At 36.8% G+C, this 72,089-nt stretch overlaps 4 protein-coding genes across 4 annotated transcripts in view; 2 read left to right on the top strand and 2 right to left on the bottom strand.

Annotated features, from left to right (window-relative positions):
* Positions 1-7,047: 7,047 nt before the first annotated feature.
* LOC140138331 (sialidase-1-like) lies at positions 7,048-19,124 on the bottom strand. The gene is made up of 6 exons (XM_072160238.1): positions 19,053-19,124; positions 16,016-16,331; positions 15,302-15,612; positions 14,348-14,536; positions 12,514-12,733; positions 7,048-7,262 (listed from the first exon to the last, which is right to left on the bottom strand). Exons 1-6 carry the CDS (start codon positions 19,122-19,124, stop codon positions 7,048-7,050), a joined length of 1,323 nt encoding a protein of 440 aa, XP_072016339.1.
* A 6,999-nt stretch (positions 19,125-26,123) lies between these two features.
* LOC140136824 (sialidase-1-like) lies at positions 26,124-49,179 on the bottom strand. The gene is made up of 6 exons (XM_072158420.1): positions 49,003-49,179; positions 39,679-39,865; positions 38,600-38,865; positions 37,385-37,567; positions 28,762-28,981; positions 26,124-26,755 (listed from the first exon to the last, which is right to left on the bottom strand). Exons 1-6 carry the CDS (start codon positions 49,078-49,080, stop codon positions 26,547-26,549), a joined length of 1,143 nt encoding a protein of 380 aa, XP_072014521.1. The 5' UTR covers positions 49,081-49,179; the 3' UTR covers positions 26,124-26,546.
* A 239-nt stretch (positions 49,180-49,418) lies between these two features.
* On the top strand, positions 49,419-58,541 carry LOC140136825 (sialidase-1-like). The gene is made up of 7 exons (XM_072158421.1): positions 49,419-49,504; positions 50,401-50,500; positions 52,772-52,958; positions 53,631-53,899; positions 54,941-55,120; positions 55,872-56,091; positions 57,200-58,541. Exons 2-7 carry the CDS (start codon positions 50,408-50,410, stop codon positions 57,415-57,417), a joined length of 1,167 nt encoding a protein of 388 aa, XP_072014522.1. The 5' UTR covers positions 49,419-49,504; positions 50,401-50,407; the 3' UTR covers positions 57,418-58,541.
* A 5,426-nt stretch (positions 58,542-63,967) lies between these two features.
* Positions 63,968-72,089, top strand: part of LOC140136826 (sialidase-1-like) — a 20,689-nt gene continuing 12,567 nt past the window's right edge. The window contains exons 1-3 of the mRNA XM_072158422.1: positions 63,968-64,435; positions 68,961-69,144; positions 71,338-71,612. Of these exons, the coding sequence (XP_072014523.1) occupies positions 64,193-64,435; positions 68,961-69,144; positions 71,338-71,612 (702 nt within the window). The 5' untranslated portion in view covers positions 63,968-64,192. The remainder of the gene's footprint in view (positions 64,436-68,960; positions 69,145-71,337; positions 71,613-72,089) is intronic.

Here is a 72,089-nt window from a genome sequence, read left to right on the forward strand (position 1 = left end):
CTCATTACTGTAAGGAAGCCTCAGTCTGGTGCTGTTACTGTAGGCCCAAAGACTGATGAAGATGTTGAGGAGAGACCTATTCCAAAGGTAGTCGGTTTCTTGATTCACACTTACATGTATAGATTACCCATTACTGTAAGGAAACCTCAGTCTGGTGCAGTTACCGTAGGCCCAAAGACTGATGAAGAGGTTGAGGAGAGACCTATTCCAAAGGTAGGCGGTTTCTTGATTCACACTTACATGTATAGATTACCCATTACTGTAAGGAAACCTCAGCCTGGTGCTGTTACCGTAGGCCCAAAGACTGATGAAGAGGTTGAGGAGAGACCTATTCCAAAGGTAGGTGGTTTCTTGATTCACACTTACATGTATAGATTACCCATTACTGTAAGGAAACCTCAGCCTGGTGCTGTTACTGTAGGCCTAAAGACTGATGAAGAGGTTAAGGAGAGACCTATTCCAAGGTAAACGGTTTCTTGATTCACACTTACATGTATAGATTACCCATTACTGTAAGGAAACCTCAGCCTGGTGCTGTTACCATAGGCCCAAAGACTGATGAAGAGGTTGAGGAGAGACCTATTCCAAAGGTAGGCGGTTTCTTGATTCACACTTACATGTATAGATTACCCATTACTGTAAGGAAACCTCAGTCTGGTGCTGTTACTGTAGGCCCAAAGACTGATGAAGAGGTTGAGGAGAGACCTATTCCAAAGGTAGGTGGTTTCTTGATTCACACTTACATGTATAGATTACCCATTACTGTAAGGAAACCTCAGCCTGGTGCTGTTACTGTAGGCCTAAAGACTGATGAAGAGGTTAAGGAGAGACCTATTCCAAGGTAAGCGGTTTCTTGATTCACACTTACATGTATAGATTACCCATTACTGTAAGGAAACCTCAGCCTGGTGCTGTTACCATAGGCCCAAAGACTGATGAAGAGGTTGAGGAGAGACCTATTCCAAAGGTAGGCGGTTTCTTGATTCACACTTACATGTATAGATTACCCATTACTGTAAGGAAACCTCAGCCTGGTGCTGTTACCGTAGGCCCAAAGACTGATGAAGAGGTTGAAGAGAGACCTATTCCAAAGGTAGGCAGTTTCTTGATTCACACTTACATGTACAGATTACCCATCACAGTTAGGAAACCTCAGTCTGGTGCAGTTACCGTAGGCCCAAAGACTGATGAAGAGGTTGAAGAGAGACCTATTCCAAAGGTAGGCAGTTTCTTGATTCACACTTACATGTACAGATTACCCATCACAGTCAGGAAACCTCAGCCTGGTGCTGTTACCGTAGGCCCAAAGACTGATGAAGAGGTTGAGGAGAGACCTATTCCAAAGGTAGGCGGTTTCTTGATTCACACTTACATGTACAGATTACCCATCACAGTTAGGAAACCTCAGCCTGGTGCTGTTACCGTAGGCCCAAAGACTAATGAAGAGGTTGAGGAGAGACCTATTCCAAAGGTAGGCGGTTTCTTGATTCACACTTACATGTATAGATTACCCATCACAGTCAGGAAACCTCAGCCTGGTGCTGTTACTGTAGGCCCAAAGACTGATGAAGAGGTTGAGGAGAGACCTATTCCAAAGGTAAACGGTTTCTTGATTCACACTTACATGTATAGATTACCCATTACTGTAAGGAAACCTCAGTCTGGTGCAGTTACCGTGAGGCCCAAAGACTGATGAAGAGGTTGAGGAGAGACCTATTCCAAAGGTAAAGCGGTTTCTTGATTCACACTTACATGTATAGATTACCCATACCCAGTTACGCAGCCGGGCTCAGATCGGAAGAGCGTCGCGTAGGCCCAAAGACTGATGAAGAGGTTGAGGAGAGACCTATTCCAAAGGTAGGCGGTTTCTTGATTCACACTTACATGTATAGATTACCCATTACTGTAAGGAAACCTCAGTCTGGTGCTGTTACCGTAGGCCCAGAGACTGATGAAGAGGTTGAGAGACCTATACCAAATGTAGGCAGTTTCTTTAAAATTTGCATTGTCTCCTGGCTTCCCAAGCTAAGTGCTGCTGGACTTAGTTTCAGGACGGATTTTCGAACGCGGTCCTGAGGCAAGTTTGGGAATCGCTGGACAGAAAACGACAGGGGCTATCACAACGGGAGTTGGAGGAATTGTTGATAAAATATTTGTCTACATATTCTGAAAAAATAAAAGTTAGCAACAATTTAACAAGAGCACCAAGGGTGCTGTAGCTCAATTGTTATTTGAAATTTTAAAAATAAATATAATGTTCAGATATATGTATAACCGTTGAATATATCAAATTGGTTTTTTTTTAATACACTGGTATTTAATTGTGTTTATAACATTTCTTTATTTATTTATGTCAAGAATATTGCTACATGTAGTTGGTTTTATAAAAACGAGTTAACTCTCAACATTAACAATAAAACTAAATAATATAGTATTTGGTGCATCTCACATTCTTACCAAGTTCAACAATATGACATGCTTGATCATACAAATGAATTCAAGTATCTTGGTGTTACATTAGATCCACTTCTCATGGTGGGGATGTGAAACAAAATGTATATAAAGGTCATTTATGTGCAACAGGGCCCTCCACCTTTGTTCCATAACCATTAAGGTATAGGAAATTTTTTTGCTATAGCCCCCTAATGAAATGTATTTAATTATGTTTGTACTCACTAAGGTAGCATTGTGTGGGAATTTTACAGCCGAACTAAGTGCTATTCTTTTTTATGGTCATTTTAGTGACTAAAATGGCCCAAAATGAGGGTTTTCAATATTGCTGTCCATTACTAATCCAATAGACTTTACATGTAAAATAAAAATTGAATAGCACTTAGTTTGGATGTAAAATTCTCACAAAATGCTTTTGAGTGATTACAAAAATAATTAAATATTTTTAATTCAGGGCTATGTGGAAATTTTTATTGTATTTCTTCATTTTCTTGTGCAATGACATATAGGTCGTTTCACAATAAAATGTCCATCTGAAACAAAGGTGGCCTTAGGAACAACAGCATAGCCAGCATTTTAGTGTGCGGGAGTAAAGCCAAACTCTGTCCCCATTTGTCAATTTTTGACCTTTTTCATTCATTTTAATGACACTTTACTCCGATCCCCATCTCCATTTTCATCACTGGAAATTTCTGTGTTGGGGATGCAACTTTCCCCCTAGCTCCCAATGCCACTGCTCAGGAGGGAGGCAAGGTGCTGAGGTTATTCTGCATATAAATTGTTAATGAATAATAAATAAATGAATGGGCACCAAATATCTTCAGGTATAAACTGACAGGAATATTAGCAGTAATAAATATTTGTCTTTAGGCATGTCCACACAGCTAGAGGAATTTTTGCTTGAGCAAAGCGGTTCTCGGACAAAAACTTGGGGGAAATCTACCATGTGAACGCTCTCAAGGATTCCAATTACTAAGTTTACCCCAAATTTATCTGTGTCTGTTAATTAGTTGAATAAATGTAGGCTTTCAAGACATCCAAATTGAACCTGCATTGCTGATATGCCACCCAATTTTTTTCTTAACCATAAAGTGTTTCTGTGGGACAGGAAATTGTTGAAAGTCTCAGGGAAAATCTTCAAAAGTTACCCATTTGAGCTACCGAACTATGAGTTTGGCAACCCTGATTACTTTGTCCTTGTCAAGCACTTGAACTAATTCTTAAACAAACACTCTACTGTTGACAATAGGTTAAAGAGCTTTAGAATTTTACAATCTCACAGAAAATAATTACTATGTAAAACTGTCCTCACAAATATCTGAGAGGTCTCTGCAAAAATACAGATGCTCCAAATCTAAACCTCCATAAAACACAGTAACATCATTGGCAAAGCTAAAATGTAAACATGTAACAGATGACTTATATTGGAAAAACACCTAGGTTAAACCTGGTGTAGCATGTAAGAAATCTAGGAATGAGATTATTCTTGTGAAACTGCACAATTTTTTGTGACAAATTGCTCGAAAAAGCACACTTCCTGTCCATTTTTTCCCAGCAAAATAAGTAACTTTCATGAACAAACTTGCAAAGATCGCCACCTCAAATTACCAGCTCCATTACTCAAACGTTGTAGCAAGAGAAAGTAAAAAACATAGCGAAATTCGGACCATGGCTATAGTCTCAATTTGCCTTGCAAATTGAGCTAAAAACTGTGTTTTAACAGAGCGCACTGTGTGGCTGTGCAGGGGAATAGGTTATTGTCTCATGGGATTATCTGCTCTATTGGTCCTCCCTACTTTTAGTATTGTCTTGCGCAATCCATTATTATTGCATATTTCATACACTTTCAAAGTTGCTCTCCTCGCTATAATTATTTTGCTTTGCATTGGCCACTGATGTACATAGCTACATGCTGTCATATGGCACGTCCTTATCAATTGAATGAATCGGGCTAACACTAATTAATTCAACAGTGAGTCCTGTTTTTGATGGGCATCAAATTAGTTTGCATTGAACTTGAAATCCATTGTCTTCCATTTATCAGTCCATATTATTTTTGGGGTAATATACGTAAAACTCACAATGGCCCTGAGACCCCCAGGTGCCTCTTGCTGTAAATTATCAGTTGCTTTTATAAAAACTGGTATGCACAGTTTTAAACTTAATTAATTTTGTTTAAGTCAAAATTTCCACAACTTTTATTAAATTTCAGTCTGTTTTTGGTACTTTTGCCCAATTTCACACACATTGTAAGTTTTTTTAGGAAAGTGCAGTCCCAGGCCTGTAAAAATGATGTTTTCACTTACACATTTAAAATCACTCTGCAGTCTGCACATAGCAAGAAAACTTGAGTAAAGTGTCAACATAATTCCTGTGCTTGTAATTTAGGAGGCCTACTACATATTCCGGAAAGGTCTAGTTCCTGCCTATCACCAGATGTTTTATCAGCTCTGTGATCTTCAGGATGATAAGCTTCAAGCTCTCATCCATGGCAACGACGGGAAAGAGACCACATGCGATGAACGCAATGGATGGCTAGAACCAGATGTACTGGGAAAACTCAGGGATCATATGACAGACACGTTGAAGGAAACATTAATGAACATACGCAAACAAGTTGGTAAGAATAATTTTGACGATTTGTGATTATGATCAAGGCGACCATGTGGTGCCCTTGTGACGGAAGTTGTTGCAAACACTTTTTATTCTTAAAGCCATATTGTAACATTTCCATAAAAATAGATTAATATTTCTTTTCCATAAAATGTTAGCTTTTACTGTCAGATATGTCCCCATTTAATTTTGAGCCCAACAAGCAAAGAAAATTAGAATTTACTACCAGTGCCAATGCGTGTTACTCCGTCGGTCATGCTACTGTGTGTGTGCCATATTTCCTCGAATAGTCGCCCCGGGGAGCGTTGTATTTTCCAAAAGAGGGCATTTATTAGAGGTCATTTTTAGAATGATAATTCTAAAGCTTAAAACTCATACTGTATGAACTTCGGAACGATGACTTCCGGTTCACTTCCAGGTTTATGACCAGATTTTCGCCAATTGCTGACACCATGTGTGCACCTTGGTAAGCTTACTACACAAGATAGCATGTAAATATCAGCATCTTGGTTGAAAAAAGTGGTGGGGGCATTTAATTGAAGGGGAGTGACTATTTGAGGATATACGGTATATATGACCGTCCAGGACGGAGGACGCCATGTATGTACCGGGTACTGTGTTATGAACATTGCATTCAACTAACATTTCCATCATAATAATAGGCCTAAACCGTCTTATAAAGACAGTTTTTCAAAATCTCGGATTTTGATAAAACTACAGCAGCATACGTCTTGATTTTTAGTTTAGAAAAAAGTAAATTACAATTGTGGAGAAAACAGAATTCTGAAAAATATTGAGGGTGTCCTCCATCAGCAAATGTTACGATATGTCTTTAACTATAGTAAATTGTAAACTTTTGACAAGAGCGTACTTCTGCGATATTGACGACGTGCAACTAACAATGTGAACGATGCATAGTTCATTAACTCGGCAAAGGCAGTTTGGGTCAGCAGCCAATCAGTGACAAGCGCATTTATCAATGTGAATATGTGACGTACGTAGTAAAGTACGCTATCATAAAAGGTTTACCGCAAATGATTATTATAATGCACCTCTTGCGGGCAATATTCTTTTGAAGAGCAAACCATATAATGATCTCTTTATTTGGTCCAAACATTACATGCGTAAAACTTTTACTCTATTGCTGAGCGACAAGTACTATTATCTAGCCAATCCCACAATAAATACTGTCCAAACGTTCATACCCCACCCCTTAAGATTTGTCAAATTTATTTGATTTGGTTTCAGTGGTTGATTTATCAGCAATAAAACTAAAGAAATTAGGCAGTAATGTTTATTAGCTGCTACTTCCAACATAAGACAGTGTTTACGCATAAGTTCAGGCATGACAAGGTTTTAACACGTATGTGTAACCTTGTGTCCGTGTATACGCTACTGCACTGTGGATTTATAATGCTTGGCTCCTGTACAAAGGTATAGGAAGAGTTGTTGAATATTAAACTAAGCATATGCTATGTTTCTTTTTCTTAAATGGTTTATTTTATTGTGTCCTTTTGCAGAAAATTCTGACACCAGTGAAAATCAGCCATCAACATCTCAACCTGAAGATGGTGGTGGAGAAGATGATAATGAGGATGATGATGACGACGATGATGATGGTGAAGATGACAATGATGATGACGATGCCCTAGGTCAAGACGATGGTAACGATGAACCAGATGATGAAGATGATGATATAAATGAAATGGAAATGGAAATATTAGAATATATGGACACTGGAGACACTTGATTTATTATGCACAGTCACTCACTGATCCCCATGTGTGACAATCCAAAATAGCATGATTTTGTCTGGGGCTAAATGTAGGATGTCAGATTCTCTTTAAAATTCTTTGGTGCAGATACAAAACTACTGTAGAAATTTCAATTGAATGAACACAGTCTGCCATAGCGTGACGATTTTTCGCATACACTGCGCGATGTACGCCACCGTGTGTGATTTGTGATTTGTGTGACACAGAATCAGATGCCTTCATACAGGCTAAGTCTTACTAAGGAAATATACTCAATAGTTGTACTCATGCCTTTTTCATATAAAATAAAGATGTGATTCTGTGAAGAAGGACTTCCATGTTCTGCTGTCATTGAACTGTAAGAGCTTGCTTTAGACCAGATTGGGAGTCGACCTGTCCATATGGTACCATTGTCATAGCTCCATTGTAATGTCATGTTCACTCCTGCAATGAGATACAAAGAATGAGCAATTCCAGTTGAAATCCTTACACCCCTTGTGTAATGCATGCCCTTAATCTTCCGCACAGGGAGTGTAGGTTTCAAATGGAGTCACCCATTCAGGTAACCTCATTTGAAAATCACACTCCTTGTGTAGAAGATTATGATCATGTCTTCCATAGGGGGTGTATGGATTTCAACTGGAATAGCACAATATACTGTAGAGGTTAGAAAAAGGGAAAGCTACTGTATCAGAAATCCACCATATTGGAATGTCATGTGTGGTGACCAAAGTATACAATGAATTATTTGCTTTTTCTTACTACTGATACGCACATCAATAAAGTCCAAACTTACAGCTGCGTAATAAGATATGCTTTGATAGTGATGAGTAAATTACATTGAAAATATGGTGTATTTACATTTACTTTCAACCAGGTTTTAATCAAGATTATGCAAAATCGAAATGTGTATTTTGCAAATATGTCAGCATGTGATGCGGCAAACGAAATGTCAAGTCTGGATTTATGTATAACTTGAACATGGTTGGATTTTTACACTTCAATACAGTTACACAGGGCAGGAGCCAGGAAATTTTGTTAATTGCATATGGTTTTTACTCAAAGCATTGCTCAGTTGCCATTGTTGCACCATTACTATTAACAACATTCTTATTAACAACATGATTATCACCATGAATCAGGGGTCGCGCTAACCTGCGTTTCTGCGCGTACAGCGCATATTTTGAACTTTGAGCGCATATATTCATTTTTGCATACCAGTTCAGGGGTTTTCATGCGCGCAGAAAAATGAAAACATGTGAAAGAAAATAAAAGCTTCGATCTCCAAAATTTACGGCCCATCCAGAAATTATGTAACATAAAATGCAATGTAACATAAATGTTCAAGTGAAGTCGCCGTAGCATTGTAACATAAATTAAAAATAGAAATAAAATACACACACGCCGGCATATTTACACAGATTGCGATATTGTCTAGAATCACTGCTGATGAGTTATTGCAGTACTGAATGATGACACGTACGTGAGTTGGTAATTTCTAATTCTAGGGATCGGAAAGAAATGCTTTATGGCAAGCCACATCATTCATAAGGCCGTGTAAAATTAATATTTTGGTTCTCGCCCCTCCCTCCTCAATTTCTGGGATTTGTCAGATTTTTTTTTTTTTTTTTAGATTTTTCAATTTTCTTAGACTTTGGAATGATTTATGAAATCTTCATACATATAAATAAGTTTATTAGAGAACAAGCATCACTTCCAAGTCTTTTTTGTGGTACTCTAGGGGTTTATCCTCAGAATCTCACATTTGAAAAAAAAAAAAAAAAAAAAAAAGGGCCTCATCGTTCCTCGAGCACTGTTGGAGAAGACCGAAAACTACTGACAATGCTAATTTTACATTGAAAAAAAAAAAAAAAAAAAACACCTCCCTCCCTCATCAATTCATGAAAATCCTCTGGACGAGAACCAAAACATTAATTTTATACGGCCTAAATGCGAGTTTTGCCCGCTATACTGGTCGAGGAGCCCGCTATACTGGTCGAGGAGCACGCTATACTGGTCGAGGAGCACGCTATACTGGTCGAGGAGCACGCTATACTGGTCGAGCAGCACGCTATACTGGTCGAGCAGCACGCTATACTGGTCGAGTTTCACCACGCTTAACGGCGAAGTTTCCTAACGCTTAACAGCGAGTTTTCACTACGCCTAAGCGGCGAGTTTCACAACGCCAAACAGCAAGTTTTTTGACATCGATCTTTAACATCATATAATACTGATCATCATATACATTTCACTTTTTTATGATTTTTCATTATTTTATTTTTAATTCTTAATTGTGGGCATCCTCTCTGATATGGTCTAAATGTTTATTACACAATAAAAAGTGCTTGTCAGGAATGTGCTTTGAATTATTGAAGGAAAACAATTTTTTGGGAAAACTGGATTTTTCTTTTTGAAAAGAAAAATAGACTCTTTAATTTTTGGATTAAAAAAAATAGGCGTAATAGGCCTACATATAGGCCTATTATGGGTCGGCCCTGCACATTAGGATCGGTCGGTGGAGTAGGCCCTACAAGTAGCCTAGTACAACCAAACATTTTTTGTGGTCTTTGAATGCGGCTTTCCTTGTAATGCTGCAGTACTATCCGGGGAAATAAAGTAGGAAAATATATGAGACTAAAACCCATTGAGACTAAAACCATGATGGCACATCCCGTATACATGTGAGTACCGAGGGGGGGTGTTTAAAGGGCAAAAAGAGTGCGCACGAAAAATGAACAAATTTCAGAGAATACCGGTTGACACTTAACCCGATCTTCAATAAATAACATTAATAAATAACCTGACTGATTGAATTTACAACTAACATTGAATTAGGGGTTCATTCATAGGATTTCGGGCATGATCGCTTAAACACTCGTATAAATCAACGTTCATACATACTCGCTATATAACAGCATTCGTGATTGGTTGATAGGCGGGCATAAACAACGTTTATGCCCGGCGTTCCGGTCATAAACAAGCCGCGCGAGAACTGATGGACGCTTCGCGAGTGATGTATACGCGATGTTCAGCAGCGCCCAAGCACGATGGACTGAGCAAGAAAACGTTTTCTTACAATTTATAGCGATGGAGAAACTGTTAAAAAAAATGATAAGGAACTGGTAGTTTTTAGTTTAAAATGATGGTATTTTTAGTTTTGAAGGGAAATAACAGCAAGCAGAATGTTGCGTATGTATGAAAGGGGTTCATTCATATATTTTCATGACTAAACGATTGTTTATGCCCTCGGGCTAAAGCCCTCGGGCATAAACAATCGTTTAGTCATGAAAATATATGAATGAACCTATCATGCCCGAAATCCTATGAATGAACCCCGTTCATACAACCCCAGACAAACAAGAACCTAGACCTATGACTTTGGTTCGCGTAGTGAAGTCAACACTGCATAGCAACAATTTTGACAAGGACGCAACTCGGACGCAAACAAGCTGACACAATCGCGTCTACAGAACATGTTGCATTTGACGCGAGGCGATAACGGCGCAGTAAACACGCATAACGAGCGTCAGAATGTAAGCGATATTTCTCCTCGCCTAGTAACCCCGTCAATCCGTCAATATCACCTTGGATACGGGGCTTCACCTCCCGCTGTGTTAAGGGATGGGCAGTTATAGGTCTAGGTGGTATGTCTATGCATACAACATTCTGAACATTGTTCAAGTAGCAATACAAATAATACATGCGCGTGTAGGCCTACGCAAAACTAGCAAATCTTGGATCGCGTTACAATTGGGTCAAACTCTGCGTGGCGCAGCTTGTTTAAATGCCCTGTGGCTGTGTAGGCTTAAAGGCCGCTCCAAATATCTGGAAAACACATTAAGTTGGGAGCTGTGTAAAGTTTAGTGGTATAGAGGTGAACATTGACTTGATTATATTTTAAGCCTACTTAATTGGGTTGCCCTTGAAAGTTTGCCTGGTCAACTGGATGGGTCTTTAACGGCTAAAGTCCAATCAGAAACGAGAGCAAGAGAACCACGCTTTTAAAACTGCCGGGCACATTGATCCGTTTTATAAGAGATATACCGAAAAAACTAGATAAAAGACCCACCCCCGAAAAAAGTTTACCAAAATTGTTTTTAAACATTATTATAATCCTACATGTAGTATTTTTTCGTGAACTATAAGGTCCGTATGCACAAACGAGTTAGACTGGGTCTAAAGTTAGACCTGGTCTAAGTGGAATTTAATACCAGGAGAAAGGACATTTTCCTTTACATTTTCTTAAGTTCTTTTGTATTATTTTGAACTTTGCATTTAAATCTTTAAAATTTGCTAGCTACTTTAGGAAGGAAATAAGAGTAAAGGTCCATTCCTGGTGGAACTAAATTCTGCTTAGACCAGGTCTAACTTTAGACCCGGTCTAACTCTTTTGTGCATACGGACCTAAGTATTTTAGATCGACGTCAGAAAAACTTCGCCGTTCGGCGTCACGGTGAAAACTCGCCGTTCAAGGCGTAGTGAAACTTCGCTGCCGTTCGGGCGTGGTGAAACTCGACCAGTATAGCGTGCTGCTTTCGACCAGTATAGCGTGCTGCTCGACCAGTATAGCGTGCTCCTCGACCAGTATAGCGGGCTCCCCGACCAGTATAGCGGGCTCCTCGACCAGTATATCGGGCAAAACTCGCATTTATGAATGATGTGGCTTGCCATAATGCTTGGCAGGTGGTGTGTAGAGATATGTCATCGGTGAAATACGACGCAATGATATCGGCCGTAGAAGAAAAAAATGACAAAAATTTGCCCTTGAATTATGTTTTATAGTCAAAATACTCCAGGAATTCAGTAAATATCATGATATTTGACCTAAACTTGAACTCATTTGCAATGAAATGTCATTTTTTATTGAGTAAAGCATAGCTTCCATGTGCTTGCAATGGTGTTGAATTCTGCACGTCTTTGCCGACATGGCCGAAGTTGAACTGCGTTTTATGGAATTCGGCGAACTTTTATGGCATAAAGCAACACTTTTATTAAAGTACACTGCTTGGGAACTTTCTTAAAAAGTGCGATAGTTGGTTAATAGCGAGAATCGCGGCATGAAAAGCGTGAGATTGTGTTTTTGCCGGGCCTTGCTTAACTATGGTACAGGTAACACATCATTTTTCACTGTAACCAAAATCACAAAATCTGATACTGATATTAAAACGCCTACATTCAATACTTGACAGATTAGAGAACCCCTCATTTTAGGATTTGAGCGCATATTTTTAACACTTTCAGGGAGTTCAGGGGTTCTGAGAACCCCTGGTTTTAAAACCTAGTGCTACCCCTGCCATGAATATACATAGTATTATTATTGTCAGAGGAACTCAGACTAACATGATCATTAGTGTCGGCACCCTGGTCAGTTGCCATTGTTGTTAGGCACACTCCTTGACATAAAGAATTTCATCTGATCAAGACCAGTCAAAACTTACATTTTCTGGACACTTCAATATCACACACCACTTCAAAACAGCAACATTGCTGATGAAGTCAACCAATGGTTGATGAAACGTCCAGAAAAACGTAAGTTTTGACTGGTCTTGATCAGATGAAATTCTTTATGTCATGGATAATTTACGGACCTGATGAATTTATTCAATTTTACCTAATTTTCAGGTTATACAAATGGTATTTTCATTTATATGGAAATCAAATGAAGCAATCTTTGTGGTAGTTTTTGAAAACTTACTTTCAGTTTGACTATTTGGATTACTAAAAAACATGACCCCATTATGATATAACAATCCTGCTGCTACAGCTGAGTCATTGAGTCCCAGGTCAAAGGTCAAGTAGTTTGGAGGGAAAGTGTTTGCTCCATCAAAGCTCCTTGCTACCATTCGGCATCTACAGTGAAAGTGGTTTTGATTGCGTATGTTTACAGTAATGGATCCATCTGGCAATTCCACAGGCTGTAGAGTGTGAGAGCAAAATACATGTATTGATGGAATTCAACATTTTCGCCATTTTCCATACTTACCGTATTTCCTCGAATAAACGCCCTCGGGGGCGTTGCATTTTCCACATGGGGGGGCATTTTTAGCACATCAATTCCCGTTAAAATCATTAGGTAAGCTTAAAAGTCACGCTAAAATGACGAACTATGAACTAGAAACACTGACTTTTGGTTCACTTCCTGGTTTCCAATGCAGATTTTCGCCAATTATTGCTGCTATTATCGACCATGTGAGCAGCTTGGTAAGCTTACTACACAAGATAGCATGGAAATATCGGCATTTTTTAAACATTTTGGTTGAAAAAAGTGGTGGGGGCGTTTATTTGACGGGGGCGACTATTCGAGGAAATACGGTTTACACAAAATGAGAAACCTCTAGATTAAATTGAACTGTCACATAAAATGGACCAATTTGCCACTCGTTGGAATCGTAGCAATTTTTTTTTCCAAATTTACAGCAGAAATGAAAAAAGTAACATGAATTTTAGTGGGTCGGGGGGGGGGGGACCTTGTTGACGGGCATGACTTGTGCTGGCTGCCCAACCTTCAAAACCCTGCCCCATTTTTAATTTTGCTCATTTAGAGAATTTTTTGTAAACATGGACATGTCATGGATTTCTTATCATACAACAGTGAAACAAAGATTCAACAACTCATCCTATACAGGAGCCAATCATTGTTAATCTGTGATGAATCCACAGTAGTGTATATGCGAATGCAAGCGCATATACGCGTTATGCGTGATGCATGAGCGGGTAAAATTTGTCATACCTAGAACCTGTGTGTGTATGTACATTTACAAGTTGAATTCTGTATTTTGGAAGTAGTGGCTAAACAGTGCTGTTTTATTCTGTTGTTTTTTTGCTGATATCAATATCTTTTTAAGGTTGACTGTCAATGATTAACTAATATTCCTCATGAAATAATCATGTGAATTATACAATCATTAGCTGGTTTTCGTTGTTGAAAGAGATGCAATCATGTTTCACCTTTGTTCATCACATTTAACTTTTTTTTTTCCGTGTCCGGCGCGTCTGAGAGGTTTACTTCGCTCGGGCAGCTAAAGCTTCCCTAGCGAAGTAAACCACACAGACGACGGGTACGAATCATTGTCAAATGGTGATAAACAACAGTGAAACATGATTGAATCCGTAAATCAAGAACAACACATAATGCTATTAGGTAGTGTGAAATCGGGTATCTTTCTGTTTATGCCCAATTTTTGAAGAGGTGCTTCAATTGTCGTCTGCATCTCATACTGCCCTATCTCAAAAGGCTGCCTTGTGTGATTTTTATTATCATAGATGTATTTCATGTTGTTTTATTATATTTCAGCATGGTTCTTTCTTTTAAGAACAGACATGCGATTGTAATATTGTGATAATACCTCAAAATTAATATATTAAATGTTGATTTTACTGTGTGTGTATCTTATCACAATTAGATAAAAAAAACACAAAAGGCAGCCTTTTGAGATATGACAGTATGTGAAGCAGACGACAGATAAAAATATTATGTTAAAAATCCCCAGTAAAATCTAAATATAGACAAGTTTGATTACTATGCTTACCTGACATTCATCAGGAGTAAAATCACCATTCAATCGTATAACATTGTAAGGTATGCTGAATAAAGCGCCCCCATACCTCCAAACTTTTCCATGGTTATCACTCAATAGACAAAACATCCCGTCTCCTTGTTGGTTGATATTTCTATGGCCACACACAATGAGTCTGTCTTTATTAGGGGCATACTTTTTCTGTATTGTGGAATCAACAAATGCAAATTGATGTGATAGGAAGTTGATGGTTGTCAACCGCTTGGGACACTAATGTTACAGGTGTGAGTGATCAGAATGATTTGAATATTGTATAGAATTATGATCCAGGGCGGCGTTTCATAAAGAATTAAACTTAAGTTTAAACTTAAAAGTTTTATGAAACGCCGCCCAGGTCTTTATCCATGTTCTTTGATAATCTATGTGAAATTGTTTACCGACACACACGGTAACAAAACCAACTATGAGCTGATTATAGCATCAACTTAGTTGTTTGGAGCTATTTTGTGGACACCCACTAAAATAATTTGGAGATTGTATAACCTGGATGTTTCTTCCCTGTTTCTGGTATAGTATATGTGACCAGCTCCATTAAAACCCGGAACAAGTCACCAGACATGTTTTTGAGTTATTGGCCTTTAAAGACGACATTCCCATTTAAAAAAAAAATCAAATTTTGGAATTCTTAATTTCATGGTATTTGACTGTGGGACTAAGTAGACTTCAAAGCCTTGAGAGTTGAACTATGAAAATATTACTATTCAATCCTGGGTAAGGCAGGAAACTAATTGGCCCATTATTTAGAATAGCAATTTGGCAAATATATAAAGGTATCATTACAAAATTATACATATCTTGTATGAAGTATTGATGCTATTTAGCCAATGTTGGTATCATTTTAAAGCTTATTGTCTGGTGCTTGAGGTCAAATTTTGCACTATGGGTGTTTAATTGAGGTTATTGAACAATGCCATTGGGATGAGGCCATCGTGATCCATAGTGTCTGGAACCTACTTGCACACCGTGTCCAGGTCCTGGTATCCAAGTTTGTGTTCCAACGTGTTGTGAAACATTAACAGGTACCTGCCATGTGATTCCATCATCAACACTCTTCACATAGTAAACTGTGGCAGTGGTGCATTTTTGTAGATGAAAACATATGGAATAGAAGATATAGATGGATTTGGTGACATCATCCACAAGGAATGCACCCAGATTAAGACCATCATAGTTGGAGCCATCATTTAGGATAAACTTCTGTGGTGTCCAGTTGTGACCTTATGGGAATCAATTTAAAATTCATCAATGCAAATGTGTGTAAAACATGAGAACATGGTGACTGATGCAATTTTGTGGGCAACAATGAATGAATGAAGGAAGGAAGGCATTGCTTGTCATGTCATAAAACACGACATAGGCTATGTGCATCTGAGAGTTTTGGCTACAATGATGCAAAAATGGGACATTTGACCCACCCATACAGGTGGTTTGCAGTATGATTTACAGGGATCATGATTTACAGGAAGTATATTAATGGCCTAAAAATTCATTTATTATAGTGTGTTTGAATTTCTTTGAGCCTCTACAATAAGAATATCATGTTACACTCACTTTAGAAAAGTTAAAGAGCTGCTGTAACAAACACTTTCAAACAGTATATTTTACCCTCCCAGTTCTTACCTCCATCAGTAGATCTTCTAACTGCCAAGAATTTTGGTCCTGTATCAGCACTGCTGTACTTCCTGGCCTCCACAGCAGCTAGAAGACTACCTTGAGGTGTGTAGGTAATTATTGGTATCCGATACAAGGCTATATCATCCTGACCAGCTTCCCAGAGTATGCTTTCAAGAACTGGTTGGGGGTTTACCTGATATACCAAATCATTGAATATGAGCAGTCGTGTGTTTGAGGTGTCTTGGAGTTCTGGGAAAGGGTGGCAAATGTTACCGTGGAACTCAAAAATTGTGTAATGCATCCCAGCCCTATTTACCTGTACCTGTACATAGAGTTGGACACTGCAAAACGAAGGCTTGTTTAGCCTTATAATACCCATACATATTCACATAAAAACTTAATGCCAGTCCTGTATTCCTTATTTATAAATAGCAACATATAAATTCTTGATAGAGAGAAATGGAGGTTGCCATTATGGCTGGGCGCCAGTATGTCTGGAGAGTTGACCTCTAGCACAGTGGGTGGTCTTCTGTACTTTTCAATGGTAAGGCAGTTGACTTCAGCAACTTGTCGCTCAAAATTTGGTGGGTTTTCCTGAGTAAAAACCATTATAAAATTAATGGCGCACGGGTAAATTTTTAAACGCTTTCGGTAACTTTTATCTAAAATCAGTTTCTCATAACATTATGTAAGTTACAGGATCACCCAATCTTCTGATTTTTGGCACATGTCATTTTTGTGACATTTTATGAATACCGACATATGCAGTAGCAGGTACTACTAAATGCAATGGATAAAAATGGAATGGAATCCCATGGAATGGAATCGGAATGAAAAAAATGAAAATCAGACAATAGGACAATCACAGTGGCCTATAGGGCAATCACAGTGGCCTACATAGGCGAGATCCAGGGGAAGGGGGATAAATCCCCCAATATTTTGCCAGGGGGATGGTCCATACAATCATCCCCCCAATGTTGAAACCTGTATATGGGTTTCTGACTAAATTAACCTTATATTTGGCCATTTCAGCCCTAAAATTGCAAAATTTTCCGCGCTGCGGGCGTATTTATCCCACTTTTGCACCATATTTCCTCAGTTTAGCTTCAAAACGGCAAAATTTTTCGCACGCTTCGCGCACATTTGTTCAATAAATTTAATCTGTCGCCAAATAGTGATGCATTCACTATACTTCAAGAAATTGTTCCAACCCCATCCCCCCCATGAAGTTATGATATTCCTTTCAAATTATCTTATAAAGTAAATTCACATATCCCTTAGATAACATCATTTGTAAAACAAAGAGCAGATTTTGCTTCCATAAGTACAAAACACACGGTAATAAAAGTTTTGAAATTAAGTTCAGCATAAGCGCATGTTCAGCAACGGCAGACATAATTAGGTCGGGGGTCACTCCCATTGTGGCCTGTACACCATCCGCGATAATATTATAAACGCGTGAAAAGGGTAGTTTTTCATGGGTAGGCACGATACGCGCGTATCGTGTTTATGGTGTCAAAAACAAATCTACGCCACTGGTGGCCTATAGGGAAATCACAGTGGCCTATACCGGGTGTCCCAGAAAAAATTACCGAGCAAATTAAATTGAATGTCGAGAAATAGACATTAGAATAAAAAATTTAAAATGTAGAGAAAAGCTTATTTTGTTGTGCATCACATACAAAATTTTATTTGATTCGGTTGACTGGTTGCCAAGAAATGAATGATTACATAATGTGTGCATCAATGCAATTCATTCCAAGTTTGATCAACAGGTGCTTTTTTCAAACTCACTCACTGCTTGCTAAACTCTCATTAAATTTAGTCCACATTATCTATTTCATAATCTGACGGTGTTATGACATTTATGCTTTCACTGAAGATGAATAACAGTTTGTCCGAGAAAACTTTGATTTCTGCAATTTGAAGCTTTCCAACTTTAATTCTTTATGTTGTGCAAATATGTTATATTTTAACTTTCCAAAGAACATTTGTGCCAAGAATGACAATGATCAAGTGCTTACAGCTTTACATGTGATTTTTGATACCATGCAACATTAATGTTGAAGTTTTAAAAGATTTAAACTTTGCATTACAACATTCCAAAAACATTAATGTGTGAGAATGTTTTCAAGCCACCTGAAATTCTTAATGCAATAATTCTTCATGCAACATTTATAGTAACGAAAAAATATATTTAAATTACCGAGCATCATCTTACATGCAAGCTTTAATTTTCAAACTAATGAAATGTTTTGCAAGAAACAGATTGTTTAAAAAGAACGAAAAGGATTTCTCAGAACACAATATGAAGCCCATTAACAGTTAACCACTAGTGCGCATTGTGTTGAGTGATCTTTCTTTCAAACTTGACACATGCGTTATGTAATCGCTCATATCATCGCGATCAGTCAACCGATTCCGGCACAATTGGCGTATAAGATGCAGAATACGATGGGCTACATGCTGATGTTTAGATTTTTGAATTATGATGTCGATTTCTCAACTTGCGTCTAAATTCATTCGTCGGTAATTTTTTCTGCGACACCCTGTATATATAGGGCAATCACAGTGGCCTATATAGGGCAATCACAATGGCCTATAGGATATTGTGCACTCACAGTGACCTATTCGCTGTCGTATAGTGCATGTTAGTAACATTTTGGTTACTGCTCCCAAGCCTGGGCTCATACACCTGTTCCGAATTTTGATATGCCATAGACTTTGTGTTGTGATCATTTTGATTAGTGGTTCATAACAAAGAAAGCGTGATCCAGTTGACCTAGCAATGGTCATATTGTAATGTGCACTACAACAGCGAATAGGACATTAGTGGCACATAAGGCAATCACAATTGCATATATAGTGCAATCACAGCAGCCTAAGGGGCCTAAATGGCCTATAGGGCAATCACAATGGCCTATTTTTTTTAGTATAGGGCAATCACAATGGCCTATAGACCCACACTTAGCTACACTTTCATGACTTTAGCCTGTAAACAACGGAATACACCGAGAATGTGAATTTCATGATTGAAACCTACCTGTTGACTTGAACACTGTGTCACCTGTCCTGCAAATAAGGCAACTATCACAAATATGTTATATGCAATCATTTTGAACCTATCATCAACATGACTCACTCACTGTGCTGAATCTGGTTGTTATTTGGCATTTCACTACTCACAGGTATCTGATCATGTACTTTGTCCTTAGGTATCGCTATTTGTTGTTTGAACTGTGAGCTTGATGTAAACAAATTAAAATTACTAATTATTGGTTAATAAATGTGTGTCAATTGTTAGGAGTGAAATTGTACAAAATAATGCACACATACTGAGATGTTAATGTAGGAGGAGCTCTGCAGGAGTGCATTATATGCATCAACATCTCAGTACAAGTGCATCTTTTTGTAAAATTTCTTGAGCAACAAATGATATGCATTTTATTAACCCATTTTATACCCCGGGTGCACTCACATAATACATTACTACATGTGACCCAATGACTCTCTTTTTTTCATCAGCTTACACCCAGTACCCCCTTTTTCAGAAATAGGCACCAAATCATTGCATGCATTTTGATTCTTTTTTTTTACATATTTGTAGCAAGATTTTGCACATTTTTTGCCCAGAAAGTTATTTTTCTTGTTTAATGATACCCAATTTTTAGCATTTCCACACATAATGACCCCCATTTTCTGATAGACCTCTGTTTCATGCTTCAGTAGGCACAGGTGCCCCCCCCTTCCGAGTTTTATACACAGAAAAAAATCCCATGGTTTTTGCTATTTTCAGTGGCGTAGATTTCTTTTTGACATGGGGGGATGCAGTTGGAAAAAAATTCTTGAAGTATAGTCAATCCAGCTCCTTTTGGCGACAGAATAAGTTTATGGTACAATTGCGTGGATGGTGTGAAAAATGTTGCTATTTTGAAGCTAAACTGATTAAATATGGTGTAAAAGTAGAATAAATGCGTGTGAAGCGCACGGAAATTTGCACTTTCGGGGCTAAAATGGGCAAATATGGGGTTAATTTGGTCAGAAACCCATTATCAGGCGTCAACATTGGGGGGGAATGATTTTATGGACCATCCCCCCTGGCAAAATATTGGGGGGGGGGGATTTATCCCCCATCCCCCTGGGTTCTACATATCGAACTGCATTCTGAATACGGAGTCACCTCTGGTCGCGTTATACAGCCTGTTCACTTGCATGATTCAGAAAAAGGCTGTAAAAGGCTGAACAGATACGTTAAGACAGATACGTTACCCCCAATACTTAGAAGTTATATTGCTCAAATATCAAGTATTGTTAAAAAAATCTCTACAGAATAACAAATTTATTACTACTAGCTTACTACTAATGTGTTCCTGCATGCAGCAAGAATTTTCGCTATTTCATAACAATAAGAATCACAACTCGTGCAATTTTCAGAAAGCTTGAATAATCTTTATTCATAAAATAACATGTATTTCAAATAATTATAGACACCTTATTTTAATAGTTCACATTTTACACATATAAAATACAAATGTGAAAATACTTACACCAAAATGTTTTTGACCTGTAATGTTACACTGACATACACATGCTAATGATTTGAGCTAATAGAGGGCCACTCTTTGCATTTATTTAAAATCTAAACAAATTGATATCGGGATTGAAATCTGTAGTGGAAAAAAAGTAGACAAATACGTAGCTTATACCCAAAGAAGATCATTAAAGGTTCTGGTTTTTTTACATGATTGTATTGTACTTCATTAAACCAACATGTCCTGCAAAAATCAAGACCCTATGTGCTGTAGTTTTGTCAAAATCCGAGATTTTGAATAAAACGCAGGAACCATCGTTTTATTATTACAATGGAAATGTCAGTTGAACGCACACACGATGTTCACAACACAGTATCGTATATGGCGTGCGGGATGGCGATCTACACAACAAAGGATTGTACCGTAACAAAACCGAAGGAGTGTCACGCATTGGCGACATTGGCGCTGGTAGTAAATTCCAATTTGCTTTGCTTTGTCTTAGTTGTTCAGCTCAAAAATAAAAGGGGATATATCTGACAGTATAAGTTAACATTTTTGGCAAAGAAATAGTAATCTATTTTAAATGAAAATGTTATAATATAGCTTTAAGCTCAAGTAAGTGAACAAATTTAGTTGTATGTAACGGTTTAAACTCTACCAATAAATAGCTTTGAGTTGATTTTAGTGCCATTGATTTCAGTTTACATGCACTACAATCGTGCAAATCGTGTCATATTTGGCAGATGAGTAGTACTTACAGTGCCAATTAATCTGGGCTATGGAGGCATTTTAACAGTACCCTCACTTTTATAGTAGAAAAAGGTCATTGAACTTTGCACTGAGGGTCAAGCTCAAAACTACTCGGACCTGTTCAAAACTCAGGCCATCAAAATCCTCTGGTAATAAGGATTCAGCAAAAGTATACTTTGACATATCAAACTATACTTTTTCTATGTCCTTTTGACAACAGGAACACATTGCCTGTATTTTAACCAAGTCCAGGTAATTTTGGAATTGACCTCTTTGTAAGGTTCAGTTCCCTTATCCCACCATATAAAGGGTGGTGTTAACCCCATGAGAACTATACCTGCCGATTGATCAAAAAGAGGTTTTCATTATAAATTCGACCAATCAGCAACATTGTTAGAATAATTTCACCACGCAAAAAAATTTGGGTGAATTATTTGCAAAGCTCCATTATGATTGGTGATTCAAATGAAGATATCATGTACCGTAATTGACCAATCAGAGGCAATGTTAGATCGGCAGGTACCGCCAGGTAGTGCTAGCGCTCAGGGGGTTAAAATGCCTCCATAGGTTCTGTCATTTGCATCAAGTCATCTTTTTTTGCACATTTAAAACATACAAGTATAAATATATAAAAACAACAACAATAAAATATACAATTTAGAAAGTACATTTGAATTTAACAAAATAATCAACACATTACAAGTTGATATTTTTCCATCTGTTACTCCACTTTTTAATCTATTATTTTTACAGCAATTATCTTCTCAGTTTCTCTATAAAATTTCAGAAATTTTACAAAAACATAATTGTGTTTACTTTATCCCATTTAGCAGTAGAGATATAAATACTTTGCATGAAGTATTACAAAATTATATTTGGAATTCTCAATATCCTAAAAGCCCAAAATAACATGTTTTGTATTAAGCTCAAGAAAGTCTCTCAAAAGATAAAAACCGAACTTGATACCAAAAAGGAATTATGTCAATACAATCCCAAAGAAAATGATGAATATCTTCTCTCTCTTTCACAAAAAGTACATAAATTGGATTTAAATTTAAACAATATCAATTTGAGAGAGCACTTTATTCACACCCAGATACCTGTGTAAAATCTTAAAAGTACCTTAACTTGGAAGTTGAAAGGACTGGGAAGTTATTTCAACATATAAGCATGAGGACGGCACACAGCGTCATCATCCCTATTATTCATGTCAGAAATTGCCATGATAGAAGGGCGAATCCACTAGTTCTTCAACAGCCACACATGGTGAGTTTGTTCAAGATAGGCCGATCGACTTAGGCTAAGCACACCACCTGTTACCATAAAAATACACGCTTCTACCCATTACGAATGCAGTGTTCCCATTTATCATCTAAAATGACTCATTTTTTACGATCTGCGCATGCTCATTAATTATCCTCTTTAACATTGCCGACTCAAGAAAATTAGATTTTTTGTCAGTTTTTTGTTTTCAAAACCCAGAGTGGAATTTCAATACACACAGTAATGCTTATCATATTCTTTCAACACATATATTCAACTGCAAGTCTTACAAATGTTTTGTACAAAAAGCAAAAATAATGGTATATAGGTTTGAGAATATAATCACATCAAAAGAATCTACACCATCATATCACAACATGTAGTCTATTTTCATTATAGGAATAAAATCAATTCATCTCAATATGCAATGGAGGAATGTGATCTTATTGTCCCTGAGTTTACTATTCTATACAGACCATTAGAATATAATTACATCCCTGAGCTATTAGCGATTGGCATGATTGGTTTTTAGCCAATGATTGGTTTTTAACCAATCGCTCACCGAGCGTGGAGTGCAAGTATAAGCTCATTTCGTAATAGAAGCCACTCTTAGCATCTAGCGAGCAGTTTATAAATACACATGCTTTGATGCCTATACAAAATAATTCCACTCCTTTCCAATCTTGGTAATTTGGGTTTTGATCTATATTAAAAAAACATAATGTACAAACTTTTGAAAATGAATTTGTTAATTTTTTTGCAAACCTGATTATTTTTTAGAATTTACGTTTACTTCCTGGAGTAGGTGTCCTAGAGCAGTGTCTTAGGTTGGATTTGACAAGTGCCCGTCATTCTCACCAAAACTGCCAGTCCAAAATTTGACCCTGAAAACATAAACCAGACCTGTGCCCCTTCTGGGGGGTTCAATCAGTTCAAATAGTTATTGCTACATAGACTTCATTTTAGACTTCATTTATTAGTCTGGCCTTGTTTTGAGTTCACAGAACTTATTCAAACATTATTTTCAGAATTTCGCATAAATCAAGTCATTAATTTAGCCTGTCCCAGGAGAAAACTGCCCCTCCAAAATGACGGATGGCTTGCTAACACCATGTCCTGAGTAAGTGACTATCATTTAGGCAAGACTTTCAGCTACATAGTAATGCTCACAAGACATTCAGCTGCATAGCAATGCCCTTTTGCATAGAAATGCATGTTCTAGCATGCACATTCCCAAAAAATATTAATATAAAAATAATGTTTTTAAAACATGTAAAAATGGTTATAACTTTAAATGTTGAGTTACTAAAATGTTTTAAAACATTCTATATCAAATAAAATGTTGTCAAAATGTCATTATAAAATGTTTGGAACATATTGTTTTTATAACTTTTATATAACTCAACATTTAACAGTTTGGAGGCAACCTTTGTGCCCCCTTTAGAAATTGTTACTAAGAATCCAAATAGGTTACATGTATGTGTCAAACCAGATAATCTGGTTTTTTTTATTCATTTTGCTTTTAAACAGGACAAAAGACAAAAAACTTGAGAAAAGAGAAAATAACAGATAGAAAGAATATAATATAAGTAACATACACAACACAAATACAAAAGCATCTCTTACATTATAATAGGATTATTTTTAAATTTGTTTAAACCAGATCATCCTAATCATTATGAGTTGGGCCACTTTTGACCTTTTCGCGTGCATATCAAGCTTGCATCGCGTAAAATTGACTTTCATGATTAGTAATTGCATTTTTGCTTAAGGGGTCATGGCATGAATGTGATATAAAATAGAATCGGTAATATCTTGGCTAACAGAAAAACTTGCTTTGTTTCCTAGTTCAGGTTCAAACGCTACGCTTGATTTTACTTAATTGCCCGAGTTGAACACTTTTTTGCCATGTTTGCACATATTAAGTTTGTAGCGCGTAAAACAAACTTTCATATTGATCGTCAAACATTTAAGAACAAAAGCGAAGGTTTAGGTTATTCATGTTTTTCTTTCTCTTGATTGACATACGGCCACAAAAAAAAGTTTGATTGCGTAACCCAACCAACCCTAAAATTAGGCCCGACCCTAGAGTTTTTTTGAAATTCTTTTTGCCAAAAAAAAGAATTTAAAAAAAGGAAGAAAAAAAGGCCTTTATCAACTGCAATTTACAGCTTTAAAAGTAAAAAAAAATCCTTAGACCCTAATTTTTTATGTTACACCAATCAAACAATTTTCTTTTTGTGGCCTTAGTAAATAAATATTTATCTCAATTTTATAAATTAAAATACCACTTCAAATGCCACATTGTTTTAATTAACCATCTTTTGCTACACAAAGACATGAAAAGTGGCCCAAAGACACCTGAATTTGTTTTTATTTCAAGAAGGGAAATACTTCTTTATCAATGAGTCCCAGAACACAGGACCCTGTGATTTTGAGGTACCATATATTGCTCCATGGGGGGCCAAAGGTGGCATTTTTGAAAATTGAGTTACTATTATTATTACCTCATACAAATATTAGGCTATCATATACAGAAAACACCAAAAAGGGCTAGCTTATTTGTTTACAAAATTCTGAGGTGTGATGTGTATTTTCTTATGTAATTTTTTTTTTTTACTCCATATATTTGCCTTTATCTCAATATCAAATTTGCCACCTTTGGCCCCATGGGCCAGATTGTGTCCCATATATTCGACATAATTAGAACCCTGTGGATTTTTCTATACTTGTAATGCCCCCCAATTAGCATATTTTTAGTATGAAATCAGGTACGGATTTGTTTCATTATTGTGAATTACAATTTATACAGAAAATATCAATTTTGACTAGCAGCACATAATACATATAATCACCCCCCTTAAAATGACTGTATAAGCACAGAAGGTGCTAGATAAGTTAGAACCTGATAATTAGGGCTCAACCACAGAATTAGAGAAGGAAAACCGGGACTCCCTATACCGCCACCTACAATCGCACCGTCAGCTATGGGGAGAAAATTGGGGGTATTCGGGTCCTTGCCGACAGTGCGCGGAGACAAACGAAAACAATTCTGCGTCTCATCTGAAGCGTCTTGGGTACTCGCATGCAGCGCTTGCATGACAACGAATGCCTCGAGCGTATTCCGAGGGAAACCGAATACCCCCAATTTTTGCTCCATGCCTTTATCAAGATGGCAGTCAAGTCCTGGTTCTCTGGTTTTAATTCTGTGGGCTCAACCGATATGGTATTTGTCTACCGATCTGTTATAGATTTTATAATATCGGCCGATATTCTATCCGATCCCATATCGGTAAAAAAAAATGAACAAAATTCTTTCTTTTTTAATTTTTGGAGAACCACTGAAGTGCTTGGATCATTCACAGTTAATTTGAAAAACAAAATTAGAAAAAAATTATGAAAAAATTACAGTTTGTTATCCTTAATATGCAAAACATTAACTAATATTTACCTCTTCATCTATCACATATTATAGATGCATTGGTTTTACATGCATTTATAAGGCCAAAAAAAATGTTTGGTTGCCCTCAGCGACCGACCCAAACAATAAGAAATCTTGGGTCGGTTTTTTTTCCAATCACTTTTTTAGAAGAAACCTTAAATTTGGACAGTATCAAGGACATTTTATACTTGTTATTCACTCATTTTATTTATTAAATGCATATTTGATTAAAAACAGGCAGTATTTCCATTTAAATTCACTCCAAAATCGCACAATTTTTTACCATAAAATGATCAAGCATGTGTCAATGCTTGCCTTTTCAAAATGGAGGAAAAATGAAAGAAGAGCCCATGAAAAAAAAAAAAAAAAAGGATCGACCTACTGACCCTCCAAATTTTTGTCTTGGAAGGGCAACCAAACATTTTTTTTTGCCTAATATGTAATATAATATAATATAAAAAATAATATTTTTTTACCGATATCCCAAATATCAAGCTGATACGATATCCAATCTATACTCGGTTGAGCCCTACTGTTAATGCCAACCCCATCATAATAACCCTCCATACAGACTCACTCTAACCAATGATATTGATTCTAGCGATGATATTCCTTTTTCGTAGATTATATAAACGTGATCTTCCAAGCCACCAGGGATGGTTGTCATGCAGCTATAGGTGCTTGATTTGGGCCAGATTTGTAATTGCCCTGCCCATGTTGTCCCATTATTGTAACTCCATTGCAAGGTCAAATTTATTCCTGTGTGGAAAGAAAAGAATACATTTGGTTGTAGAACTTGTACCTGGATTACCGTAAACATTCGCCTAATGGTGCACAGGGGCACCTTTGCCTTGGGGTAAATTCATGTACAAACAGAGAGCACCTTCCTCTGAAAATCCCAATAAGAATTAAGGGTATGTGTCCTTATTTGCTGGTGGGATTTTTATTAGAGGGCACTTTTAGATTGTGTCTAAAATTCCAGTTATGTCAAAGCAACCCATAGCGCCATTATACGAATCTTTACGGTATGCTAATATATGTGACGTGGTATCTGCTCTGGTGTGATTTTTCACAATTTGGGTTTTTTGAACATTTGTGACTGGACACCACGAATCAGCCGTAAAGTCGGCCCCTGGTCAATTTTGTTTTATCTTGTGTTTAGAAAATATATATCATAAGCTTTAAAATGGTATCATTTGACTTCAAACGATATCCAGAAGCGGGGTTGTGGTTTGTTGAACTCTGTTCCTTCAAAAAAATGGTACCTTTTTTCGGTTCTACATGTGTCTCTTTTTCCACATTTCTGGTAATAAATATCAAACAGTCATAATTGGCGGTCATTTCAAATCATCCCTAAGTCAACGAGGCTCAGGAATGTCCTCTCATTGTTAATTGTTGGTTATACATACCTACAGTGTAGACAAAATACAATGCTTTGTTATCCACCACATGAACAGGATTTAGCCAAAACAAACAAAGACAAGAACTATTTAAGGATTCTATAGAAATAGGTAGAAGTTTGTTATCCTCTTCAGCAATAGGATTATTGATTGGTTTAAACAGTGTTTGATGAGATACTTGTCGCACCAAATTGAGGTACCAATGAATACGACCTTCACACACATTTTTACAATTTGCCGACTTTTCGTCTCATTCGTAGTGTCCAGTCACATTTGTGGTGCTAATAATGTTTAAAATATTGTCTGATAATTTCAGACCGGAATATAAGTGGCATCCTGTAATTTTTCTGATATTTTTCAAGGTCATTCCTTCTCTCAACATTTTTAAAGGCTGATATCTCAATTTCCAATTTTAAAGTACCATAACTTATGAACTCAATATCTTTGGTTAGGAATGTCCTTGTGGAGCAAAATATCTGTACATTTAAGATATGTAAAATCTTCAAAATTGATAACCTGCCCAAAAGTGTCTGTTTTTGACATGACACGTCACATATACCGTAAAAGCTTGTCAGTTAGAATATGTGCTTACTATCGAGTGCTTTTAAAACATGCAAACATGAAGAGCCCCATCCATAGAAGTGTAAAGGGTTCTGAGTAAATCATCGATACACATAGTTATAAACGAACAAGTAAATCGCCAGTCTGTTTTCCTTCAAGGGATTTTCTTGATCCCTGAGTCAGGAACTCATCAAAAATGATGACTGGAACTACTTCTAGCGTCGGTTGCCAATAGCAGTCACTACCCATCAAGTGTTGATAAAGACAACAGGTGTTGTTGAAACGTACACAAGTAAGTGAACATTCTGGATCAGATACAAAGAACTTTGTTAACCAGTTTACTATACCGATCCTGATGAATCTGTTCAATCATAGACATGTTCTAGTTTGAGAGTGGTGAATGGCTAATTTATGTGTGCCTTTAATTTAAAACAAAAGGAACAAAAGAAAACTGAAACAAAAGAACTGACAAATTAAATGAAAGTTATGAAAAGTACAGAGAAGTAAAACTGGAACAAAAATGCTTTAAGAAACTGTGTTGTCTCTTTTTTGGACTTGTTGGAATCTTTTTGCGCCTTGTACAGGCCAGATTGTCACTTTCAAAACGGGACCATTGTCTATTCAATTGCTTGTAACTTTACTTCTTAAGGTCACATTGGATTCAATGTGGTGTTATAATGAGCAGGATTAGATAGTGCATCTATCAAGAAAACATATTAACCCCAATATTGTTCAGTTTTGAAATTGTGATTATTTTTCCAAGTGTGAGGAAACCTTTTTTTGCGCAGTATATATTCTACTTACTTGATGTACGATGGTTAGGATTGCTGAAATACATGACTCCACGATGATACAGTGCTCCTGCAGCGACACCCGAATCATTAAGAGCCGGGTCAAACACCACATTCTCTATGTCAAATGTGTCGGCACCATCATAGCTGGTTGCTATGATACGACAGTGACAGTGGTAATGAGCCTGATTGCGCATGTTCACAACGACAGAACCATCAGGAAGCTCCATTGGCTGAAACGGCAATTTAATGCAAGAATAGAAAATACATAATTTTGTGAATACACAAATGCTGCTATGACTAAGAATAACCTTGGTGATTTATAGTGCCAAACCCGCAAGGCTTCTGCTCACTTAAAATTTGTACTGACTATACTGTGGCCAAAAATTACACCAAAACAACAATTCAGGGACTTGCACTTAACCCCATGAGAACTACCTCCCGATTGCCCAAAATGAATATTGTGTCCAATTTTGAACCAATCAAGTAGGGTATTATTAAGATCATCTGCAAATACAAGTTTGACCATAAATAGTTTAAAGCCTCGTCATAATTGGCAATTGAAATGAGCATTTCAAGTTATCAACCAATCAGAAATGCTGCTAGATGACCAGTAGTCTCCAGGGGGTTAAATAGCACCCAAGACACACTACAATGGGCTATTCCAGTTGAAATCCATACACCCCCTATGGAAGACAAGACCTTAATCTTCCACACAGGGAATGTGAATTCAAATGGGGTTACCTCGATGGGTAACACACCAGAGCCTAGCACCTCACTAAATTTGACTGCCAAAATTAACAATCTTCAGTCATTTGATGACATTAGATCAGAATTATCTCTCATCAAGGTTATCACTAGCTTTCTAAAGCACATTTTGTCTTATAATTGGGCTATTCCAGTTGAAATCCACACTACAGTCAGTCTACTCTGAAGTACAAAGTACAGACGCGGACGCACACATTGTGCCGACAAGGCACGCATACCTGCAGCAGAGACGCAACACTACGCACTGTTAACGCGCTGTATACGCGCGCGTTGTCACTTTGTACTTCAGAGTAGACAAACTGTACCCCTCTGGAAGATTTTGGAAATATCTTCCACAGGGGGAGTATGTTTTTCAAATGTAATTGGTCAACATTAATCATTTTGAAACCCATACTCTCTCTGTATTATGGCTTTACCCATACCTTCCGCAACTGGAGTAATTTAAATTGAAGTTACCCAATTGTCTATTCTACTCAAAACTCACACTCCCTCTGTGGAAGACTTTTGCTAAATCTTCCACAGGGGAAGTGTGTATTTGAAATGGATAGCCCATTATATTCATTATGTTCATGGTAAATATCACACAAAAAATTTAACCTGGTCATCCTCATTTACATTTTTTTAGATAATAGATTTATTCAATGAAAATTTGCATTCATCTTTGAATGCAACAGAATAAAGTCATCACAGTCAAAATCATCTCCTCTAGTTTGGTTGAGTCCACACCACCAAATCACACCACCAAGGTAAATGGCTAGTAAGAAAATCAGTGTTTTGGTGTCAAGGTTGATTTAATGGGAAAAAAAGTTAGAAAAGAAGGTTGATGTGCCTATTTTTTTGTGATAGCTGTACTTTGTGGATGGTTTTCTCATTATCTAAGCATAAAAAGATTACATTTGTCACAGTTCTGAAATTTGAGGCACGTTTTTTTTTCTTCTTCACCAGATGACGTCACTACATAGAATCAGTGTGCTGTAAGATTGACAGGATGTACATAGTTGTTCGACGCGTCACTGCGAAAAATCAAGCTGCTTACCTACCCAATATTTGTTGGTTATATGGTAGAAGATATCATAAACATTAGGTAAAATGGTGTTTTGAATGAACCAGGGAGGTTTAACAATGAGAAAACGATCAATTCCTCCATACCTTTTAACACATAAATGAATAGGAACTCTATTTAGTGGCGTGGAACCTGTATTTGACATGTATGACAGACACTCTAGAAACACTGTCTGGCGATGCGCTATATTTAGATCACCGAGCAAGATAAAATTCAAATTGTGGAATAGTATATAACCAGATTTGTCTGTTTTGGGGTAAGTTTTTTGCTAATTTGCATTACATGGGGTGGGGGGGGGGGGCCTACAAATGTAGATATGGGGATTGGGAAATATGCTCAAAAATGGCTTTAGATTGAATTTTGAAAGTTTAAGCTTACTTGAAAAAGTCTTATTACTGGAACTTTACCATGCTAAAGTACATGTAATTATTAATCAGCTAGGCAAGACCATTCTTCTTGCACAAGATATAAGGCCTATAAGCCTAAGGCTAATGGAACTCGATTTTTAGTTTCCTATTGACCGCCCGCATCACTTTTTCAATTTGACCAAAACTTTCATTATTTTCATAAAAAAGTCAAAGATCTGAAAATTGAAATGGAAATAATCAAAATTGAAACTCTCAAAATGTCTGACATCCCCTGCTGATCATAATCAGCAGTTTTTCTTAGTTGTAGGGGTAGAGGATGTAGTAAATAATGGAAATTTAAGGATTACCTCATGTTTCTAGTGATTACAAATTTCTTTTCATTTTAATGAAAACAAATTCAAATCTTTTTTCAATCTGTTGCAAAATATCTGTAAAGATGATCTAAGCATTAATACCTGTTTTAAGATGGTCTTTCATCAACAATATATGGTCATGCTTTTTGAGGTGGGACCCAATTCCGTCACATCTTGCAATTTTTCAAAAATCAACTCCTTTTTTGTATTTCTGATTATATTTCAAAAAGTTTTCACCCAAACTATGTAAAAGTATATATTTTTAGAAAGCATATATTGTCAGGATTGCAAGTTTGAGTGGATATACAGGGTGTGCCAAAAATATACAGGGTGATTCCATTGAAAAATACCGAAAAAATTACATTTCTTTACCACTCCAATATTTCTACATACGGTAGTATATTAAATTGGAAAATGAACTTGATATTTGGAATGTACACAATTAGTCCTTTCATTAAATATTTAGTTTGCACTATATTTGTTAAGCCCATTGTGTTATACAGGGTGTTAAAAAAGTTGTATTTTAAATTGTTTAATTTAATGTAAAATTTCCCTAAGTGCCATTTGTAAGCAAATGCACTTCAAATTTGGAAACAAAATAGCTTAAAGAATTGCTATAATATCACATTTAATTATCCAATTCCATTGATAGGGTGTTTCAAAAATCAATTTACAGTGAATAAATTGTAACAATGGTGCATGTACATGTATATGTAGGCATATGCACAATTAGCCTACATCAATAAACTATTTAACAATAACCAGAGATCAATATGTCATCAGATTAAATCCTATGACTGCAATAATCTCCTTTGAGAAGATTTATTTGATAGATATAATTTTCAGAGATAAAACAATTTAAAAGATCTATTTATGACAGATGAGATTTATTTTTATTCCTTTCTTCATGTATGCAAAATTTAAAGCCCATTGTATTGCATGACACACATTCTCCTGCATTAATTAAAAGCTCGTTAAATCCTTAATTACTAAGTTTATTAAGATTAGCTAGGCAATTATAGTTATAGGAAGTTAAAAAATAACATTAAAACATTATGCAAATATGCATTTTTACTTCTACTAGGCAACAAAGTGCATAAATTTTATTATTGAACACCAACTTCTCATTTGATTTACACAGAGCTCCTCCTCTACCGGCTCCACCCCTGGCTAATTAACTTAATTAAGTGGTTGTAATTAATTAATACATTTGTTCAACTGTATTTGTTATTATTTCATTAGATTAATAATTTATCTTCAAAATGAGACCCAAACCATTTCTTCATGATGGATTTTAGCAAAAATATATGAAGAAGAAGAAAAACAATTTTGGAAAATGTGACAGCTCCACCTTTTTTGGGGGCCCACCTCAAAAAACATGACCATATACTTTGGTACTGGTGGGGAACCTAAATTTGGAGAAAGCTGTTCATAAAATCATTGATTTTGTTGACATAATGGATAATGAAAAGAGACCGAATAATGAATAATGAAATAGTGACCTCGTCCTTTTTTTCAAACATCCAATCGGAAACTAATAATCGAGTTCCATTGGCCTAAACTGAAAAACTGGGGTTTTGTCGAGTAGGCTGGGCGCTAGTTATTGACTCTGAGACATGACTGAGTTAAATTCCGTTAGGCCTATGCAGTTGCAGTAATCTGTCTGATTTCAATTTTGTTTTTGTTCAGATATGACCATGTATGTGACCATCTGGCATCATGATGAAGTTACAGAAAAAATCCCTCAAGCATTTTTGACTATTTACAAGAAAATTGCTGCAAACAAGAAAAGCCTTTAAAAGGGAAGCTGTGTTTCATGGGTAAGTGCAACTATCGCTCTGCCTACTTGACAATAGGTCTGGATATAATAATGTTTGTTTCAACTTTAACATGTGTTCTGTGACGTGACTCAATTAAGGATGCACACAGGATCACTGAAGTGTTACATGGCCAAAATTGAGTTTTCATCACTAATGTCATCTTCAAACCGTATTTTATCTTGTCATTAATAGATTTTAAAGAAATCTTAACATTTGAACCATAAGAAAGCTATTTTAAAGACCCCTTTTCATTAAAAATTCGCCAAAATGCAAAAGCAAATAAATCATTGTTTTCCCATAATAGATCGCGTTCTCGAACGCGTACTGTGGCGCACATCTAGCAAAGACACGCACACATGGTAAACTGGATGGGCGAGGTGATTGCTGATTGAGGCGCTGATTGAATCGCGATCACTACCGTATATGTTATCGGATTGATCTCTTCCAAGGTAGTTAAAGCTTGCACCATTGCATTGCAAAACTGCGGGCCGACAGACCACCACCTTCCCCGTCCCAGAATCAGTAGGCCTACTCGATACATTTCGCCAAAAGTGCTGGTATAGTGGTGTAAATTAGTCTCTTTTTATATGAACATAATAGTGAATCTTTTGTTTGTTTTTGTTTTGTTTTTCAAGTTTCATTCTCAACTTGAAAAGATGAAATTTATCTGTAAGAAGTAGTTACCCGTAAGAAGCCCTGTAATGATGACGCAATCTGGTAGATACGATAGAAAACACTTTTTGCGAATGTTTTGGCCGAATGCCTTTTTATTTGCAATGTTTGTCTGGCTTTCAACTTTCACGTTTATAATGTTTTCTGCCAACTTTAAAAGGTAAACTGCTTTAAAGCATTTTTCGTGAATGTTTTCATGCAGTGTTTTAAAACGCTCTTTATTGCATGATGCCTATATCCTACGGTAGGCCTACTGCATAAACCACAATCTAATTTAAAGCCATAAGTGTTCCGTTTTCCACTTTTGAAATTCGGTTTTATTAGGCTATGTCAATTTCCGTGTTTTTTCAGTTTTCTTGTGACCTCTCCGTGTTTTGCCCGTTTAACATTATATATAGGCATACTTTTTGTCCGTTTTACAAGAAGTTTATTCAAGACATATTACAACTTTTACCCCACTTTTTACACGTTTATTTGACTGAAAACAACAACAGACACACTTTTTTTTGTTTTTGTTGTATGTCAATTTCCGTGTTTTTCAGTTTTCTTGTGACCTCTCCGTGTTTTGCCCGTTTAACATTATATATAGGCATAGGCCTACTTTTTGTCCGTTTTACAAGAAGTTTATTCAAGACATATTACAACTTTTACCCCAATTTTTACACGTTTATTTGATTGAAAACAACAACAGACACACTTTTTTGTTGTTGTTGTTGTTGTATGTATTCACTTTTTATTTATGCGGTACAAAATATTTTACAACTTTATTGTGGCTTTAGGCCTATAATAGGCCTATGACTTTTTTACGTGTTTGATATTCCGTAAAAAGTTAAAAATAAAATATGAAAACAACAAACAATTACAATAACAAAAACGGAATATTGAGTAATGACACATCAGAATCTTTTAAAATTTTACTTGGGATTCCTGTGGTGTAGGCCTAGCTATAACGGGCGTTAAAATGCCTATCTTTGGCGTGGACGGGCCGCTGTGGTGCCTCTCAAGCACCAACTAAAAAGAAAAAGCAACGAGAAGTAACAACATCATGTTTGCGGTTCAGAAAAGGATAATGAACATAAAAATGCAATATTTGTCAACACCAAAAAAAAAAAAAAAAAAGAAGAAAATCACCAAAACGATCAATTAAAAACATTGCATTTTTAAAGCAAAATTATGAAAATTAGGACAAAACAGAAATCGCAATTATCATGATTATGTCTCAATTTATTCTTCCTTTCATAAAACTTCCTGATTTATCTGCTAAAATAATTGCTTGTCAGTTATTCTGTGCTACTTTTAATGTTCTGATGTCCGCAAATTTTAATACAGAGCATGATCTTTTTTTTTATACGGAACAGGACAAAATTATGCTTAAATAATCATGGTTTCGTTCACGGCAACACGACCATGCACTGTGCAATTTATTCGCGTAACCTGTCTGTCTGCCCGCCGCCCTGTCACTCCTCAACGCTAACGCGACGCCGCTGCCTTGCCGGACGCTCTGCTGCACCATGGAAACAAGACTGCAGTAAATAAAATGGCTGCTCCATGTGGATAAACATCTGCCGAATGTGCACGGATAATTTTGTCATCTTGTATATTTTACCGTCTAAATCACCCTAAAAATGCTAATCTGCTGCAGTTGGACGCCCCTTCTCATTTTCTTACTTGACCAAACGTCACAAGTTACCGGATTATATATTTATGGAATAATCTTCAAAAATGGACCTAAAATCTGCTGTATTTTTCTAAATCACGATTTTCGGCAAGTTCACTTTTGACCACTTTTAACCATTTTTGGACCGCCATAGCGTCTAAATGAAGCATCACTGAGGTAAGTTTTTAAGTCGAACGTTTAGATATGGCCAAAATCTAGATAGTGTTTTTTCATTTTCTTAAATTAGGGCCTAGAACTTTTTTTATCACCCATGATTCAAAAATTTGAACACGGGTCACACGTTTTTACTGATTTTTTGCCTATATTTTAAAAACTAAGCAAAATGTCGAAAAAATAAAAAAACACTTTCTAGATTTATTTGTCTAAATTAATCAAATTCATGTTTTACAGTTTTTGATTTTCAAATAATTTTTTTATGGCGGACCAAAAATTTTTGGTCAGAAAAGCCGTTTTTTGTGATTTTCTCGAAAATTGTAGTTTTTGACCCAAAACTAACATTTTAAATGGATTTATGAGCTCATTTCCTTTCAAAAAATGTATACTTTTATATACTTTACATAAATAGTTTTCGAGTTATGAGGTGAATAATAATGGATAATTAGTGATCCTGTGTGCCTCCTTAAAAACATCTGAAAGGCTGAGAAGCAAAAAATTAGGCCCTGCCTGATTATCATATCTTAATGTTGCTATCTTCAGTAGATAGCACATAGTTAGCAACGCACATGCTGCATTAATTTGAGTCGGCATCAATACTTAAACTTGAATGATTTCACTTTTAATGGTCAAGATATGTTGAGAAAGGCTGAAGATCATGTAAAATGGGGTTTTAAGAAAAATTTTTGACCCTGTAGAGTCCACACCACCAAATCACACCACCAAGGTAAACGGCTGGTAAGAAAATCAGTGTTTTTATTGTGAGAACCACACCAAGGTTGATTTAATGGGAAAAAAAGTTAGAAAAGAAGGTTGATGTGCCTATTTTTTGTGATAGCTGTACTTTGTGGACGGTTTTCTCATTATCTAAGCATAAAAAGATTACATTTGTCACAGTTCTGAAATTTGAGGCACGTTTTTTGTTCTTCTTCACCAGATGACGTCACTACATACAATCAGTGTGCTGTAAGATTGACAGGATGTACATAGTTTTCGACGCGTCACTGCGAAAAATCAAGCTGCTTACCTACCCAATATTTGTTGGTTATATGGTAGAAGATATCATAAACATTAGGTAAAATGGTTTTTTGAATGAACCAGGGAGGTTTAACAATGAGAAAACGATCAATTCCTCCATACCTTTTAAATGAATAGGAACTCTTATTTGGTGGCGTGGAACCTAATTCATGCGAAGCAGGTAATCACAGATAAGTTCTTTGTAGGAGAACAAGTTAGCTACACTTTTAATAAGGACAAACTGATATGCAAGTCAAGGTTTTGACACAAACAGTAAGGCTGAGTAAAAAAATATACAAGTTTAGCGTCCCTGCCCTCCTTTTTTGGAGATTTTTCAAATTTCTTTTTATTTTGCAAACTTCTTCTCAAAGATGTTTGAGAACTTGAGAAGTTGAAATTTTGTATACAGCCTTGCAAACGTATAAGACACATTTCAGAAGAGTTTTGTGATCACAGAAGGGGCCTACCTTCCAAAACAACAAAATAAAATGTGCCTCCTCCTGAGTCCTCCTCATTTTCGGATATCATTCACAACGCCGAATACTCAAAATAAGGCGATAAATATGGCTATAAAGAGCAGTTTCATAAAAAATTTGTTAAAAAAGCCCCTCCTCCTTCCCTTTTTCAAAACACCAGGATGCTAAACATGTTTTTATTTTTACTTGGCCTAAAGCACCAGAGTCAAGCTATTGTTTCAACTATAGCCTGTCTCCCAAACAAATATCCCCTCATAGTAAACCCTACCTGACATTCATCTGGTTGAAAGTCCCCTGATACTTTTGGTTTATTATATGGGATACTCTTCACATCACCACCATTCCTCCATGTTTTCCCATGATCATCACTAAGTAAGCAGAACATTCCATCTCCGGCCAGTGTGCCATGACCACACACTATAAGTCGGCCTTTATGGGGGTGATACTTTTTCTGAAAATAGAGAAAAATAATGTTTGTTTTAGGATGAAACAAAGGACATGTGTACCTAAGTTTTCATCACATTATGCAGCACGCTCACTAAAAATAGGTAACAGGAATGTGCGGTCACATTGACCCCCATTTTCAACTCCCTTTCACCCAAAGACTCCCTTTTTTGTTTTACTGAACTCCCTCTCACCCAATGATCCCCTTATTTGTTTTCCTGTTACCAAAAGACCCCTTTTCCTGTTTTTTCCTATTTTGGGGGGAATTTCTGATAAATTCTCACTAAATGACCCAATTTTTTCCTTATTTTTGAAGTGTTTTCAAATTTTGATAGTTTTTTCAAACTTTCTCACTGAAAGACCCCCTCCCGTTTTTGGTGTCTAGGCTCTCATTGAAAGACCCCTAGTTTCGAACTGCTGTTCACACATCCCCGTCACTTCCAAAGACGAGTGCCCCCCCCCCACAGGGTCATTTGATTGTCAAAGGTCAGTAAATTCATCACTCACCTGTATGCCATAGCCTGGGCCAAGAGCAAACATTTTAGTCCCAAAAATACTCCAAAACGGACTAGTCGCATGGAAATTTCTTTTATTATATACAATATATTTTGATGACATACAGTATACAATCTGACAACAGGTCATTTGCCCGGGGGGCACTCACTAAAAATAGGTAACAGGAATGTGCGCCCACATTGACCCCCATTTTCAACTCCCTCTCACCCAATGACCCCCTTTCTTGTTTTACTGAACTCCCTCTCACTCAATGATCCCTTTTTTGTTTTCCTGTCACCAAAAGACCCCCTTTTTTGTGTCTGTTAATCTCTCACTGAATGATCCCATTTTTTCCTCAAATTTTTTCAAATTTTGATAATTTTTTCAAACTTTCTCACTGAAAGACCCCCCCCCCTTTTTGGTGTCTAGGCTCTCATTGAAAGACCCATAGTTTCGAACTGCTGTTCACACATCCCCGTCACTTCCAAAGTCGAGTGCCCCCAGGGTCATTTGATCGTCAAAGGCCAATAAATTCAGTACTCACCTGTATGCCATAGCCTGGGCCAGGAGCAAACATTTTAGTCCCAATTTGTGCTGATACATTAACAGGCTTTTCCCACGTGATGCCATCATCCACACTTTTAACATAAAGCGCTGATGATGTATTACACTTTTCGTAGTGAGCGCACACGCTGTAGAAGATGTAGATTGAAGACATGATGTCGTCGACGAGGACCACACCCAGATTGAGGCCATCGTAGTATGTTGAGCCGTCATTCACAATGAAATTTTGAGGTGACCAGTTGTATCCTAGATGATAAAACAAAAATGTTGATTTAGGAGTCGTTTATCATTTTTGCAATTTTTCCATACGCACAAAACATATGTACAAGGCATGGAAGGAGTAAACATCTTTCATTTTTCAGCAGCGTAACAGTTAAGAAAATTAAAATGATTCTAACAAAAATATTTGCATTAGATTTGCAATCTTGCTCTGATCAAATTCTACACACATGCCCTGTGATAATATTATGATGAAAAAAAAAAATCAATTTTTGGGAAATACATCATTTCCATATTATATGCACATTATGTACATGTATATGGCAACATCTCAACATACCTTGGAAGGCAGTCAAAATAAAGTGAGTGACATACAGGATTATATAAATTGATATAGTTTTCTTGGGCATATTCTTTACAATTTTGTGTGATTGGGGCTCACTAAGCCCTTTTGGCCTTTTTCATCCTCTATTGGGGAGATGGATTTTTCTGTTGTTTTACAGATATGTGTACATTGTAATATGAAGTCCAAAACTTTGCTCTATGAAAAAGGAATAAAACCAAAGCCACTAATCCACACATCAATCAGTGATGGTCAGTATTAAAGGTCACTGCACTCTCTGCTTGCTTGGTCACTGGTCTTGTCTGGTCAGTTAACTACTCATTGTCACAAGGATGATTATTGTTGAATATAGTGGTCACACTTCCAAGACCTTGGTGACAAGCTAATCAGTAGGGAGCGGCAAGGGTACAGTTTTATTTCCTTTTTTGTAGAGCAACTGGACTACCGGGATATACTAAAAAATAAGTTGACAAGTTTTGTTAGTTAGAAATACCAACCTTTATCTGTAGATCTTCTGACAGTAAGAAATTTTGGTCCTGCATCTCCTCCACTAGATTTCCTTGCCTCAACAGCAGCCAACAGATTGCCGCCAGGTGTGTAGGTTATTACAGGTATACGATACAAGGAAACGCCATCCATGTTGCGTTCCCATAATATTTGCTCTAAAACTGGTAATGGGCTCACCTATTTGAGATTAGAATATGTAGAACAATAAGCAGAATGGATAGTTAGAAGTCATGATATAATACAATGAACTTGAAATACAATGGGCTATTCTGACTTAAATCCACACTACCCCTGTGGAAGATTTTGGAAATATCTTCCACAGGGGGAGTATGTTTTTCCAATGTAATTAGCATCGAGGTAATCATTTTGAAACCCATACTCCCTCTGTATTATTGCTTTACCTACCGTATTTCGTCAAATAGTCGCCCCCCCCTCAAATAAACGCCCCCACCACTTTTTTTTAACCAAGATGTTTCAAAAATGCCGATATTTCCATGCGATATTGTGTATATAGTAAGCTTACCAAGTTGCCCACAAGGTCGATAATAGCGTCACTTTTTGGCGAAAATCTGGATTGGAAACCCGGAAGTGAACCAGAAGTCAGTGTTTCTAATTTCATAGTTTGTCATTTTAGCGTGAGTTTTAAGTTTACCTTTTTTTTATGATTTTAACGGGAATTATCATTCTAAAATTGAACTTGAATAAATGCCCCCCCCCATGGGAAAATGTAACGCCCCCCCGGGGCGTTTATTTGACGAATATCTTCCACAGCTGGAGTGAGTATTTCACATGGAACAGCCCTCGAATTAAGGATCTGAAGGGGCACGGCAACTTTTTTAGGGCAAGTTGATAATTGCCTTGGATTTTCACTGAAAAGGCAAGGCAGCACGGCAATTTGTAATATTTCAAAAGGGCATCAAGGCAACTGTTGAAAATTTGAGAAGGGCACCAAGGCAATTTTTCAAAAGCGAATAGATGCGTTGCTGTCAGCTGAATTCGACACCAGAGTAAAATTTGACTCTCAACTTTACACTAAAACTAACCTGCTCAAAAAACCTGCTTAAATAATAAAATACAAAGCAATCAAAAATCAACAGTTTAATTTACTTAAATTTTGCGATCCCTAGTTCTGAGCTGCAAAACTGACTCGAAACAGCGATGAAAATTTGGTAATAATATTGATCAAATTCGCCGGGATAAAAACTATTTCGTGCAAAACATATCTAGAGATGGGCTCACATGTACAAGATAAGACGATACCGGAAGGGGGATCGCCATCGGTTTGCAATGGGAAGTCAATGTTTGCTAATCGAGAGATCAATAATTGATTTGCCCAGCGCTCGGATTTTGTTCACGACACGAGGAAGCTTTAATAGTTACTAACAGTGTTTCTGATTGGTCGATAGTAGGCTGAAGGTATTTCTCTGACCAATCGAGAAAATGAAGTCAGATTTCTAGCAACCAGATAATGTACATAAAAGCCGATGTGATTGGCTGAATATGTAAGCTTACGTAGGGGTAATGAACATTAATTGACAACAAACTATTGTGTATACTGTGATTGATAGCTGGGTTACGATCAATTCTGTGGTTACGATGCTCAAAATAGCGATCGTGTTCAAGATTTTCGATTTAATTTCCCACAATTTTTGGGGGTCAGTAACCAGTACTTGTTAATGATTTTATAATGAAGGGGCAAGGCTGGCCGGCTAGGGCACCCACGGCAACTTCATTTAGGGGCACGGCAAGTGACTACCGTCGGTAAAGGACATATTTTTGAGGGCATTGCGGCAATGGGGGTGGTCACCCACGGCAATATGCCGTCGGTGCCGTGGGTTAATTCGAGGGCTGACATGGAAGTTACCCAATAAGCCAAATCGGCATTGGAAGTTTGCAATGCATTGGAGAACTGAAATATTTTGAGTGAGTACTTCATTTCTTTATGGATCTGTTACCAGAATCTCATTTAAATTTTAATTACTTTCAAGTGGATGTCTAACTACTTGAGAATAGAGGACTATGAATAGATGCGACAGGATTACCTATGAGATTATCCAGCCAGCCGTGTAATTGAATGGGATTATTTTGAAATTTAAAAATGCTAAAATTATTACTGGTTGAGAGTCGCTGTGACGGTTTCAAATTTGCCGTGTTGGTTAGGCTCCGATCACTCAGTGTGCAAATTGAATCGTACCAGTGATCATGGCAGCTTCGAAATTCAAGCCCGATTTTAATACTTTCGTATAGACAGTGCATGATTTGAGGTTGGTAATTTGGCATGTTTTTTGGGTTCCACAGAAACGAGGAACAGAATATGAGTCCCAAGAGGAAAGCGTCAGTTTGAAAATGGAAAGCAAAAGATTTTAAAAAAAATGAAATGATCTGTCAAATGGATAAAAAAATTTAGGCAAATTAAAAGGAAAACTGAAAACACACACCATGCGAGATTCACTAAACCAACCAGCCCTGAAAAACAGGGAAACAAACTGAGCCAAATGAAAGAAATGCGAGATTTACTAAACCAACTTGAAGGACTCGGTTGGTAACATGAGGAACAAGGAACTAAAATAATAAAAAAATAAAAGAATTTAAAAGACAACAATCAGAAACTGTGAAATCAAAACAAACAAATAATAAAAAATAATTCAAACAAAATCTTCATTTAGGCATGGAAACAAGGGAACAAGGCTGATAAAAAGGGAATGCGAGATGCACCAAACCAGCATGAAGGACACGATTGGCAACAATCGGAAACAGTGGAATCAAAACACACATTAATAATAATAAAAAATAAATTTAATTAAAAAAAATCTTCATTGGGCATGGAAACAGGGGAACAAGGTAAATAAAAATAAATAAAATAAAAATAAAATTAATTAAAAAACAAAATCTTCATGAGGCATGGAAATGCCCCCCGCCCGTCGTAAATAACGATCGCTCCCTTATTGCCCTTGTCGCTCCCTTGTTGTCAGCCAATTTCTTCTTGCTGGTTTAGTGAATCACATATTTCTTTTTATTTACCTTCTTCCCTAGTCCTGCCAGCAAGACTTCAGTTTTTATCATAAACATAATGACATCTACAGACCTGAAGTCTTGCAGCTCAGCGGTAGATAGGGATGCACTGTACAAGAAATCCAAACTTCAAGCATCAAGAAATATACCTTGTATTTGTCAGTTTTACCTCAGAAATGCTGTAGACCCTCTCTACAGTGTAGAAACATCACAAGTAGAATGCTGCTCAATATGATAAATCCAAATCATGAAAATCAAGACATTTTGCAGAGCAATATTTTAACCACTTTTGCACTAAGTAAATAGAGGCCTTGCATGTGACGTATCACCCCGTAAATATGGCAGACTACTCAAATGCATTCAACAAAAGCATGATTGCAATCTACCGTGACAGTTCGTCTCACACACATAACCCTGCACTATGATCAAATAAGTTGATGACAACATTTTATTGAATTCCGCCATAACTACGGTGAAGGACACCGGTTCAAATCCTTTGTTTGGAGGCTGGAGCCAATCGATAATTTCATGCAGGGCCTCTTACTAGGCATGTCCACTAAAAATTGAAGTACTTTTAAATTGATTCAGACCTAACTTATTGGCTGGGAATTGATGAAAGAAAAATTTTGGCGTTTAAATAATCTTAATCGGACGTTTCATTCCAGAGATATGGCCTTTTGAGTGTTACGGTTTTATGTAGGGCTGCTAGAACATGTTAAAAAGTTAAAGTCCAAAAAGGATTACTAACAGAAAGTGCAATTTTAAGGTACTTTTTCTTAATGTATTTATTAACTAGCGTTATCTGGAACATTATATTTGCTTATAACAACATGAAAATAATATCATCCTGAAAATTTAATCAATTTTGTTGACATACAACAAAAAATATAAGACCTCAAAACCCATGGTTCGTTTGGTGAAACCGCAAGCATGATCATAGATGGCCGCCATGGAAAATATCTCCATAGAGGAGATGAACAATAAGTGCATTATTTCAAATGAATGGCGGTAGTCTTAAACATTGTTCAATCTTTTACGATCAGCACATTTTATCTTCAAAAATTATTATATTTCATCATGGCATAAGTTTGGTAATATTAATCACTACCAATTTTGAGAAATTTGCTCCAACTCAAAGGTTATCTTTAATACATTGAGCAATACACTGTGTGTGCATGGAAGCCATGATGGATAGCATATGAAATGGACATGGTAGTGAGAAGTGCATGATTTGAGATGGGCGCATGTAGGCTTAAACATTCTTAAATTTCTTAACATCCTGTACATTTTGTCTTCAAAAATAGTTACATTTTATGACTATGTAAGTTTGCTTGTCTGATTCACTCCAAATTCGGAAATAATTGCGTTTGAACACCTGATGCACGGAATGGTGTCACTTCAACCTGTTGTATTTCTCATCTCATAAATTTTTCATTAAAAAAAGTTGATCTCTGCATGGAGGAAGGTCCTCTCTATTTACTGACCAATCAGGAAAAAGTTTGGTTAATGTTTTCCGGTGGAATCAGGAATTTCTTGAAACACCGAGATATAGGCCTACATTTGGATCAAAAACAAGTATGTACGCCATTTAACAGGCCTGGGATTTCTTGTATCGATCAGTTTCTCCATAGACAATACGTGTGTGAGTGCACGCACACAGTAAATGAAAAAATCGTTCTAGTGGAAACTGTATGGACAGTGGGCATCCCTACTATTACTCCCATGAAGATTGCAGGTTTTGCCAACTCAGGGAATTTTGTACCCACCCAAATGATGAGATCAATGTAGATCAATTACCTCAACTTTGTGAGTATAGACTAGTACAGTGGGATTAAAATCATCCATGCACGCCCAAACCCTGGTACAATGGGATTAAAATCATCAGTGCATGCCCAAACTGTCCTTGGGAGAGTTCCTCAGCTACATCCCAAGAGCCCAAAATGAGCCCACATATTGTGATGTTTCTTATTTGTGGAATAGATATTAACAGAGTGCACTGTAACTCTAGGTATGACAAGTTACAGTTACTGCAACCTTGGCGAAAAAGGTTGCCACACCTGAGCGTTAATTGGCCAACATCCTTCCCCGCTCCCCTATTGCAATGTTGATTTGGACAAAATCGTCATCGTGTCTACATTTCAGTCTCCCAACATTGAAAGATGGGGGGTGGGGAAGGGGAGAGCCTAAATTGAGTGTGCATGCATTTTTGCAACTATTATACAAAGATAATGCGGTACTGGGGATATTACTTTTCCTGGGGATATTACCAATTTGAAAAATTATAGACCAATTTCATTGTGTTCAGTGGTAAGCAAAATGCTGGAGAGATTACACGTAATGTTGTCAATTATATGAGGACAAATGGTCTTATTTCTCCTCAGCAACATGGTTTTATTGCTGGGCGTTCCTGTACCACTCTCCTCAGTAAGGTTTGCCACCACTGGCTACAAATTCTAGATCAAAGATCTCCACCAGATGTTGATGTCATCTTCCTGGACTGGAGCAAGGCTTTTGATAAAGTCAGCCACTCTTTGCTCTTAGCCAAGCTTCATCGTTATGGTATTTGTGGTCCTCTCTGGCACTGGATTTCCTCATTTCTTTTAGGTCGCTCACAGTGTGTTAAATTCCGAGGGGCATCGTCAAATTGGGTTTCTGTTGAGTCCGGGGTCCCTCAGGGTTCTGTCCTGGGGCCTTTGTTGTTTAATCTCTTTGTTTTGGACTTGCCAAATTTTGTTAGCTCATCGCTCACCCAATATGCTGATGACACGCTCCTGTACAGACCCATCCAGGCGGAAGATGACATCAACACTGTCCAAAATGATCTTGACAGTATACAGGGTGAGTCAAAAAAAGTGCAATAGAGCAAATAATCGATATTTATGCAAGAACCAAGTCAAACTTTCCCATTATTGAACAATTTTATAAATGCCACACTCAAAAGTCACCTTCTGTGAAAATATGAAGTGAATCGCGAGTGCCGTTTAATTTTTATAAGTCCTTTTGCTGCGGTACACAATTTCGCTATTTGTCCACGAGATACCATGTATTTTGAATGAGAGCACACAGTGCACGGTAAAGGTATTGGCTCTGAACCGGGCTCTGAAACTGACATCAACTTAAAAAGGTTGATTTTGTGTTATTTTAATATCTTTTTCTGTTCAAACAAACTTTCTAACATTACTTTAAGTCCTTCATACCTCACTCGACTCCAACTCCAGTTTTTTAATCCCAATATGTCCAAATTACTGGATATTTTGTAATTCACTCCACATCAATTTACGCAGCATTTTATTTTGACATTTGAAAAACCCGCCTACAAATTTGTATGTTTTTGATTGAGAATAAACATCTTTAAAGTAAAAGTAAAATGAAAATAACAACAAATAATGTTTCTTTTCCTTATAAAAGACCAAGGGCAATAACACTTTGGGTGCTCCATTTAATTTCAATGCCAATGAGGTTAAGAAAATGACATTTGTTCCAAATTTACCTTACACAGAGTGCGCTGACATTCAAACTTTAGATGTCTCTTGGACAAACATTAAAATTGGGTATCGCTATAAAATGTGTCATAAAAACAAAACGGTAAATGCTAATTCCTTTATTTCTCCACACAAGGTTGCTGATGAATATATCATATATTAAATGTTTTCAAACCTAAAAGATTCAACTCGGTTCTTTAATAAAAATGGATTCTTTTCTCTATTGCACTTTTTTTTACTCACCCTGTAGTTAACAGGTGCAATATTAACAAAATGTCTTTAAATCCAGACAAGTGCAAGGTTATGAGATTGTCCAGGAGAGTTGGGGTTAATAGATCCACTCCACAGTACACCTTACTTAACAAACCCTTAGGTGTAGTTCATAGTTATAAATATCTCGGCATTATGATTTCTTCAAATCTGAAATGGGGGGACCATGTTAAATCAGTCACTTCAAGAACCTCGCGTCTTTTGGGATTTATTAGGCGACTGGTCCGCTGCAATGATCCAGATATTTTGGTCAAATTATATACCTCCCTCTGCCGTCCAATTTTTGAATATGGTATCCCAGCCTGGCTTCCACATCAAAGTGGACACTTAAAATCCTTGGAAAAAATACAGGGACGTCTGGCACGTGCCTGTATTCCAGCACCCAGGGGAGAGCTTGAGTATGGTGTACGCCTTGAAAAACTAGGTCTGATGTCTGTGTGCAATAGATACAATTATCTTGCTATTTCTTTTATTGCAAAGTGTTTTTACTGCAAGCATGATATTGATCCTTTGGAGTATATTTCCATCAATACTCGTCATAGTAATTCTCTTAAGTTCTCCCATTCTTATGCTAGAACCGATAGTTTTAAATACACTGTCTTCAATCGTTTTCCAGTTTATTTTGATCAACTTCCTCCATCTCTCAAAGACCATCTTGTTTAGTATATTTAATTTCCTGGACAATCTCAAAAAACATTTCAAAACAATTAGCTGGAATTCAAAATAGTTTTTAGTTGGGCTTAGGCTTATTTTTTTTTCTTTCTAAAGGTTGTGCTTACATTGTATTATCACGCCTCATCTTATGTTGGAGAATGTAGGTAGATTCATCCTTTGCCCTGTTCCCCTGTGCTGATTGTCTGTGTTCTTGTGGGAATCAATTAGGTTTAGCCACTTTGAAAGTGATTTTGTCACTATCTGGCTATCCCTGCCAGGGGTTCTCTTGTCCTTTGTTTAAATTGTTCCTGGTTAAGGCATGTCATCTCTCTATTTTCTCCAACATGGGTCAATTCAATTTCAATTTCTTGCTTTATGACCTTCCATGGCTTACATTTTTATATCTTTACACGGAAATTCCTTTACACATGGTATTTTTTATATTTATGTGTAATTTTGATATTGTGCAATATTTTATATGTATATGTGTCTTTTTGCTGGCAAATAAAATGATATGATATGATACTGTGACATACTTACCTCTGGCGATTGCTTTATTTTAACACCAGCACAGGCTGGTGTGGCAACAAATTTCCGCCAAGGTTGTGGAACTACCTTGTTCCCGTGTTCCCCTGTTTCCATGCCTCATGAAGATTTTTTAAATTAATTTTACTCTCATTTAATTTCTTTTTATTTACCGTACCTTGTTCCCCTGTTTCCATGCCTCATGAAGATTTTTAAAAGTATTTTTCCATTGTTTCCGATGGTTTCAATTTCTTTTATAATTTATTGTTAAGTTCCCTAATTGTTCCTTGTGTTGTCAGCCACTGTTTCTTCTTGGTAGTTTAGTGAAACAGTATTTGTTTTTATTTGTTTCTGTGGCTCATGAATTTTAATTTACTTTTTGAATTGTTTTCTTCTATAATTATTGCTTTTTATTATTTTTTATTTTATTTTTTACTTTTTTGCGATTCTTGATCCTGTTCCTTGTTCCCGTGGAACTCAAAAACATGCCGAATCACCAGCCAACTCAAAAAACATGCTGAATCACCAACCTCAAATCGTGCATGTTAAGCTTCCGTATTCCGATTGTGTGGAACTTTGCCATACGGCTGAGCAGTTTTGCCATCTCTCTCTATCATGTCATCCGCCGCCTGGAGATTATCTTAAGTTTATAATTCTGTTAACCCTCCTTTTTCTTACATCTTTTCTGGTTAAAGGTTTGCTCTTTGTCATATCATGTTTGTTGTACCAACACATCAGTGCATGAGTGATGATCATGAATAATGATGATGATGCACCAAAAATAGTTAGACTCGCTTGCCAGTCCTATATACGCCGTACCTCTGTATATTGAGGACTGGCTTACGCCATTTTGGATGTCAATGGGAAATACACACTTAACGATTTGCGCCGGTTAGAAACTTGAAAAAAAATCTTTAAAATTTCATCAATGTATATAAAAGTGGTACCAACCGTAGGCCTATTGTGCTTGCTAATTTAAGACTCGGTTGAAACAAAATTAAGGATCGAAAGCATTTTAGTGTCCAAAAAGGCAAAATTAAAAGGCGAAATCGGCACCCTTGCGAAGGGTTCAGAATTCGAATCGGGAACGAAAATATCCGATCTTTGCGATCAAAAACACAAAATTACAACTTTAAACATACTATTGGCAAAAGACATTATTACCAAACAATACAGAATAGAAAATTTGATATCATTTTCTCAAAATATTGAAAAAATTTGCTCACTAGACATCGAAAAAGTACGCAATCCAATTCCCGTTCAAAAAAGTAAGACTCCCGCATCAACATTCTGCACTGTTACACGCGTGGGAAACTGAAAGTGCGATAATCGTGACTAAAAATAGCGCTGTTCTGTGTTGAACTTTCTTACCTGTTGTGGATTAGACGAGACCGTAGACTGACCAACAAAGACGACCAACAATAGCAGTAATGTAGATAAACACATCATAATTACATCATCGATACTAACTATTTGAAAAACTAAGAAAAATGGGGATTAAATTGCTTAAAAATTACGACGGAAGCTCACCAATCAATTACCACGTACTACGGGCGCTCTTTAGGAATTCTAAAGTTTCTAGATTTGAAATTATATTTTTCTTGAAAATTACTAGATTCTATTGATTAAAAAAAATTATAATAGTTAATGTGTCTTTCATTTGATTTCGTAAAAACAATATATTCAGATGATGTAAACTTATAAGATTTTCTTTGTTTAATGTGACAAAGTGTCAATATAAATTATTCTGCATTTTAAGATAGAAACACTCATCAATCATGTGATTAAGTCATGTGATTTACTAGAAGTCATCAACAACAGGGTCAACAAACTACAAACTGTGTACTGTGTGTATACAAACAGGGAAAAACAGGTACCGGTATATTCTTTTTTTTTAAATCATTTTTTTTCTTCAAATAATGATTTGTATTTTACAAATACACTGATACTAATAGTGATAGATTATTATTTTGTTGAATATGCCACTGATGAAGACTTTGGTTTGGCATTATGGTTCTATTAATTTTGAGCACATGATATAATTTTATTACGATATTTGAAGACCAAATAAAAATAAAAATACTAGTTTGCGTATTACGTCCTGAGCAAATGTGCGACGTGATTGTAGCTGACCTGCGCAGTACGGCATTTTTGGTCTGGTTGACAGGACGTAATACGCAAACTAGTATTCAAAACACAGCGACGATATCGGTCACAAGTCTGGTCTTTTGCATCCTCAAATGTGCTCAAAAATACGAACATGCACCAAATATGTTTTGTTTAAGTGTCATCTTCACATGAGGAATAGGAAGTGGTATTTATGAGAAAAAGTGGTATTTTATGTGTACCCTGGAAAGGTTTAAGGTAGACATCTCAGACCTTCGTACGGAGAAGGACAGTGGAAATCGTAGGCTAGTACGCAGCTGGTTGACATTGACTTTCCGCATAAATTAGTTGTTAATACTTGATCACTGAATGATTGCGATGCATCTTAATTTCTTGGAATTAAAAAAATATTATCTTGAAAATGAAATGTATGGCTTATCCTAAATCCTTTAGTTATTACTGGCAATAAAAGTCTTGGATAAAAGTCAAATTTTTATGTGACCAATGGACCAAGCGATTGTAGTCACAAAATTCTAAAATTTGGTACAAGTCTAAAGCTCACTGTAGGTAGACAATGTAGATTCATGTAGATGTAGATATATTTAACAAATGTTCTCCCTCGATCTCTATATCTCCTTTCTTGTTTCTTGTTGTTTTTTCCAGTGTTGACATGGCAAGAAAACATTTAGCTGAAACTATACTGCTGATTTTAGTACTGGTCTATACTGTAAACTTTATTAATGCCAATATAGACCCATCCGAAGTAAGTTTTTCTCAACTTTATCATTACAATCCATTGTGTATGTGGGTGCATGACCGGAGGGGGGGCTCAGCCATACGTGGAAACAAGTTGTTGATCTTTTACCAAAAAGTGCCTGTGAACAAGGATTAAACCTTTTTACCAAATTTTACCCCTAAACAAGTTCAAACCAAATATTACCCCTAAACAGGTTAATTTGTTACATGTTTAACTTGCTTAAAACATGCACCACAATTTCAGGCGGTAAACAGCGTGATAAACAGGGACGGAAAAAGAGCTCAATCGCAAGGTACTTATGTTGTGCAATAAAAGAAAAGTCTTAATTGTTTAGTCGGTTAAGAACACGGTGTCTTGACCCAAAACCTTGATTTTGCAGCTGTTGTGAACACTGGTACAGGCCGTTCAATTTACATGCTGAGTGATTTAAGCCTCACCAACACAGCGCATTTAAAAAGCACTATGGCGACACTCGATTAGTACGCTCTACTGTACATAAATGCTCTACCTTCTAGCCATAGGCTTCAACATAAAAAGACCAAGTTTTGAGATATTTTCTGAAAATATCAAGATATTTAGTAATTTACACAAAGCGTAAGTTATGTGATGTTCATGCGCGTCTAAACATGATGAACTGGCAAGTAAACGTTTCCTCTCAATTGGAGATGGAAAAACTATTAAAAAGGAAAATGAAATGGTAGTTTTTAGGCTAAATTGATTGTTTTCTTAGCTGTGGAGGAGAGTAACAGCACATAGAATGTTGAGTACATGTATGTATGAATACCGTACTGTAAAACTACTAAAAGTCAATATTTTTGTGAGAAGATATTTTCGAGATTTTGAAGATTTTGTTAATTGCGCGAGAATTAAATTTCCCGGTTTTGATATTGATACAATAGAAACCTAATGCAAAAGGTTTTTTTCGCGAGTTTTTATTTTCACGATTTTATGTCCACTCGCGAAATAAAAAACTCACAAAAATTTCTACTTTTACAGTACAGGGACAGACTTAGGTTTCAGTTTTCTACTGGCCCTCCGGGCCAGTGAAATGGCAAATCTAGTGGCCCTGCAATAAATTTACTGGCCCAGCTTTTTCAATATGTTCTACTGCAAAAAAAACCCCAAAAAAACCCTTTTTTTATGTGTGTTTTTGGGAAAAAATCTATATGAATTTTTAATCATTTGTCATGAAATGTGTATATCGCGAATTTCAAAAAAATCCAAATTTTATGATATCAGAAGGACATTCTCGTTTTCAAAATGCAATTCGATATGTCTGATGTGCTCTCCCATAAAACAATATGTGGAAACTTTGCTATCCGAGCCCTTTATAGCCAAGCAAACCTTAACATTTTAATTTGTTTTGTACTGAATGTAGGCCTACTCAATGTAGAGAGTGTAGTCACTAACACAAATTCAGTCAGTAGTCCTGCCTTTTTTAGTTCCAAAAGTTCACAAAGGTTCAAATATGTGTTTTTTGCGGTATCGCTATCATCATAAGATAGAGCACGCAAGAGATTGGAAGTAGTATGTAGGCCTACTATCGACGTAAAAAGCAGCCGCATGTTTCCAACTTGCTAGCAACACAAGAATAAAGCGTAATTTACATGGAGACTCTATTGCTGGAAATTTATTTCCAGCAAGGGAAAGTCCCCGTGTATATTGGTAATTTTGCCAGGCAATGCTCCTGGACCTCTGACCTTTCATAGTTTCCTCAAAATAGAACCGGGGCTATTTTTTCAGGACAGTATACACTCTCCAGAGAGTTTTCTCTGGTATGTTGATGACATATGCACACTTTTGTTATGTATTTACCTGGTTATGGTTTTATCGTTCACATAGGGGCCCCAGATATAGTTGATTCAGATCATATTGCTGGAAACAAATGTCCCCATGTAAATTGCATCGCCAGGGCAAGTAATCCATCAAAATAAAATTTATGGTTATTATGTAGGCAAGGGTAAAGTCCCCATGTAAATTACGCTTTAGAAATATAAATATACGATAAATCATTTAAAAATAAAGATATATATTACAGGTGACAGATGGAGCAGAAACTGTGTAAATATGTCCATCACTGATTACATCTCTTGTCTCAAATGTGTTATATCAGGCTCAAAAATCTATTGGCCCGCTGGGCCAGTATTGTTGGAAGTTTACTGGCCCGACGCAAAATCCACTGGCCCCGGGCCACCGGGCCACCACTTAAATCTGTCCCTGTTACAGTATATGAATGAACCCCTAATTCAATCTTCAAACTACTTTGTTTATCTTTAGGTTAAAATTCTTCCAGTGAGAGAGCAAGTACTGTGGACAAGAGGTGAAGCAGACGTACACGAGTATAGAATTCCAGTCATCACATCTACAGTGAGTGGTTATCTTATTGCAGCAGTGGAGGCTAGAAAGTATGGTAGTGGAGATGCTAGTAACAAATTCCTGGCTGTGAGAAGGTCTAAAGATGGAGGTATGTCTTGGTGCATGCTGGTTTAAAATTACTTTTTTTTTTTGCACAGCTGCAAAATACATCATTTTACACAGATTGTAGAAAAATATTATTATTATTATACCCAACTTTAAATGCATCATGGGGAGATTTATCAACAGATGATGTCAATTAAGTTCAGTAGTCAATACCCCATCCAGCAAGTTTTCCACCACCAGAAATTGAACCTGGGACCTCATAGTAATAATTCCCCGGAATAATTCATTCATATTTTATTTATATTTTATTTGAATTATTTAATCATTCTAACCATTGATCCATGTTATAATTTAGCATTAACTAAATGAAGAGTTGAGAGTGATTAGCTAAGACTCATGCCTTAGGTCAGATGGGCATGCTCATTTGTGATTTGCTCCCCAGTGATTCTCTCAATTTTTCCCAAATTTCTACCTTTTGTAATGCCCAGTGCCCGGCCCAGTGCGAGTGGTGTACATACCAAAATACAATGTGAAAGACTAAGCCTGAACTGCTTTAATTACAGGAAAATTTAAGGTTTTATAATAAATCTGGAGATCTCCAGTTTTATTCAAGAGTTCTCCTATCAAGTGATAGCTGACATGTCTTTTGCATGTGTATCATGTGAATTACTGATTATAATTACTGATTGTTTCAATGTTATGTTTCAATGTATAGGTAAAAACTGGGAGCCTCAACAGTTTCTATTGAATGATGGACCACATGTGAAGGATGGCGTAAATCTCGGTGCTATACTAACAGACAGAGAAACAGGCGTAGTGTTCATCAATTATATCACATGTGGACATAATACAGACATAAACTGTACAGCATCAGTCCATATGATAAACAGCACAGATGAAGGATATACCTGGAATGAACCAGTGAACTTAACCAAGCAAATTGGCAATGCCCCTTTTGCAGCTGGTCCAGGGTATGGTATACAGGTAAGTAAACTAGCTGTGAAATTATAAGATTGCAAATATTCATTGTTAAGAGAGGACAGCCAAGGTACGCTTGGCACCGGGGGTACTCAGTACAAATGACCATACTGGGGACGTGCCGCAAACATGGGTAGCATTTTCAGCCTTCTGGTATATCAATGACCCCTTTTTCAAAGCCTATTTTGGTATATGAATGGGTCCTTTTTTCAAAATTTTCTCAATTTTTTTGGAAAACAGCCCAATTTTTCCTTAATCTAGCCAAAATTTTCAAAATTTTGGGAAAATTTGTAAAAACTAAGAAAATTTTGGGTAAATTTGGCCGAAAATTTTGACTTTTGGTATATGGGTCCAAATTTCTTGAAAAATTGGTATATTTATGGGTCTACTTCCAAAATCTCAATGCACGTCCCTACCAAAACCAAACTTGAGTACCCCCGGCTTGGCGTAAATATCTGTGCATACCCAAGTTAGCTCTCATGATCGAGAATAAGATATTTTGCCTATAGTCTCATGCTAGTGACCACCGTCTGGATCAATTTAGTGTGATGCTTATTTCATATATATGTGACCAGCTCCAACAAAACCCAGAACAGGTCACCAGGCATGTTTTTGAGTTATAGGCCTTTAATTTTGACATTCCCATAAAATAAGTCAAATATTAGAATTCTTAATTTCATGGTAGTTGACCTTGGGACTGAGTGGAATTTCAAATCCTTATGAAAGTACTTATTAAAAAGAGGTTTATTTAATCATTAATTGGTGGTAATCCCTATTCAATCCTGTGTAAAACAGAAAACTAATGAGCCCATTACTCAGAATAGCTGTTCGGAAAAATATCAAGGTATCATTTACAAAATTATCCATATCTTGAAAAGTATTGATGCTATGTATATAATTTTGGTATCATTTTGAAGCTTATTGAAAATGAGGTGGCTGATGTCTTTATGCCACTGATCAAGTAAGGGTATTTATTTAACATGGTTTCATCAAAATAACTATCCAAATCATCTTTTACATATTTCTTTCTTTCTTTTCTTTCAATAGAAGCAGTATGCACCTCACAAAGGGCGTTTAATCATTTGTGGTCATGTACATTTGACAGGTTCACAGTGTATTCTGAGTGACAATCATGGGTTAACTTGGAGGTTTAACATACAAGGGGTGTATACAATACCTTACAATCAAACTCAAAAGACAGGAGACTTTTCACCAAATGAATGCCAGGTAAGACATTTTAGCTAAGTAGAATAAGGGGGCTACCCAAGTATATGGGGGAGATTATAAATTTTTATGGTTATTTTCTCCTGTTGCAGATTTCTCCCATTTAATGTATGTATAACTTTTCACAATCTTGTACCTTTTACACTTAATTTGTAAAATAATAGGAACAACCAAAATAATTGAAATTGGAAGAATATAATATGAATTAGACATTCTTAGTCAGTGGGAGTGGTCTAGTTCGTAGACACATTTCTGATTGGACAATCGCATGATTTCGGGTGCCGTCTATCAGGCCGTAGACGACCCCACGTCATCATGCGTCTTGATAATGTGTAACACGCGTGTATAGGTGCGTGTATGTATCGCGCTGGATGCGTAGACTAGTGAGGAATACGCGACGCGCTATCAGTACGCGCAACAGAATACGTGAAGTTGTAAACAAGTTTCGTTCATTTTATAATGAGGGAGTTTTTATGACGGTAACTTAGTTTTTGCTTAAAAAAATTGTTTACAGTTATTAAAATAATATTTAACAGACTAAGAATGAGAATAAGCGATAGGAATTTTATTTTGCCTATCCTCTTCTATGATAGGCGACAGGCAGGTCCAATATTTTTATCGTAGTACCCGGCTGCGCCGCATCCACTACTAAAAATATTGGACCTGCCTGTCGCTCTATCACACAGTAGAGGATAGGCAAAATAAAAATTCCTATCGTTTATTCTCTAAATAAAACTGTTTATATTTATCTCAGATGGTTGAATTACCAGATGGCTCCATCATGCTGAATTCCCGCAATCAATACCACTATCACTGTAGCTGTCGCATAGTTGCTATGAGTTACGACGGAGCTGAGACATTCCCTATACCATACATATCATTTGATGAAGCTCTCATTGAACCAGCGTGTGCTGCAGGCCTTCTTTATCATCAAGGAATCATGTTTTTTACCAACCCAAAGAATACTAAAAGTCGTGAGTATGCAATAAATATCAACAAAACGTAATTTCAAAAATATCTACCTGCAGAAAAAAATATTTATCTACAGAAACTCTTACCATAATATTATTAACTTACGACAAGTAATTTATTTTGCATCAAAGGAGGAATTCTTCCTATTCAAATGTATTGGTAGACCACCCGCTGTGCTTGAGGTCACATTCCATAATGCCAATGTCTTCGCCCATGGGTGTCACATGTCCAAAAATTTACCAGAGAAAATTTACAATGTTGACTGATGTGTGGAAGTTTAACCTAATTCCTGTAATCATGGTAGTGTTCAAAATAAGGCCTACTTATTGATTCACTATGAAGGCACTTATATAATAGGGCCTACTCCTAAGTTTATACCAAATACAAACTTTATACCTATTGTACCCAATTATTTTTTCATTATTGTGATATAATGTAGGCCTATTTTAAAATAGGTCTACTCTTTTCTAAAGAAAACCCATCCATTTTAAAGAAATCAAATCCACTAATGCTTAATCTTCATAGTAGAACATGATGTCTGTCACTAAATGTTAACTTAGGCCTACACAATGCCATAATAGACATTGTATGTTCCATTTTTAGAAAAAAACTGTCACTATTAATGGACCAAATTGCCAATGTCAAAAAGTTAGGCATTTTAGACCTAAGTTATATAGCTATGCAGATTTACTTTTCATTCGAACAAATATACCAAAATACTATGTGATCTTAAGCTGTGCAAAATGTAGCTGATGAGATTAATAAAAAGATCTTGATCACCATTAATTGAAACGCGTCCTACAATAGCTTTCTATAGTTTCTCAAAAATAGAGAAACTCAAGTGTCTTTTTTCCTGTATGGAATAAATGGCCTTTTGGTTGGAATTTCTTCTAGACCTCTAGACGCATTTTTCGCATAGCAAAAACATAGCTTCTTTTTACCTAAAACTTAGCAATTAATTTGCATGAAGGTTAAATACATAGCTATACCAATCTATTCTCTAATATATAAGGCCTACCGATATCTGAACATTAGATTGCGTAACTCTATAACCCTCCTCACCAAATTAAATCTAATTCTTGTAATGTTGTATATTGATTTGATTGACAGGTGAGAAGCTTGTGTTACAATGGTCATTCTCCAACGGCACCAAATGGGATAATGAATACACGCTATGGCCCAAGCTCACGGCATACTCAACATTGACAGCAATACCTGGTTATATTGCATATGAACCATACATTTATATTCTCTATGAAAAGGGAAGTAAAGAAGCTTGTGAATCCATTTCATTAATAATTGTCAGCATAGATGGGTCAATATTATGATCCTACCATCATGTATATATCTTTGTAATATAAATAAACATCTCAAAAAAAGTAACTAACCCCCCTTAAATAATATCCATTATTCAAAAAGGGGCTATTGTATTACAAATCTGTAAAATGTGTTGGAAGTAGAATTTGTTTCTGCGCATTTTGACACCTCAGTGATATGATAGCCTAGAAAACAATAAAATACCGGTCAATTTAATGTAGTCAGGTCCATATTTGAAAGTTGCACTTAACATACAATATAAAAAAAACTCGGATATCATTGCACAGATTTCCTTCCATTATACTGAATACAAAATCAATACAATTTACTGCAACTTTCAAATCTTGGGTTACATTGATTTTAATGTATGCTGTGACGTCAATATTTAGTCAATTGCTACAAATGAGGTGTTAAAATGTGCAGAAATAAATTCTGCTTCCAACGAATTTACAGATTTGTAATACAATTGAATAATGGTCATTATTTAAGGGGGTTAATTACTTTTTTGAGATGTTTTATCTTATTTTTGCATACGGCAAAGTAGATGATGGTGTACAGTGTATTGTGACCTATTTATATATGGTTTGGGAAGTCAAGTGTGTGAGTCCTGGTAGTCATGTGAAGGGGTCATATGATAAACTATGCATTTCTTTTAATCAATTATTTTCGATGTATTGAATATCAAATGACTGTAATAGGTTGCTGAGTATCATTTGTTGTCATGGAGCAAGATATGTTTAACAATTGTTGTTTTACTGGTTATTATGGCTGTAGTTTCAGCTAATCACCTATTCACCCATTGCATGGTTCCGCACATGATATGCGAGGAGATCCTCGATCTGGCAGTATGCATGAATGGGAATTGAAACAATCATATAACATTGTGTAAAGTTACGTAATACTTAATTCCTTTCATCATGTCTATTGCCAGTTTGAGGCTCTCCCCGCATATGGCGGAACCATGCAATGGGTGAATAAAGACATACAAATGGAGTTGAGCACCTGGGCGCTAATTAGCCCTTAGAGACCGTTCACAAACACTTGTTGGGGGCCTGATTCAAAAAGGGGGCCTTAAAAAGTTTGACCCTCCTAAGGGGGGGAGGCTGAAAAAATGACCACAAGTTTATGAGTTTATAATTATGCTTTTCTATGGGGTTGACCCATAAATTTAATGTCAAAAAGGGGGCCCTGAAATTTTTGAGATCTGAAAAGGGGGGGCGAAAAATTTTTGTGATGAAATTTTTTTGCATCAGGCCCCCCTAAGTGTTTGTGAATCATCCCTTACCAAAGGTTTATCTCTCAAACATTTTTTAGTCAAGTAAGTTTTTTCCCTTTCTGATAACTAAAAAACTTGTAAATAAAGCCCAATGTGCTAGAACGGCTTTCACATACTTATGCTGGTGTCATACTTTCGTGCCATTTGCCGCTGCAGCCAAACGTACACAATCAAGGCTTATGATTGGCTGATATGTCATGCCAGCGGCATGCAAGTATGACAGGTGGCATTATGTGTGCGGGTTTGAGAGAGAAACCTTTTATTTCTTTTGCCTTAGGTCAGATATAGTACTATGCTTTGTCATTTTTATCTTTAACCCTCAAATGAGCTGATTTCCAAACAATTTATGTAACTGTTATCATGTGCTATGTCCATTTCCTATGGTATCAATTTTTTATTCTTATTTCTGCATATTTTAAGTCCATACCTAATTTTGTGTGTTTGAAAGCTTTTGGCCTTGGTGATCCAGAGATTTTGCCACAAATTTACAAATGGAGCCTTTATTTTGTAAATACAGTAAGCCAAAAAATGAAGGTACCAGTTATGTTCACCCCCTGTATAACCTAAACAAAGACAGATATGTCATAATTGGAGCCTGCAGCCAATAGCTGCATCTTTTAGCTCGAATTTAAGATCTCATTCGTTGAAATTGTTCAAGAAATAAAGACATGACGATCCCAAAACCCAAGGAAGATACCAATGTAAAAGTTGCAGCTTCCTTCATTGCATGCCTTGTTGATTTGTACACAAAGCATATTTTGTGAACAAGAGAACTAGCGCCGCGCTTCCATTGATTAGCATGTTAAAACTAGCGTAGTGCTTTCACTGATTAGAACACAAAAGTGGAACTTTTGATTTCGTTTCTTCATTAGGTTTTAGATCACCGTTTCTTTAATTCTCAACCAATTTCAACAAATAAGGTCTTAAATCCGAGCTAAAGAGTACAGGTATTGACTGCAGGCTCCAATTTTGACATATTTGTCTTTATTTGGGATATACAGGGGTGAACACAACTGGTACCTTAATTCTTTGGCTTACTTGTATATGTGGTCATTGAATGTGGATGTAAATACATTTTACAACTTTTTCGAAGCAATTGATTGTCTTCAGTATCTTTCAGTGTTCTTCACACCTGGGAAGGGTGGGGCGCTCAACGTTGGAAGTCTTCAGAACTAGGGGTCTTTCTGTGAGAGCCTAGACATCAAAAAAGGGGTTTTTTTAGTGAGAAGGCCCAAAAAGGGGTCTTTCCGTGAGACTGGGGAAAATCTTACCAAAAACGGATGTGATTTGGTGAGACTGGGGAAAATTTGGGGTCAAAATATAAAAGTTGATACAAAATTATCAAAAAATTTGACAAATTGTAAGAAAAATAATGAAAAAACAGGGTCAATTTTCCCAAAATTTTTGAAAAAAGGTGACAGTAAAACAAAAAAAAGGGGGGTATTGGGTGAGAGAGAGTTTAGTAAAACAAAAAAGGAAAAAGGGGTCATTGGGTGAGAGGGAGTTGGAAATGGAGGTCAATGTGGCCGCACATCCCTGTCACCCATTTTTAGTAAGCCCCCCCAGATTACAAGGGGAATTGTTGTACTGAAACAAATCAAATTTGCCCAATATACAAGTTACATGTAATTGCATTTTATGATGGAGGGCCTGCATGTGATGCAGTTGTCAATCCATGGCCAAATGTTCAATAGGAGCATACCAATTGTTATAACTCAGACTCTCAATATAACTCAGTTTATTTCATAGAAAATTAAAAAAACATGTACAGGTTGCTCCCACCCAATAGTTATATTGAATAGACTGCAATAAAATGGCCAGGGATGCTAGTTTGAATTATTTGTTTAACCCCAGGAGAACTACCTGCCGATTGGCCAAAAAGAAGTTTTCACTATCAATTGGATCAATCAGCAACATCGTTAGAATAAATTTCACCACACAAAAAAATTGGGGTGAATTATTTGCAAAGCTCCATTTTGATTGGTGATTAAAGTGAAGATATCGTGTAATTGACTAATCAGAGGCAATGTATGATTGGCAGGTAGTGCTCAGGGGTTAAAGCCATAGATAAAAGCATGCAGAGGCATATTTTCTAAGTGTTCAGATTTTCTCATTCATTTTAATGTTCAAGTTTAAAGGAAGGTGACCCGATATATTTGTAAAAATCAAATTCTTTAAAACTTATGTATAACATAAAATGTTGTCCCTTTTAAGCATTCATGCAAAAAGAACATGTAAATGTTTCTTGTAAATGTGACTAATTCCTATGGAATTACTGTAACCACACGGGTATAAGCCCACCCCCCTAGATGGCAGATTTCACTTCAAAAATGGGGGTGGGCTTATAACCGGGGAAGGGCTAGTGGATGAATTTAAAAATAAGAACAATCATCCCCAATTTGTATATGCCCAATGTACCAGTAATTTCTATCATCTATGTCAATTTCTTAAAATTAGAAGTATGGAATGTTAATTATCAACTGATATTTATTTTTTATTTGTTCCTAAATATGAGAGCAAAGCATTGATTTGATTTAAGAACTTAGCCAAAATTTAGTACTGGGCTTATACCTGAGTGCACCCTTGTTCCCAGAATGTTTTGAAAAATAGGGGGTGGGCTTATAGCTGAAGGTGGGCTTATACTCGGGTGGTTACGGTACTGACATTTATACAACATTGATACTACAGTGTTTTTATTATTGGTAAAGGTGTAAGGCCTAATTGTCAAGATTAACATATTAAAGGAGGATTTCGTGATCCTAGCATCCTCTTTTTATGTAATTTTTCAGTAGATATTCACGAAAAAAAGATTACTCCCAAAATTCAGTTGATTCCAATTTTGCGTTTGCGAGTTATACATGATTATGTGTATTACACTGCTCTATAGGCCACTGTTGTAATTTCGTTCTGGTATACCAGAACGAAATTCAAATTTGCCGCAGGGGCGGCGGAACGATTTTGAAAGTGGGTGGGCCAGTCAGGGTGATGTAAAAAATCGAAATAATGGCAATCATGTAGATTTGATTACTTATGTTCACCCAGACATGTTACACACAGCACATTATGGGTTAAAAGTGGGGGGCACTGGCCCCCTGGCCCCCCGGTTCTGCCGCCTTTGATTTGATGATACTTTTGCAAAACAAATTAATCTGCAAGAAATTTTTGGTACATAAACATTATGTAGCCAGAGGTTTCCAATGGTATAAAAATCAACTTTTTTTGAGAAAGTTGGGGGATGAGGCTGTGGATCACGAAATGCCCTTTTAAGATACTAGTATTGAAATATCTTAATTTTGATAATTGATTATATGGAGCTGAGACGATATGGAGGGGGTGTTTGAGGGGTGTGCCTTCCTAAGAATTGGAAACGTTTTTCAAAATAAAGGCCAATATGTGGACCATTTTTACAACAAAGTGTAAAACAGAAGCCAAAATGGAGACTTTTCTATCGATATGCTATATGCAGGGGGATGACTGAGGAGCATGTGCCCCTGAGTATTTGAAAGGCCTAAGCCATTTTGTGGTCCATAAGTATGGGTGTCCAAAACAGAAGCCAATAACGGACAGATCTGTATCCATACACAGGGGCATCTAAGGGGGAGGTGTAGCCCTTAAGTATGTGGGGGTGTGCTTAATTCTGCGTGGATCCGTCACTGTGTGGGAGGTTGTTAATGAAATGTGATGCAATTTATAAATACTCTACAGTAAAACAGGTAAAATTGAAAATCAAAACAAAGGGGTTTTATATTAAATTAAAGAAGAAATGGGCATGAGCCTGTGCCGGGGCCCAATGTGTCCATATCTGGATCCGGGCCTAATTACTGATTAGGGGTGGTGCAATAATTATGTGTACCCTCAGGGTGGTGAATTATAGGGGGGCAAAGATTTTTGGCAGGCCAAAAGGGGGGGGGCAACATTTTAGGCAGGTCGAAGGGGGAGGGGTCAAGCAATTTTGGAAGGTCGAAGGGGGGCAAGCGATTTTGGGCATTGTTTCTATATTACGTCCTAAAAAGGTGTAGGAAAACATTTTTTATAGGAACACATTCAAATTGCATTATATGATAAGACAATTTAAGGTTTACAATTCGGGTTCCCCAAAATCTTAGTGTGTAAAGGGGGGGGGGGCAAATATTTTTGGCACGTCAAAAGAGGAGGGACAAAGGGTTTTTTAGCACAGCAAAAGGGGGCCAAGATTTTTTGGCACGGCTAAAGGGGGAGGTAAGCAATTTTTGGCAGACCTGTTTGAGAATTCACCACCCGAGGTACACATAATTATTGCACAGCCGCTTAGGGGGTGTTCAAAAATACTTTTTTGGAGGGCCATAAAATAAGAAGGGGGGTCATAAAATTTTCTGAATAGGTGGGGGTTAAAAAGTTTTGGGTGTATGACATCCCCCTAAAAGATAATAGAAGAAAAAATAAAGCAATAATTGCCCTGTGCAACTTTTTAGCACGTCGGAAAGCACCATGTTCAGTGGGCCCAAATAGGGTAAAATGGCAAAATTTGGTGCTTCACGTTCGTGCGAACTGGCCCATCAAATAGCAAAACACACCATTTTGGGCTAAAATAGTCCTAAGATTTTCACACGCATACGCATCACCACAACAAAAAGTTCCAGTAAAAGAACAAAAAGTAGGCGTACTTGTACCCCGACCCCCTAAATTTTAATGCTTCTGCCGCCATGCCTTGCAATTATAGAAAAATGGATGGTTTATTAATACTGGGTTGCATAAACATGCTTATGATCTAGTTTACAAAATGATAACACATTTCCACAATTTCACATCTTTTATATCAATGACATGGGTACAATATAAAATTTCATTGCACATCTAGTGAATAGGCCTACAAGCTAAGCAAATTTTAGTGTCATTAATATCCTTTGATGTAGATGGTAGATTATATTGGGAAGGGGGGTAAAAACAGTTTTGAACTTAATATGAGGGGGGTCAAAATGTTTTAGGTCCATTAAGAGGGGGTCAAAAAAAGTTTTGGGCTCATTAAGAGGGGGTTATTAAAAAAATTGACATGAAAAACATTTTCCAGTTCTCCCCCAAAGTATTTTTGAACACTCCTAAGCTCCCAAAGAGGGGGTCAAAAAGTTTTGGGTTCACGAAGGGGGGGGGGGGTAAAATTTTAACATGAAAAATATTTCTGAACACTCCCGTTATGGGAGTTGACACTCATCAATTCATGCACATTTTAAAAGAATTCTTGTTTGTTTACAAGAAGGGAGACGAGCTGATTTTAATAATTTAAATAATTTATGTTTGTTTTCATTTTGCAAGGAAGGCACCATATTAGTGCCATGAAAATACGCGATTATTTACCGTTTTCTTCCGTTTTAAAGACGAAACAACCTAATTAAATCAATCATCATAACATGGGGTACTAAAATTACCTGTTGATGTTGCAAAGTCAGCATTAGATCGGCCGGGATCCAATCAGTAAGTCAGAAGTAGGGGGAAATCAACCATGCAAATTAATTGGGAAATTCAATTTCCTATACATGTACATACAAAAATTACAAGTCAATGCAAGTGTAGCTAGCCGTGATCAGCATGATGGAAGCAGTTTTAGTTTTGTTAGCAATCATGGCGATTGGTTACCAGCGGTTCGGGAGTTTACAAGACAACATTCTCGCCGTGGGAAGGTCCTGGTCGCCAGTATCCCTGCCGGTATAGTGCTTTTGTGTACAGCTATAGGAGTTGGTGTTGGAGTTTCTAGAGCAGCTGGGCGGAATACTGGAAAGGTAAGAGAAAGAGAGAGCTTCCTTGGCGATCTTTTCTTTTAGACCACCGAGCTATATAAAGGTTAAAATTACGAAATTTATCAAATTTTAAACTGTTGCATCAATGTTAAACATGTTTTTAGCAATACAAACATATCTTTTATTTCTAAGAACAAGCTTTATTTTGTTTCAAAATCCACTTTTTTATCGCAATTTTTGACGTAAAAGAGCTGAATGCAAAACCAGTGATGCCAACTCCAACACATCACGTACGTAGTACAAGCTTTTGAAGTACGCTTGTTTTGATGATGATTTACGCTCGCGTATCCAGCATTTTCAAGCGCGTTTGACAGGTTTTTACTGTGTGACGATATTCTGCATCTGTTCAAGAAAGCGAATTTCTCAAAAAATGTGATGTAGTTTTCTTTGAAAAATTCCCTCATTTCACAAATTCTTTGCCACTTTCCACTCAACTGATCATCTTTTTATGTGACAGAAGTGATGCTGATTTTTTTGCTTTTCCGATAAAAAACCTATAGCTTCACTTGTTTTCAAAAAGTTGTTTTAACCTTGTGTTTTACCCCATAATTTCCCTCATTTATCGAAGCCCTGCCCTCTTTCCAATACATTAAACCTTGACTTCAAAGTGTTTTAACCTTGATGCAAAAGTAATAATTTAGTCCCTACATACATGTATGTATATAGCGAGGGTGGTCTAAAGAAAAGATCGCCACTTCCTTTTTTAAATCAAGGTTTCCTTTTAGGGATCTGGAACAAGTGTTTCAACAGTATTTTTTGTGGAACATGAGAGCACATCAGACATATCGAATTGCATTCTGAATACGAAGAATGTCTTTCTGATATCAAATAATTTTCATTTTTTGAAATTCACGATATATGGTACTGGTAATACAAATTTTATGACAAATTATAAAAATTTGATATTTTTCACATTTTTGATATATAACAGTCCTCGAAGTAAATTTTATAAATCTAATGACATTCTTAAAGTGTATGTAGCTGGGAGGAAAAGCCGACGATCAATTGAAAATGTTGACGTTTCATATTGAAGATATGGATTTTTTTCCCAAAAAAACATAATTGTTTTTGGTGTTTTGGGAAAAAATCCATATCTTCAATACTGAAAGGTCAAAATTTTCAATTGATCGTCGGCTTTTCATCCCACCTACATACACTTTAAGTATAAATCATCAGACTTATAAAGTTTACTTCGCTATCAATTTTAATCATTTGCCATAAAATGTGTATTACATTGCGAATTTCAAAAAATCAAAATTATTTGATATCAGAAGGACATTCTTCGTATTCAGAATGCAATTTGATATGTCTCATGTGCTCTAATCTCCCACAATAAATACTGTCCAAACGTTCATACCCCACCCCTTAAAGGAGTATTTTGTGATCCTAGCACATAGCACTTCGTACCATTACTTAAAGCTGTACTGTAACATTGCCATAAAAATGTTAGCTTTTACTGTCATATTTTGTCCCCTTTTGATTTTGAGCCAAACATCTGAGGTAAAGCAAAGAAAATTGGAATTTAGTACCAGCGGGTCCAGCGCAGATGTCGCCAATTATGTGTGTCACTCCATCGGTTTTTTTTTTTTTTGGAAGGTCATTTTGAGGTCACCAGGGGTCATCTGAGTTCAAATTAGTAAAAACTGTTGGTCGGGCATGAATCTTGGTGGGTACAGTCAACATTTAAAGCCAAATTTTTGGAAGGTCATTTCGAGGTCACCAGGGGTCATCTGAGGTCAAATTAGTAAAAACTGTTGTATGGGCATGAAACTTGGTGGGTACAGTCAACATTTAAAGCCAAATTTTTGGAAGGTCATTTCGAGGCCACCAGGGGTCATCTGAGGTCAAATTAGTAAAAACTTTCAGATGGGCATGAAATTCGGTGGGTACAGTCAACATTTAAAGCCAAATTTTTGGAAGGTCATTTCAGGGTCACCAGGGTCATCTGAGGTCAAATTAGTAAAATGTTAAAGTTTGCCTTCCGCCTATTTTCTCGAAGACTATGAGTCGCACGTTCCTCAAACTTGGTGGGTGGGTGCATCTTGACCCGAGACAGAACCGGTTTGTATTGGTTAGTGCGTCAAGGTCACTGAGGTCATGTAGGGGTCATCCGAGGTCAAATTAGTAAAAACTGTCGTATGGGCATGAAACTTGGTTGGTACAGTCCACATTTAAAGCCAATTTTTTTGGAAGGTCATTTCAAGGTCACCAGGGGTCATCGGAGGTCAAATTAGTAAAAACTGTCGTATGGGCATGAAACTTGGTTGGTACAGTCAACATTTAAAGCCAAATTTTTGGAAGGTCATTTCAAGGTCACCAGGGGTCATCTGAGGTCAAATTAGTAAAAACTGTCGTATGGGCATGAAACTTGGTGGGTACAGTCAACATTTAAAGCCAAATTTTTGGAAGGTCATTTCAGGGTCACCAGCGTCATCTGAGGTCAAATTAGTAAAACCTGTTGCATGGGCATGAAACTTGATGGGTACGGTCACCATCAGCCAGATAATCGTGCCCAGCCGATAACCACCAAATTCATTTACCTCTACCAAAAGTAATCGCGAAAGCAGGCGAGACTCGTAGTTCGAGAACCGCCTTGTTCCTTAATCTAGCCAAAATTTTCAAAATTCCCCAAAATTTTGGGAAAATTTTGACTTTTGGTATATCAATGGGTCCAAATTTCTTGAAAAATTGGTATATTTATGGGTCTACTTCCAAAATCTCAATGCACGTCCCTACCAAAACCAAACTTGAGTACCCCGGCTTTGGACTACATTGTAGTTAACAAGATGGGGACTGCAAAGAAGTTTCGTCCGCTTGCGAATTGATGGCTTTATATAATGCAGTCATCTGCAAATGGATTTCGGGGTCATCTGAGGTCACCCAGGGGTCATCTGAGGTCAAATTACTAAAAACTGTCATATGGGCATGAAACTGGGTGGGTACAGTCAACATTTAGAGCCAGATTTTTGGAAGGTCATTTCAGGGTCATCTGAGGTCGCCCAGGGGTCATCTGGGGTCAAATTACTGTAAACTGTTGTATGGGCATGACACTTGGAAGGTCATTTCAAGGTCATCCATGGTCACCCAGGGTCATCTGAGGTCAAATTACTAAAAACTATCGTATGGGCATGAAACTAGATTATATGTGGGTACAGTCAACATTTGTTGAAGATCATTTCAGGGTCACCATGGGTTGGTGCAGGTTCATTTACTTCTACCAAAAGTAGTTGTGAAAGCAGGCAGTCGCGAAAGCAGACGAGACTTGTGGTTCGAGAACCGCCTTGTTCATCATGATATTGTCGAAATATAATCTCATTCCCAGACTGCATGTGGCATCAGGAATGGCAGACACCCAGGTGGAACAGAGTCTGTTTTACATATTTTGCTTTGTGAAAATGATGCGCCAGTGCCCCATTTTTAGTACCGTGTTCATGGCCTTTGTGTGCTGTAATTTTGTTCAGTTAAGGACTCTGGTTGCAACATTTGGACAGTATTTTTTGTGGGACATGAGAGCACATCAGGCATATCGAATTGCATTCTGAATACGAGTAATGTCCTGATATCAAATAATTTTGATTTTTTTTTTTAATTTGCGATATAATACACATGGCAAATGAAATAAAAATTGATATTGTTGATATTTAACAGTCCTCAAAGTTAACTTTATAAATCTAATGATATGTACTTAAAGTGAATGTAGCTGGGATGAAAAGCCGACAATCAATTGGAAATTGTGACCTTTCGTATTGAAGATATGGATTTTTCCCCAAAACACCAAAAAATTTAGGTCTTTTTGGGAAAAAATGCATCTTCAAAAGGTTTTCAATAAAATTTTCAATTGATCATTGGCTTTTCATCCCAGCTAAATACAATATCATTAGATTTATAAAATTTGCTTCGAAGACTGTTAAAAATTATATCAAAAATTTAAAAAGTATCAAATTTTAATAATTTGTCATAAAATTTGTATTATATCAAGAATTTCAAAAAATATAGCCCATGTGGGCAAAAACTGGGTGTGTATTTATAAATTTGGGTGTGTAAAACACTCCCTACATGGCTGGCTGCCTCAGCCCTTGTGTCTGGTGTACATGTACTCTCAGCTCCCACAAAAAATACTGTGCAAACACTAATATCCGATTCCTTTATAGAACATAAATATATTCAAAGTATGATGATACTTCGGTAAGCGAATTAATCTGCAAGTATGTTTGTGCATACATGTATTAACATTATGTACTAGGTTTCCGGTGGTATACAGATCTTTAAAACAATTTTGAGAAAAGTGCGGGATGAGGCTATGGATCATAAAATGCCCCTTTAATAGTTGCTCGTTCTAGTATAGTTTTTATTATAAATACTGTACCTTTAACCTGTGTGTTTATTCAAAAGATGACCAATTTACTATAGTATAAATAATGATATAAGAGATGTGTAACAATAATAATATCATGCAGATTTTGAACGAATCCAAAGATTCAGTTGTTATTCTTTTATTATTTTGCAGGTTAATCCAGTAGCTGCTGCTGAGCACACATTATGGAAGACTGGAGACATGGGCATTCTAGCCTATCGCATTCCATTGTTAACCTTCACACCAAAGGGCTATCTGATTGCAGCAGCAGAAGCAAGAAAGCATATGCAGGATGCTGGACCAAAATACTTGACTATCAGGAGGTCTAGAGACAAAGGTTGGTATTGAGTAATTCCGGTTGGGGGGGAGGTCACTCGACTTTGGAAGTGTCGGGGATGTGCGGACAGCAGTTCAAAACTCGGGGTCACTCAGTGAGAGCCTAGACACCAAAAAAAGGGTGGTCTTTCAGTGAGAAGGCCCCCCAAAAGGGGGGGGGGGTCTTCCGTGAGACTGGAGAAAATCTTACCAAAAGCTGGTCATTCAGTGAGACTGGGAAAAATTTTGGGTCAAGATATAAAATTTGACTAAAAAATTTCAAAAATTCATCAAAATTTGAGGAAAAATAATGAAAAAATGGGGTCATTCAGTGAGAGATTATCAGAAATTTTTACAAAATTTTTGAAAAAGGGGGTCTTTTGGTGACAGAAAAACTAAAATGGGGGTCATTGGGTGAGAGGGAGTTCAGTAAAATAAAAAAGGGAGCAATTCTTTCGAAGTTCATTTGTGGAGGTTGCCATTCATCCAGGTTTAATAAATATTAAATTGGGATCATAAAACTAATCAACAGGACTCACATTTTTGAGAGGCAGCAGTATCCCACCTTATCCAATTGCCACCAGATCAACAGATGCCCTGAAGATGCACCTAGGGAAGGGTGCGATACTGTAGCTTCTCAAAAACGTGAGGCCAATTGATTACTTTTATGATTCCCAATTTAATATCTTTTGAAGTTCATTTTCTTTGATTTTGAACAGATGTTCGCCTCCAACATACATTCATATTTTATTTCCATATAAATCAAAAACATGACATAAAAAATAATATATACAAACACGGTACATACATGTATGGAGGAAAAGGCTGGAAGACCACAAAGGTGTGAAAGTTAGCCTTTCCCTTAAATCAAATGATATTAACAAAACAAATCAACTTCACATAACATTTACCAAAAGACAAGGGAAGGGGGAGTACTCATGGAAAAGATTATATTTAGAGATAAGTTTTGTTTTGAATTGATTGCGAAAATGTTTAACAGATTTTGAAGCTTTCAGATTTTTATCTAAAGTTATGCTAAGGGTCAAGAGGATGCATGCTGGAAAATTGGGTTGCGGATTTTCAGGCATTGAGTTTTGAAAATACTAGGCGTGCAATTAATAGCACTCCTTGAAATGTTAAGGTGAGCAATCAGGTGTGCTATAAACTGCACTTGTGAAGAAGCTAAGGCTCTGGCAGATTTTACAAGGTGAGCTATAAATCACACTCGGATGAACAACTTAAGGTGAGCCATCCGCGAGCGTTGCACTCGCTCACCTTAAAATTCAAAGCCTGGATTTTTATCAAGGTTGATTTATAATTAAAATCTAGTCAACTGGACTTATTATTTTTGACTGGCGATGTTTCACATCCTATCCTGGATGCTTCCTCAAGCCATCTGATTTCTCGACGGTCAAAAATATTAAGTCCAGTTGACTTGATTTTAATTATCAACCTTAATATTTTATTTACCTGGATGACTGAGAATATACACAAATATGTTGTGGATTTTTGTTTAAATATTTTCATTTATTTGGTATAAAAATTGCAAAATGTTTTGCCTCACAATTTTACCGCACAATTCTGATCTAATATTTGAAAGAATTTTCCACTATTTTATAAAGACATTACCATATGGTTGGTACAAAGATGACTTATGTGTTGAAAATGAAAATTAGTTAGATGATGATCTTCTCTGGTATACCGATAGAGCAGTAAAATTGTCTCAACTGGGAATTATCCCCAACACAAGGAAGATTTAGATTTGTTTTGTGCCCAGTCAATAAGTGCTCGGGAAATACTCATTTATTACAGTTGATTTTGTCGCGCTAAAAACAGGATCTCTGAACTTCCCTTTTTCAGATTCAACTAATTCAAATGACTCTGAATAAATTCAATAAAAAGTGATTGATATATGTGATGCGATCAAGCAAAATCAGTCGGAACTCGGAAATATTGATTTTGAGATATAGGCATACAAAGGAAATATTTCCTTTTGTTTCCTGTTGTTTTGGAAACTCTTTAATTGCTCATATCTTTGGAATTGGTTGTTCAATTTCAATGCTGTTTTCTGCCAAATCCAGATTTGTATATGCTTTTTACTATCCTATAAGAAACTGACAATTTAATATTTCCGAGTTCCGACTGATTTTGCTTGATCGCATCACATATATTGACCTTAAAATGGAGAATTATCCTAATTTTCAATTTGTTTCAGGTGCAACATGGGGACCTCCAAAATATATTCTAAATCATGGTGCTCTAGTCAAAGAAGGCTTCATGTTGGGATCCATCCTGGTAGACCATGAAACCAACACAACATTTATTGTGTTCCTCCAGTGTAGTTTCCCCCCTCCTGACGTAGGCTGTCCAGGCCCTGCAACCTACATCATCAATAGCACCGATGACGGGAAGACGTGGGGTGAACCTAGAAATCTCACTCATCAAATCGGGCATGTTACGTTTGCAGCAGGACCTGGTTATGGGATACAAGTGAGTTATATCTGATGTTATTCAGTGTTTGTTTATGTGTGTATGTTGGTAAATGTCTACAATCAAGGATATATTGTCCAAAAAAACCACTTCACTTAAGAGTGGACCCCAAGCAACCACAGAATGTCCTCGGTTCTTAACCCCTGGAGCATATTGCAAACAATGTAAAAATGTGTACGCAGATGTCTTGTTTGCTGGTATAGGACAGGTCTCGTTTCACGGTTGGATTGTAAAACTTGGTGGGTCAATGGTTTCAGATGTACAAAGCCTTCATTTAGATTTGTGGGATGTTCGTGTGTGTGATTCTGTTAATTGTGTAATACAGTTTTGTGTTTGGTGACTGCTGGGAGGGGTGGGTGTGGGCTTGTAAACAGGGACAAATGGGGACATTTTCTGGTCTAAAACCCACCAGGGTCATGCATGTCGTGGTTGGATAGTAAGAAGTCAAATGGGTCCACGTTTCTATTAACTATTTTC

The sequence above is a fragment of the Amphiura filiformis genome, chromosome 17 (assembly GCF_039555335.1).
Source record: "Amphiura filiformis chromosome 17, Afil_fr2py, whole genome shotgun sequence".
NCBI lineage: Eukaryota > Metazoa > Echinodermata > Ophiuroidea > Amphilepidida > Amphiuridae > Amphiura > Amphiura filiformis.

What these genes read in the sequence shown, in the direction of transcription:
- LOC140138331 (XM_072160238.1), bottom strand. Translation starts at nt 19,124, where the DNA reads ATGATTGCATATAACATATTTGTGATAGTTGCCTTATTTGCAGGACAG. An exon ending in CACAGTGTTCAAGTCAACAG is followed by an intron (nt 16,332 to 19,052) that starts GTAGGTTTCAAT and finishes CTCTATGTACAG; the next exon opens with GTACAGGTAAATAGGGCTGG. An exon ending in TAGAAGATCTACTGATGGAG is followed by an intron (nt 15,613 to 16,015) that starts GTAAGAACTGGG and finishes GATTCCCATAAG; the next exon opens with GTCACAACTGGACACCACAG.
- LOC140136824 (XM_072158420.1), bottom strand. Translation starts at nt 49,080, where the DNA reads ATGATGTGTTTATCTACATTACTGCTATTGTTGGTCGTCTTTGTTGGT. An exon ending in TCTCGTCTAATCCACAACAG is followed by an intron (nt 39,866 to 49,002) that starts GTAAGAAAGTTC and finishes AATCTCAAATAG; the next exon opens with GTGAGCCCATTACCAGTTTT. An exon ending in GCCCAGGCTATGGCATACAG is followed by an intron (nt 37,568 to 38,599) that starts GTGAGTACTGAA and finishes CTCTATTTTCAG; the next exon opens with AAAAAGTATCACCCCCATAA.
- LOC140136825 (XM_072158421.1), top strand. Translation starts at nt 50,408, where the DNA reads ATGGCAAGAAAACATTTAGCTGAAACTATACTGCTGATTTTAGTACTG. An exon ending in CCAATATAGACCCATCCGAA is followed by an intron (nt 50,501 to 52,771) that starts GTAAGTTTTTCT and finishes GTTTATCTTTAG; the next exon opens with GTTAAAATTCTTCCAGTGAG. An exon ending in TTTCACCAAATGAATGCCAG is followed by an intron (nt 55,121 to 55,871) that starts GTAAGACATTTT and finishes TATTTATCTCAG; the next exon opens with ATGGTTGAATTACCAGATGG.